Source organism: Dipodomys ordii, unplaced genomic scaffold (genome assembly GCF_000151885.1).
Source record: "Dipodomys ordii isolate 6190 unplaced genomic scaffold, Dord_2.0 Scaffold15, whole genome shotgun sequence".
Classification (NCBI taxonomy): Eukaryota; Metazoa; Chordata; class Mammalia; order Rodentia; family Heteromyidae; genus Dipodomys; species Dipodomys ordii.
In genome coordinates, this window is record NW_012267231.1 from 13,202,933 (window position 1) to 13,272,855 (window position 69,923).

A 69,923-nucleotide genomic window follows, 5' to 3' on the forward strand; every position below is an offset into this window, starting at 1 on the left:
GACTGAGTTCACAGGGAGGTTGAGGCTCAGTGGGGTGAGGGTCCACCTCTGAAGCCTATGTGTGGGCTCATGCCAGTGGGTTTTCTAGACTTTTAGTACTCACCCAGTGTTGGCAGGCCAAGGATTGACTCAAAAGTGGAGGCTGAGGGAGAGTTCTAGAATGGAGACCATGAGAACTTCCCTGGATGGGAAGGGACCCCTGAGTGAGGAGGCGTGGCTGGGCGTGCCCTGTCCAAGGTGCTAGGGCAGGGCATGGCAGAGGCCAGAGGAGCCACTTCTGGGCTCTTCCTCTGAGCCACTAGGCTGTGATTGCCGAGATCTGGCAGCCACTGTCCGTACGTGCGAGCTGCCACCGTGGCCTGGCTTGCGAGCTGGGTCTGTCCCTGGAAGCCGGCCTCCTGGCACACTGGGCCTGGTGGCCTCTCCTCCTTTCATCTCTGAGGCCCCAAGGAGGCCGAGGGGCTGGGAGGCTGGGTTGCCAAGAGCTTTCCTCTTACCAGACCTCTGGGCCAAGTTCTTCCTCTCTGGAACTATGTCTTGAAGGGAGGGAAGGAGGCTGGCTGGAGGGGTGGTGGAGAGAGGCTGAAGAGCTGCATACAAAGACCCGAGGCCCACCTCTCACGTCACACACTGCACATCCTCATGCTCACAGAAGCTCCTGCCTGAGCCCAGCCCTCAGTGCCCCAGCTCGTCCCTGGCTCTGCCCTGGCCTCAGTTTCCCCACTTGGCTAGAGGCTGAGAACAGGCCTGGGCATCAGCCCTGTGGCTGCTCAGCCTCAAGCTCTGCTGATGCCTTGCCTTCCCTGCACCCCAAGCCCTGCCAGCAGTGTCTCTTTCTGAAGTTTTGTCCTTCAGCAGACACACAACACACACACAAATACACAAATGCAGGACAAGCCCATGCGACTTGAGATCCAGAGTTCAAATCCTGCTCCAGAGCCTGCCCTGTGATTCCAGGAAATCACCCACCTGTCTGAAAATTGTGCTCCTTTCCTGGCATCTGGTTGTAGGTACCAGGCCACGGCACAAGATTGCATCTTCCCAGCCAGTGTCTCTTGGCTATGCCCACCTGCCTTACTCAGTCTCCTGTGGTGGGAAGGCCCTCCTCTGAGGAGATTCTGTCCCATTTGAGGTGGGGTGGGGGTCGTGTTAGCTGAGATGATGCACAGGAGAACCCTTTGGGGCCATGTGTGTTCGTTTGTGTAAGCACCTGCCATGCTGACTTTCAGTCTTGCGCTTGTGCACATTGTGTTTTTCACCTTAGGTAAGGTACCTGTCTGCTCCCACAGCCTGAGTGTGCAGAGGGAAAGATGGCGCAGGATGGGCTCTTGTGTAGCTGGGGAGATAAGGTCCCTGCAATGGCTTTTTGTGGGCACCATTTTCACCCTGGCTGCAGATCACCTGGCCAGATTAAATAAAGAACCTGTCTCTGGGGCCTGCTAAGGCCTGGCACCTAAGTGTGCTCGATCTAGTGTTCTTCACTCGCTGTTTTGAAATACTGTGTGCATTATTATGATTATTTTTAAATTACGTTGAAGTAGTTGTACAATCCAGCATGTCAGTTTGTGAGTTTAATGCATGTCATCCCAATCAGCTTGACCCTTCCCTCATCCTCCCCCATACCCTCAAGTCTTGTGAGCATTGAAAATGGGAGTGATGGGGGGGTGTGTGGCGTGCAGAATTAGACCTTTGTCCTCCTGGTCCTTACCTCCTTGTCAGATGAGCTGAGGGCCTGCCTAGGAGGTTGGGCCTGAGCCGTGGTATTTCCTAGAGCTAATTTCTGGGACATTGGGTGCAGAGCGACCCTCAGCCTAGAACAACCGGTGACATAAAAGCTGAAGCCTGGCTCTCTACTCATTGGGACAATGAGAATTGGTGTAGGAGAGCCAGAGGGAGCTGGGGTGGGGGCTTGGGGGGGGCAGGCAGGGGGAGAGCCATGTAGACTAGGCAGCTCAGGAAGGCTTCCTGGAGGGAGGTGGCCTGTGACCTGTCCTGAGCAGGCAGGGGAGGAAGGACGCAGCAAGAACGCTTCTAATGGGAAGGGTTCTTTTAGGGGAGGAAAGACAGTGAGGTTCCAGCAAGTGAGCTCAGCCGTTGGACGCAAGGGTGGGGCAGGACAAGGAAGCACAGGAAATGACTGTCTGAGAATCACAGTCTTGTCGGCAATGGGGTGGGGGTGGGAGGGGCGGGGGCTTTGAAGGTTCCAGATCCAAGAATATCAGGGCTCTGTGAATGTTTGAGTGGAGTAAACAAAAGGGGATTGTAGGGGTTTCCAGCCAGAGCTCTGGCTGGCCTGTTCCTGGGGCTCTGCAAGTCTCCCGTGGGTCTTTGGAGGATGGGGGGGGGGAACCTAGCATCCTGCAGTGTGGTCCCTAGGAAGTGGGGAGTATTTCTAACAGACCCACTTCTAGGAATGGGGAGGGGGCAGGAGTCGGGGCCAGCAGGGGTGAGGGGGCCAGGGTCCTGCTCAGCTTGCTTCTAGCTCCCCAGCCCCTCAGGAAGGACCCCGCCCTGCCATCCAGCCTCTCTAGTCTCTCACGTCCTGTGGACTCCACAGCACTGGGGTGGGGGGCCCTGTGGGGAGAAGGGGGCCTGTCAGCAGCAGATCAAAAGCAAACCGGCTTGTTTGTATCCCCTGAAGTATTTACAGGAAGAGAAGCAGGAGCTGTTTATCCAGCCCTGTTCTCCAGGGAAGAAGCCACGGGACAGGATGGGACTGGATGGGAAGGCTTCCCCCGGCCTCCCCGCTGCAGGCAGACAGGATTTCTGTGGGTTGAAGTCAGGCAGACCCTGTGCGCTTGAAGAAGGGGGAGGAAGAGTTTCTGGAGAGGTCCAGGAGCCCCTCCACTCCTCCGGCCTGCAGACCCCAACAAAGCCTTTTGAGACACGCACATACTAACTGGAGTCTCAGTCTCTAGGGTGCTTAACCACTCTGGTGGTTATTTCCAACTCTGGAGGAGGGTCCAGTTTGGTGTGGTCTCTGAAGGTGTCTGGAGGGTGGCTAGGCTGTGTGTTGAGTCGGCCCTGAGATGGGGCACTGGGTGAGGAAACGCCACACTGGTCCCAGCCCCATCCCACCCCCCCATGAAGTGTTTACTGCTGGAGAAGGGGCGGTGGCAAACCAGAACCCCTGTTGGGGGCCTGGAGTCAGGCTGGGGTGCATTCTGTGGACCTGGGGCAGGATCAGGGGGCTCCTTCCTCCTCTAGCTAGATCCTAGCATCCCCTGTTCTAAACTCCAGCACAGTTTCCTCCTGAGAAGGGACTTCATGTCCACTTTACGTCCCCAGGGAGTTGCAGGCACAAAGAGCCAGGCAGCATTTCCTCTTCATGGTGGGCCCGGCCTGGTCTTTAGACCCGGAAACCCAGTTCTCCACGCCCACCAGGTCAGGCCTTAGCTGGCCTGTCATCTCCTCTAGGATGAGGACCACCCTCCCTCAGTCCTGTCTCAGGCCAGGGCACAGGGGTCTCTCCATAACTCTTATATGGGGAACAGATAAAATGGCTTTCACCAGAGCAACCAGGCCTCAAAGATGACTCTACAGCCAGGCCGGACCCAGGCCGGGCATCACCCCCACACTGGGCGCTGCCCTACCCCATTGCCAGGCACTGCTGGGGGACACAGAAGGCACCGACTCTCCAGCCTTTAAGGAGGTTGAATTTTGCTTGGAAGGGTCACAGGCTGAGTGTGCCCCTGACGGCCGCAGCGACCTGACCTGGGCCAGGCTGGGCTTGCCAACACAGCTGTGTTTGACCTTGACTTTGGAGGGCAGTGCCAGTGCCCCTCCCCTCCCATTAGCTGCCAAGCCCCAGGTTGTTCAGGAGGTGAGCAGGAAGGGCCGGGAGGAGTGGGGGGGGGGCCAGGTGGGAGTCAGCAGGGACCAGGTTAGTGGGTTCGGGGCCAGACATGGCCAGGTACCTTCCTTTATATCAGAAAGAGATGGGATCAAGTCATTGGATTCTCTCTCTCTCTCTCTCTCTCTCTCTCTCTCTCTCTCTCTCTCTCTCTCTTTCTTTCTCTCTCTCTCGTTTGCCAGTCCAGGGGCTTGAACTCTGGGCTCAAATGCTGACCCTGAACTCTTTTTGCTTATGGCTAATTCTCTACCATTTGAGCCATAGCACCACTTCTGGCTTTTTCTGTGATTCATTTGAGATAAGAGGCTCATGGATTTTCCTGCCCAGGGTTTGGCTTTGAACTGCCATCCTTAGACCTCAGCCTCCTGAGTAGCATGGATTACAGTTGTGAGCCACCGACGCCTGGCTGGTCATTAGATTCTTGTGGTACTGCCGTGCACCGTGGCTCTGACTGCTCAACCCTGAACAACAAAACAGGCCCCACGGAACATGACTGTACAAGTACCATAGCATCACGTTCATAGGAAATACCCTCAAGAAAATGCCCTAGCCAGGCCCCAGTAACCCCATAGCTGGGTGCCTGAGGTCGAAGCATGAACTCAAGGTCAGCATGGGTTACAGAGTGAAACTGTTTCCCCAAATACAGAATAAAAACCAAATCAGAGGATGGGCAGGTATGGTGAGAGGCCTTGGGCCAGAGTGGAATGGAGGACGGATGAAATAGGGTACCCAGCAAGCTAGAAGACTGCACTGCTAAGACACAGAAGGGGCCAGGAAGTGAGGGCCTGCCCCCCCCTCGCTCAACCCCCGCCTCTTAGGTTGGTACCTATTAGCTGCTCACTAATGTTGGTTGAATGACTGAGAATGACCCACAGTGGAGCTGCGCGGACAGGTAGGAGCCCCGGTGAGGCTGAGGAGAGACCTGAGTTCAGCAGCTACTTTGAGCCCTGGGGATCTGAACCAGGACAGAGCTGTGAACACAGGAGATGTGTGCACACCGGAGACGAGTCAGTCTGGGAGACTGAGTAGGAGGAAAAAGTTCATGCAGGACAGCCGTGGCATTGGTTTACAGGGGTCCTGTACCCCACCCTGACCCAGGACCCCGGAAGTGAACCCAGATGAACCTCTCAGATGCTCCAGATGGGGTCACCATCATCCTGCCCCCCTCTGTAGGCAGCCTGGAGAACCCCACCATTGCCAGTCTCACCTCATTAGTATTTTGAGCAGAAGCATATTTTTTTTTTTCCTGCAGGGAATTGGAGCCCTGTTCATTTCAAATTGAGTAAAACCAAAGAGCAATTAAGAGACACAGCCTTGTCGGTCAAGGAGAAAGGACACAAGAGCAGGGGCTGCTGCTCAGCGGGCCGAGGGGCACAGCTTTTCTGAGCTGGCTTGGTTCGGGGGTGGGGAGGGGGGCAGGGAAAGGCTGTGCCATGGATTTAAATCCAGCAGTGATGTTAAATGCTAAATCAAGGATCTAGATCTGCCAGCGCTTCCTCAGCGTTCACCAGGCTCTGGGGCTTGTGCCCAGGGTTCCCCGTGTACCCTATGGTCCTGGGGAGGTGGGTGAGGGTGAAGGTGAAGAGACAAACAAACCCAAGGTCACACAACTAGCAGATGGAGGTAGCACCAGGTTGGTGTCCACAAAATGTTCCAGAGCTTGTACCCCTTAATTGCCTGATGCTTGTTTCTCATAAGTCATGCTTTCACAAATCATTGCTGAGAGAGAGAGAGAGAGAGAGAGAGAGAGGAGATCTAACAAAACCCTCCGTTGCTATGGAGTTTACTGTGCTACAGCCAGGTGGAAAGAAGGTAAAACACCATAGGCTGTGGCCCCATCCGGTCCCTCTTCTGGTCCTGTACAGTTAGACCTAGGGCTCTGGTGGGCCTGGGAATCTCTCTGATCAATGATGGGACCATTGTGGTCCAGGAGAGGTCCACACTGTTAGGGGATGATCCAGGACTAGAGATGCAAGGTGGCATCCCAGAAGTCTGGAGATGAGGTCATTTCTCTTCTTCTGTCATACGTTGTCAGTGATTTTTTTTTTCTTTTTGCTAACAGCTACCTCCTAGGGGGAAAAAAATCAATCCAAGGCTAGCAATCTAGCTTTCTGTGGTAAGGTATTCTCAATTCTGTATTCTAAAAAGTCGCAGAGGGGAGGCTGCTGCTAGATAGGTTGTCCCGGTCCTGGATCCCCCTGACCCCTCTCTCTCCTCTCACACTTGATTTTAGCCTTAGCCCCTTCTGACCTCTCCACCAGCTCTTCGCTGGGGCCAGGGCCTCTCTGGTCTTTGTCCCTGGCAGTGTCTGGAAGAGGCACGGAGGGCTGATCTTCACTCCCCATCCCCAACTGCTCAGACACATTCTGGGCTGCTCTGAAAGAATTCTAAAGGAAGGGAAATGCTCTCCAGGGCTTCTGAGACCTCCCTTCCTGGAGAGGCAGCACCCTAGTGGCCCTTTGGCAGTAGTACCCTGCTCCAGGCTCCAGCTCCCCCGGGAGGCTGCCATATGCTTTCTGGACATCCGGGTCTCATTATGCTCCAATTCCAACGCAAAAAAAAAAAAATCATCTTGGCTAATTGTGCTGTAGGCCTGAGTGAATCCAGAGGCTGTTAGTCAGGTCCCATGGGCCTGGAGTCTCCCTGGCAACAGAAGATGCGTCCTAATGATCCGAATCCTTGCAGATTGGCTGGGGGTAGGAGGTGGGGCGGGGTCCCCTCCCTGTCTCTTCATGAGGGTTACTCCCACTGCTGCTGCTGCTGCACAAGGCCAAGGGGGACCTCGGGCTGGGGAGAGGGCAGGGAGGCAGGCAGATTCTATTCAAAGATGCGAATGATCCCACAGCCATTACTAGCCAAGGATTTTCACAGCCTACAAACACAAACTGTTCAGCTAAAAAAATCACATATGGGCAACCGGCATGTGTACAGTATGCACACACACACATCCATACTCTTGCATGTGCATGCATATACACATGTAGAGGTACCTGCACACACAGATGCATCCACACACGTGCACATGTGTGTACATGTATCATACATGTGCACGCAGAGATGCATGCACCTGCACATGCGTGAACGTATGTGTGTGAGAGATAGTGTATACATGCATATGCACATATAAGCACTGTAGTGTGCACACACGCTCATGTGTGGATGCTTAGAGACATGTGTGCCCACATGCACACATACACAACATACCAGATTGCAGGTGTTTAAAATGTGTGTGTCGCCCACCTGTCACAGGCAGTCCGGGAAGCTTCCTGGACTGTTTGTCTCCAGCACATTCCAAGGCAGTACTTGGTCAGCTGTGTTTCACAGCAGACCCTGCCCTGCTTTGGGTGTCACTAAACACACACTGCTCTCTTCCCACAAATCGACAGACTCTCCATCCCCTGCGTCTTCTATGGAGCCCCAGTCCTGAGTCTTTGGGGGCTCACTCGGGGCTTTGCTCCTGGGTCTGGGCCTGCTGTTGCTATGGCTCTGGCGGCCTCCTGTGATGGCGGTGGTGTTTGGGGGCTGTCCCTGAGGGAAGAAGGGGGCCCTAAACTAGGCCCCAGAGGAAGGAGTGGAGAAGAGGAGCTGAACCAGAGGAAGGACATCAGTCGGGTGCTGCCCAGGCCAGCTCCTGCCTCCTGCATGTGTGTGTGGGGGGGGAGTCCCAGGCTCTGGGCCCTGTAGCCTTTGGCTGTTCATCGGCCTTTGGCTGTCCGCTGGGAAGACCCTGCAGTGTGGGCGGGGAGGGAGGGAGAGATGCAAACCCAGCAGTTTCTCCACAGCCTCCGCCCCTCCCTCTCTGCTGTCCTGCTGATTCTTGGTCTTTAAAAATGGCCAGGCAAGAGGAAGGAGCAGGGAGGTGGCTGGTCTAACCCCTAATTGAAAGAGACAGGATGCCTCCCAGCTGCTTCTTGCAGCTGTGGCCTTCCTCGGGCTGGTGTCTCCATCAAGGGGCATTGGGGGGGGCACGTGGGTGGCTGACAGGCCGAGATTAGATCGTCTTTCCAGAAATCCAGGGCTTCCAGCCTCCTCCCATCCACCACCCTAGATGCCCCCTGACCATCAACTGGCCCTGGGCAGGACACGCAAAGGTACAAGACTTGCTGCTCCGGTCTGCAGGGGCTGCTGATGTGTGGGATGGGGTGCTGAGAATTGGACCCACCTTTATGCAGTTAGGGTATTTGCATCTGTGCTGAGTAGGGGCTGGCCTTGAACATGCATTTTGAAGGAGGTCGGTCATGGGGCTTGAACTCTGGGCCTGGGCGCTGTCCCTCAGCTCTTCAGCTCAAGGCGAGCGCTCTACCACTTGAGCTACAGCAACACTTCCGGTTTTCTGGTGGTTTATTGGAGATAAGAGTTTCACGGACTTTCCTGCCCGGGCTGGCTTTGAACCATGATTCTCAGATCTCAGCCTCCTGAGTAGCTAAGATTACAGGCGTGAGCCACCAGTGCCCGGCTTTTGAACACGCATTTTTATCAAGATGTCTTGATTGAGAGAGAGGAGCAGAAAGGGCTGTGGCTGGGCTTTAAGCCACCCTCCCTTCCTGGGCCAGGCTAAATAGCAGCCTCAGGGTTACCTCAGGGTTCCCCAGGCTCTGGTCTGCCTGGGAGGGGGAGTCGCGTGTGGGGCTGAGGAGGAGAAAGTGGTGTTGACTGTCCTTTGGGCTGTGGTGAGGTGGGATTATTGAAATCAGAGTTCTCTACTCTAGGGTAGGAGTCTCCAAGAGGCTGGTGATGCCTGCCTTCCATCCCTGGTAAGTGCCAGGGGACCCTGTGGTTGCTGGTGGCAGCGTGGCATCGAAGCAAGTCTGTTTCATGGGTGAAGAAAAGAAAAGGGGGTGCTGCTTGCATGAACCCTACAGGCACACAGTCTCCTCCTGGCACTGGGTGAGCTTATTTTTCCAAGAGATTTGCGATCCCTTGTGCAGAAAGGCTGCCCCCTTGTCTCCCTGGGGCAGGAGGTGTCAGAGCCCCCTGCCCACCAAGGGCTCCCCAGGCTTATTAGGATTTGCAACATGATCTGCTGGCAACCTGGATTAGGCAGGACTAGATGCAGAGAGAGGCGGCTGGGTTGGTTGGGTAGAATTAGGGTTTGGGATTAACAATGCACCACCAATATTACAGGACCTGCTTGGTGCCCGGTTCCTTAGGGGTGCTGGATGCCGTGTGTGGGGGGGGGTGGCTGCATGAGTGGATGAGAAGGTACGCATGGAGGAGCAAAAGCTGCTGTCATGATTCAGTGACAACCAAAGACATACACCTGTCTGGTCAGCTGGAAGACAGGCTGCAGACATGGAGAGAGGGGCTGGATGGTGGCAGAACTGTCAAGTTATGGCACAGCCCTCTTCCCCTGCCCCCGTGCGTTTGGAGATGACGCATCCTGTGAAGTCATCCGGGCTAAGTGAGGTCATGAAGGTGGAGCCCTGGTAACCACAGGACCGTGCGCTTAAAAGAGAGCAACGCGTGCGCAGAGGAAAGGTGGGGTGAGGACACAGTGATTTAGCCGGCCAGGGGGAGAGAACAAGGCTGCATTAGAACCAGCCCTGTGGGACCTCCATCCTGGCCTTGCAGCCTCCAGAAAGTGCGCCCAGCCCAGTGTTCTCTTGGCAGCTGGAGCGGACAGGATGGCGCCATTGGAGATGCTGGTCTGAAACAAGGTCAAGGTGACAGAATGGGGCATAAACATACAGAATATGCAAGGTGGCAGGTGCCCCTCTGGAAGAGCTTTTACACCAGAAGACTTGACATAAGAGCTGAGCCCCGGGGTTAGATCATCAGATCCAAACCCTGGCCCTTTGCTGTAGACTGAGAGCCTCCTAAGCAGGGCTCTACTGCTTGAGACAATCTTCTCACCATCTTCCTCTGTCTTGTTCTCACTTTAGTTATTTATCAGATAGGGCCTTGAGTTTTTGTCTGGGACTGGCTTCAGACTGAGATCCTCCAGCCTGTATCTCCTGAGGTGAGATGACAGGTACTACCACCAGGCCCAGTTATTTCTATTTTATTTAATATCAGTTGAGTTGGGGGGGGGTCTCATGTAACTTTTTGCCTGTGCTGGTCTTGAACTATGATTCCGGGCCAAGATACTGAGATCTTGTCTCAAAAATAAAAGAAAAACCAAAAGATTGGAAGAGGGTGGTTATGGGTCCAGTGGTAGAGTGATTGCGTAGCAAGTGCCACCAAAATTTAAAAACCAAAGTCCTCTCTGGGACTAGCTGGCAAGGCTGGGGACCTCTGTATAAAAGCTGGATTAAAAATTAGCTTTTGCTGGGCACCACTGGTTTGTATCTGTAATCCTCAATATTCAGGAGGCTGAGACCTGAAGGATCTCAGTTTAGGACCAGACAGGGCAGAAAAAAAATCTGCAAGACTCCATCTCCAGAATAACCAGCAAAAAGTAGGGCTGGAGGCATGGCTCAAGTGGTAGAGTGCCTTGAGTTCAAATACCAGAATCGCCTCTAAACAAAAACAAACAACAACAAAAACTCACACTCCTTACCTCTGTGTGAATTCCACCCAGCCTCAAATTCCAATGCCAGAAATCTACCTTTTGAGAGCAAGGAGAAAGAAAGGAAGGATTGTGGGTGATTTTCTTCTATCTGCTGTTCTGCATTGTGCATTCATTGCCTTGATAATTAGGAGAACGTTGAGCAAACTTTTAAGAACTCTCTAGAAAGAGAGGGGGAAAAAAAATCCCAATTCCCAGCTGTCCAACACCATCCTGGGTTCTGAGGTGGTACGGTCCAGAATTGTAAAAGCTGTTATCAAAGACACATGGTCCAGAATTGTAAAAGCTGTTATCAAAGACACATAAAGCAAAGCAGTGTCGCTTCTGTGGAGAGCAGGCTGGCAACACATATCACAGGCACAAAAATGTCCATCTGCTGTGACCTAGGAGTCCTACTTCTGGGAATCTGCCCACAGGAAGTAATCCTGAGGAAGAGGAAGACTCTGTGCCTCACGCCACTACAGACAGGAAGCACTCGAAGGACTAAGGCATGTGACTGGCCAAGCAAGGCAGCCTGCATTCAGGGAACATTGTGCAGCTATTAGTAAGCACAGTTCCAAAACAAGGGCTGGAGGTGTGGCCCAAGTTGCCTGGTAAGCACACGGCCCTGAGTTCAAATCCAATTCTTCCCCAAATTGCAATTCCAGCTGGGTGCTGGGGGCTCATGCCTATAATCCTAGCTACTCAGGAAAACTGAGGTCTTGAAGATCGAGGTTCAAAGCCAGCCCAGGCAGAAGAATGCACTAGACTCCATGCTCAAAATAACCACCAAAAAGCAGACTGGAGTCACGACTGAAGTGAGAGAGTACTAGCCAGGCAGGCATCAGGCCCTGAGTTCAAACCCCAGCGCTCCCCATAAAAGAAATCAATAATTGTAAAGCTGAGTGGAGACTGGGTAGGGAGATTCCAGGTTTTGTTGCCTGAGGATTACAACTGTGCAGAAGTGCTTCCCAAAGTCCAGAGACTGGAAAGGGAAGGAAGGACTGGCAGGAAGGGTCTGAGCCCATGATGGGGGGAGGTGCCAGGGGTCCAGGCTAGGGGGGTGGAGGGGGGAGGGAGATGGCCAGTTCATTTCTGGATAGGTGGCATCAGAGATGCTGAGAGAATCCAAAGGGATGGATTGGTTGGGGTTGGGTCTTGGCAGATGGATAATGAGACAGAAGGGGCCAGAATGATCATGGCCTTGTGAATAAAGGCCTGAGGAGCAGAGCTACAGTGGTCTTGAGGGACATCCCTCCACGGGCTACTCCGTTATCCCACACCGAGTCCTCTCCACAGAGGATAAAGGAAGGAACTCAGCCGCACCACGGGCCCTGGCGTCAGGGTATATGAGAGAGTTAAGGAGGTAGCTGAGAGCTGTGGGATTGTGGGTAGTGTGGAATTGTGGGTAGCTGTGAGGTTGAGGTGGCCGTGGAAGAGTCAGAGGAGATAAAGTTTTCTAACTTTTCTGTAGACCCCTCAGTGTTTTCCAACGCTGGGACCAGCCAGCTTGTCTTCCTCTGCTCTGTCACCGTTACCACTGTCCTGTTCCCAGATCATCCTGTGCTTCAGCAAAGGTGCAGCAGCATTACAGGAAGCTGTGGCTGTGGTCATCCAGGGGCAGGGGTGAGTTGGTGATCTGGGGCAGGATGTACGGGCAGCCTTGGGGGCCTCTTCACTGTTTCTGACAGCAGCTGGGGTGAGAGGGGACAGACTTGTGGTGTTCAGTGCCTGGACTTGAATTGGAATCTGCCTGTGTCATCCAGACTAGCCATGGAGCCATCCCCAGCATCGGTCCATGTGCAAGCCCCTCCCTCCACCCCATTTACTGGGTAGAACTGGCCAGAGGCAGCACCGAGAAAGCAGGCCCTCCAGGAAGCTCTGGGATGCAGAGGTTTGTGGAGACCAGCTCTGTCACTGGGGACCCTGCACCCCCAATGCCAAGCAACCCTGGCTGATTTCCAGCCCAGAGGAGTTAGGACTTGTACAGTGTCTCCAGCATCTGGTTTGCAAAACAGAAAGTTGAGCTTTTCTTGACCCTGAAGTTCTGTATTTCCTCCCAGATGCAAGTTGAAGAGGGTCAGCAGGGGGCTTGGGCCTGGACATGTTCTTTTACTGTCTGTCCCTGAATTGGCATCCCAGGCCCCTTGCTGCCTGGGCCCATCCATCATCCCAGCTCCTTTCACCTGCTGGCTGTCCACAGGCCCCTCACTCCTTCCTTAAGACCCTGCTTTGTGCATTCTGCACCCACCCTCTCTCTCCCCTCCATACCTGGCCCCTGGCCCAGCACCCCATGCCAGCAAATTGTGTTTGTGGAAAGCTGGTCTTGGGCCGGATGTCTGTGGTTTGGGGATGGGTTGAGTGTTCCCTAGGGTTTGTGTGTTGGAATTCAGTTCCCAGTGTGAGGTAGGAAGAGGGTGGAGATGAAGGACCATCTGTGGTGGTTAGAGTGGGGGTGGGGGGGGGGATCCTCAGGATTAGATGAGACTGGGTGGAGCTTGTGACTTTACGAGGAAGGAGAGACTCTGCTTCTGCCCGTGTAACGGACAAGAAGACAGTCACCATGCAGCCCCTCGACCTACGGCCTTCAAAGCCAGGAACCAAAGAACCCTCTTTCCTTCAGCAAGTTATCCAGCCTCGGATACTTTGACACAGTAACCAAACACAGACGAGCACACGGGATCCTGTCTTGTTTCCTGCACCTGTGTGGCTGTTTCTCCTCCTCGCCAGAGGAATCCACGTTTTCTTTCACTTAGCAAAATGGCTTATGCTTCATAGGATAAGATGCCCCGAGGCCCACTTGAATGTCCGTGTGTGTGGAGTAGATTTGGCGGTCAACACAATGCCAGCCCAGACCAAGTATGTCCACAGACAGATGTAGAAATGGGGTAGAAATGGGCCCCCAACTCAGAAACCATCACCAGACACCCAGAAACGTCATACCTTCCTTTTTGTGGGCCCAGAAGCAGCCAAGGGAGGAAGGCAACGGGAAGAGAAAAGCAGCATTTTGTGTGAGCTTTGTTTGTGTCAGTGAGGAGTCGGAAAGCTGTACATGTTCTGAATGACTAAACCAAGTGGGAGGGACTGTGTTCCCATCCCAGGCCGGTGTGTAGGAATGGCTCTTGGTGTGTGTCCATAGCTTGGAGACCATCACCACGACTTTTCCTGCTGGGTGTATGGGGTTTTTTTATTTTTATTTTTTTGTGGAGCTGGGAGGTTAAACCCAGGGGCTCATGCATGCTAAGCAAATGCTATACTACTAGGCTATATACCCAGTTTTTTTTTTTAAATAACTGTGTCTTTTTCAGATTATAAAAATAATGTTTTGCCTGGTGGCTTATACCTGTAATCCTAGTTACTCAGGAGGCTGAGATCTGAGGATCGTAGTTTGAAGCCAGCCTGGGCAGAAAAGTCCCCATAAGACTCTTATCTCTAATAAGCTACTCAAAACAGCTGGAAGTGGCGCTGTGGCTCAAGTGGTAGAGTGCTAGTCTTGAGCACAAAGAGGCTCAGGAACTGGGCCTAGGCCTTGAGTTTAAGCCTTAGGACCAGCAATGATAATAATAATAGTTCTAGAAAACGTGGAAAATCAGAGAAGTGTAGAGATGAAATGGAAATAGCACTTTCTGTGCTGCTCCACCCAAATACCACCCTTGGGACCTTGTGTCTTCCTTTTCCTCCTTCTCCTCTGCGTTTGTTGTATACCTCAGCCTCAGCATTTAGAATTCTCATGGTGGCATCATCATCATCATCATCATCATCATCATCACTATTCTGCCTGTGAGCTGCACCCAGGCCAGCTCCGTGGTATTATTTATTCCCCATCTCATCTGTTATAATATTTCACATTTTGTGATTTCTGAAATTGGGCTCTATCTTCCATTGGTGGCATGTAAATTACTTTTATGGGTCTTTTTTTCTCTTTCCCAAAGGGAGATAAAGTAATGGAAAGTCCTACAGTTGATTGAATTAGATCAGATGAAATATAGTATGGGCTCAAAAGCATCATTTTAAGCCTCTGTGATTCTTTATCAGATGAACACAGGCATATTTTATTTCACAGCCTCCTACTGGTAGCGATTTAGTGGTTTCTACTCTGTGTGTGTGTGTCTGTGTGTGTGTGTGTGTGTTGCAAATGCAAACCAATCCTGGGGCTTGAACTCAGGGCTAGGGCACTGTCCCTTAGCTTTTTTGCTCAAGGCTAGTGCTCTCAATCACTTGAGCCATAGCTCCACTTCCAGCTTTTCGGTGATTAATTGGAGAAAAGAATCTCATGGACTTTTCCTGCCCTGGACTGGCTTTGAAAGACAATCCTCAGATTTCAGCCTCCCAAGTAGCTAGGACCACAGGCATGAGCCACCTGTACCTGACTTCCTAACTTTTTACTTTTAAGAAACAACCTGCCAGGTGCTGGTGGTTCACACCTGTCATCCTAGCTACTCAGGAGGCTGAGATCTGAGGATTGAGGTTCAAAGCTAGCCCAGGCAGAAAAGTCCATGAGACTCTTATCTCCAGTTAGAAAACCAGAAGTGGTGCAGTGGTGCAAGTGGTATATTGCTCACCTTGAGCTGAAGAGCTGAGGGACAGCGCCCAGGCACAGAGTCCAAGCCCCATGACTGGCCAAAAAAAAAAAAGAAAGAAAGAAAAGATAAAAGAAACAACCCTTTACATGAAATGTGCCCATATGTCTCTATTTTGTGGTAGGTCCCTGGGCCTGGGTTGGGTGGGAGGTAGGGAGCTGTTGGCGTGAGAAGGGAGTTGGGAAGGTCTGTGGGCTCCCAGGTTTCTGGGAGGAGGGCTATGGCAATAATTGAGAAGTCTAGAAAGAGCACTGAACTGGCAGGGGAAGTCATCTGGGTTCCAGCCTGGGCCTGGTCAACGCTCGTCTCATTGACCTTGAACTCATGAGTTCTTATCCTCGACTTCTCTTTCTCCCTCTGTCAGTCAGTGAGAGAGAGTGAGATTGGATGTGTTCAGATTTCCTCTAGCTCCAAAGATGTGTAGCTTGGTCGTCTTAGCAAGTGGGGGAGATGGTGGCGCCCCCCGGGTTATACCTTAGCCTCCTCTCCTCTGTCTTATTGGTGCCTAGAACAACTTTCTGAATTCCTTATGTAGACCTGGAGCACCAGAGCTTGATGCCCCTGGGGTCAGTACAGCCAGGTTGGGCATGACCTGAGATGCCTTACCCGATGTCCCCCTGCACCCCTGAGGGCTCTCAGACACTGCTGCCAGCTGAGGCAGGTAAGGAGGACTGAAAGATTAAATGAAAGATTATCAGACTTTGCCAGAGAACCACGCAGCCATCCAGGTGCAGAGAACAAAGAAAGGTTTATTGCTGGGAAAGGGGGCTGGTAAGACCCCTTCTCACAAAGGGAGAAGTGAGAAGAAGCACCTGCTATTGTCTGAGGTGACCTATATGACCTAGGAGGTCTAGGAGGGGCTAGAAGGGGCTAGGAGGCGGAGACCCTGGTGTGGACGTGTGGGCCAGGGGCTTCATCATGGCGGACTAGGATTGATGGCTGCTGTCCAAGTAGTAGATAAGAGTCCTGCAGCTGCCCAGAGCTGAAGGTCACTCTAAGGGGCTCTTGTTGTCTCATATGATGGTGGCTGCCCCAGAGGAGTGCCATCCCAAGGTATAGGGGGTTGGAGGCTGATGATTTACTGCCTTTACTGCATGGACTTGGTGTTGCCTAGGAAGGGAGCGTGCTAAGCTGTGGAGAAGGGAAGGAGTGGACTAAGCTAGGGGAAGGGAGCTCATTTCGCGAACAGGGACTGACTGCAGTTGTAGTTGCGAAACCAACTGGCTCCTCCCAAAATCAGGGTCAGGAAAGCTGAACAGAAGTTAGAAACAGTGATGATGATCATTCTGTCTGTTCTAATAAAAGGCCCAAAGTGGCATAAACAGAGCTGAAGTCCCTTTATCTCTCATGCTACAGTCTGAGCCCTTAAATTAGTACCTCTTCTTTTTCAGTGTTGTAGGACTGGATCCTTCTCTCTTGTGTGATGTTCCCACCAGCACGACCACCTGCCCACATGTGGGAAGGGAAAAGGAAGAGGAGAGAGGCTCCCCTCCCTTTTTAGCCTTTGATCAGGAGCTGCCACTTACCACTACTATTCACACCTGATTGGCCAGAACTTTGTCAGTTGACTACAAACCAGGTTGCAAAGGTGCTTGGGAAATGTAGTATTTGTCTCTGCTTAAAAAAAAAAAAAGAAAGAAAAAAACCTTAAGACTTTTACCACTATGAGAGAAAATAGAACCGAATTAGAGGGAAATGAGCAATCTCAGCAAAAAGCTGGATCTTCCAAGTCAGCACGTCGAGCCTCCAAACAGCTGTGGGATGGCAGAAGCTTCTTATTAAAAGGCCTTTTTTTTTTTTTTTTTTACCAAATTGAAGCTCGTCAACATAGACCAACCCTGGCACTCAGGCACTGCCTCTCCTTTTCTTCTAGACAGTCCATCGATTCTGCATCTGTGGGGATAGGCTTGTGTGGTTTTGTTCTACTTAAGTATCTTGCAAGAGAAAGGATGCTGTAGTGTCTTGTAGGGAGTGCACAGTAGGTGCTCAGTCCCCACTCTGTTCTCCTGCGGATGCATGGATGCAGGTACACAAGGAGGCCGTGGGCCATGAATGCTCGGAAACCACTGCCCTTGAAATGGAGAGGTTGGGTCTCACTGGCACCATCTTGGCCATGTGGTGGATAGGGAGTTGGGTTTAACTGGCGCCATCTTGTTCTTCTGGTGGAGGAAGGTGAAGTCCCACCTTCCAGGTGATGGACATGCTTGCAACCTTATTATAGAGGCAAGGGGGTGAGGACTTGGACGATAAGTTACTGGACCTGCCAGTCTTAGGTTATGAAGTCTCAAGCTCCCTGTGACCCTCCCTGCCCCCCGACCTGGCCCTATTTAGCTCAGGCACCAGCTCAGGCACCATTATGCCATGACTCATGTTCCTGTGTCCGGTCCCACTTCGACTCTCCATTGGAATTAATCTGGCTTATTGGTTTGTTGGTTTGTTTTTCTGCTCTTTCTTTCCTCTCCTGCTCACATGGCTCAGTTTTCTGTTAATAAGTATATTTGAGGGGCTGCAGATATTCTTTTGTTTTTGTTTTGTCGGCCATGGGGCCTGAACTCTGGGCCTGGGCGCTATCCCTCAGCTCTTCAGCTCAAGGCTAGCGCTCTACCACTTGAGCCACAGTGCCACTTCCACCTTTTTCTGCTCGTGTGGTGCTGAGGAATTGAACCCAGGGCCTCATGCATGCAAGGCAAGCGTTCTACCACTGAGCCACCTTCCCAGCCCCAAGGGGGCTGCAGATCTTTGTGACAAGAGTCCACCTGCAGTTACCAGCTCTCCAATAAAGACTCCTGATTTGACCTCTCAAAATGTGGCTTCCTTATTTGTTGCAACTGAGTTACAACACCCGAAACACCAAGAGAAGGGAGTAACACTTGCCCAAGGAGGAATGAGGGCCAAGGCCAGGGAGTTCTAAATGAACCTCTACTGGCCAAGAGCAGAAAGTGTCCATGCCTTGAGGTCAAGGACTGGAGCTGCAGAGAGACTGAAGGATTGGAGACTCCGGGGGGCCTCTGGACACTGGCCTCTTCTTCCCTGCCCTGGGGAGGGGCCTCTCTGCGGTCACTGGGGTGCTTTGTGTCCTGACTGTGCCCCTCACAGCCTCTTTGTGATGGGTCTGCACCCATGTGTGAGCCGGAGGCTGGCCCGGGCTTGTGCCCATGTGTGACGCAGCCGCCACCAAGACAAAGCTGCTGTGTGTGAGGGCCGGGTGGGGCCGGGGCCTGCTCTCCACCAAGTCCTGTTTACCAGGCACGGAGAGGCTGGGGATGGCATGGGGGGCTTCTCAGTGGAGGCCCTGAGAGGAGTCATGGAGGATGACAGCTTTGTTCAAGGTCAGGGCCGTCTGGTACCCAGTTCCTCCGCTCGCCGTTGGCTCAGGACGCACTGTGTGGTCCTACCTGGCCCCCCCTGCCCCAGCCAGGCATGAATTCCCTAGGGTGCCTGTAGTTTGTCCTCAGGGCCTTGGGTTCCCAAGTGACAAGACAACCCTTTTCAGAGTGGACGGTCGGCCATCCACGGTGGGCCAGGAGCCTCTGAGGGCCCCCTGGCTCGGGTCCCAGTGTGTGTGGATGGCATCCACAAGGACTTCCACCTGGGTATCTTCATGAGTGGCATCAGTACCCTTCTAAGCACCTTCGCCCCGTCCTCTTGGGTGAGGCGGTAGCTGGAAGCTTCGAGTGAGTGGGTCCTCACCAGGTGCCAATCCTGTCCCCACTCTGTGACAACTGAACGGACTGAAGACCAAAGACCAGGGCCGCCTGCTGGATGGATGCCGCCTGCTGGGCTGGATGTAGACCCACTGCTGGGTGGATGCGGACTGGCTGACTGCTGGATGGAAGACCTGAGCTTCCTCCGACAAGGAGGGGCAAGGAGGCGGCCGTGGAGAATGCTTAGGGCCTAGGCAGGGTGTCACCATGCCTCTCTGTGGTGACTGTCCCCCAGGAGGCCTCTGCTCACCACCCTGATGCTCCCTTCTTAGACTTAACGCGAGGGGGAGGTTTAAGAATCTTGAGTGCTCCGGGTACCTGCAGCTCACACCTGCAATCCCAGCTACTCAGGAGGCTGAGATCTGAGGATCGAGGTTTAAAGCCACCCCAGGCAGGGAAGACAGTGAGACTCTTATCTCCAATTAACCACCTAAAAGCTGGAAAGGAGCTGTGGATCAAGTGGTAGAATGCTAGTCTTGAGCACAAAAGCCCCAGGACTAGCACACACATCTACACCCCCCCCCACACACACACAGCCCTAGGGGTACCAGGTATAGTGGCGTACACCTGTAATCCCTGCAATCAAGAGACTGAAGCAGGAGGATTACATAGCCAGAGCCTCACAGTGAGCCTCTGCCTCAAACAAAAAACTAAAAATTAGGGTTGTAGCCTTGTGGGAGGCCAAGGGTTGGATCCCTAGCACTGGAAAGAAAAGAAAAGAAAAGAAAGAAAGAAATCTCAGACAGGATACAGATGGCTCAAAGACGTTGTCCTCCCCAGCTGCCCTACTTCCTTCTCTGGAAAGTTCTAGCCTTCTTCTCAGTCTTATTTATAGATTTTCAAATCCTCCTGTGCCTCCCACAGAAGGTACGAGGCCTTGCTCAAGGTCACGCTGGCCCCTGGGGTCTCGAGAGGCCTGGCCTGCTAAATCCCCTTTGTCCTGGCTGCTGGCTGCTGGCTGCAAAGCCAGAGGGTCCACTGTGTGCATGCTGAGGCCCGCTTCACTGCCTGACAGGCCATGAGTGCTTGTGTCCATCCGTGGTCCTCGGCACACCCAGACAGCCCCTGCAGCAATCACCCAGGATACCTCCCACATTCAAGGTCTTGGCATGCTGGGGGCCAGGGTCTGGCTCTTGCCTGGCAAGCAAGAGGCTCACGTGGAGGAGGAGGCAGGAGGGGGAGGTGGACGCTGTGTCCCTAACTGCATTTGGTTCTGGAACCAAATCCACACGGCCAGACGGATTCCAACTGTGCAGATCTGGGAAGTGAGGTGTTGGAAGGTGGGTGTGGGGAGCGTATCGTGGGGGTGTGGATGCCGCTTCAGCCTACGCTGCCATCCCTGGTGGTACCCGACTGCCCATCACGCAGGCCGAAGAGAACCAGCGGGGCCAGAGCCGGGTCAGGCCGAGAAGCACTTGGGGAATTTGGGCCTCGCCCTTTCAGTCTAGGGCACGGGAGGTGCTGAGGGACGCGGGTATGGGGAAGGGGTGTTCTTGTTTTCATTTGGAACCCTGTCTTGCATATTAATTCTGGTGCTGGGGGAAAAAGAGCAAGGACTGACTGATTGTTTGGGTTAGAGACGGCAGAGGAGCCCCGTGGTTCAAGTGGTACTTGAACCAGATCGAGGAGTGGGGTGCGGGGGGTTTCAGGAAACAGGAAAGATTGAAGCCAGTGCATGAGCAAGAGTCCAGTGAGCACCAGAGGAGCCGGAGTGGAAGATGCGGTGTCTTCCCATCCTTAGGGTGGAGGCCAGGACATAGAGACACAGGGGAGTGAACCCGGGGCACCAGTGGTAAAGCAGGGTTTGAACTTGGAAGGCTGCCTTGCCGTCGGAATAGGAGGTTCCTTCTCTGGGGCTAGGTATTTATAGGCAGGGCTTGTCTGCTGAGGAATGAGGTCAGAGCCCTCCATTTATAGAAGATGTCACTGAGCCCTGGGTGACAGCTTCCTAGGACTCTGGCTACCTGGTTTGTGTCTCGCCTGTGGGTTCAGGTTTTCTGGGTGTAGGAAAGCCGAACTGGCTTAGAAGTGGACGAGGACCCGATCGATGACCAGCTCTTGCCCATCTCTGAATGACTGAGACAGACTCGCCTGTGCTGGTGACTAATGTTTATTCTCTGTCACATCTGGTGCACAGGCCTGGCACATTTCCCCCCTGCATGCTCTCCCCCCCCCATCCTAACCTCTTTTGGGTTCTTAGAACTGGAACACTGATTTCACAGTTAAGAGGCCCCTGAGCCTGGATAAAGCAGGTGGTTAGCCCCCACGGCCCACGGCCCAGTGCTCATCGCCAAGCAATGGAGCTTGCCAGTCTTTCTCTGACAGCTTCCTATGCCCTGGTGGGTTGCCTCTTGGGATTTGTGCCCACCCCCACCAAGCAGCCAAAGCATCTCCCCAACCACACCCCCCCGCATGTGGACATAGCCACGAATGAGCTTCCCGCACCCAAGCCCCTGCATATGGACACAGCCACGAGCACCCCACACCTGAGCCCAGGATGGGAAAGCAATGCTGCCTGTGTGCTTTTTTGGTGATCCAGCTATAGAAGCAAATTTCATCATCACCTGCTGGATATGATAAGCCATTTCTGAGAGCTGAGGACAGAGTGTGGGGCGGATGTAGTGATTATCCCAGAGGAGGGGAAAGGCCAGCTTCCATTTCTTGAGAGGCTACAAGGGCCCTCAGCTGTAAAATAGCAGCTGCTTCCTTCCGGGCCTTCTCTCTCAGAGGGAGCCCCACGTGGCCCAGGGCCCCAGCTAGGGGATGCCAGGAGCCGTGCCCACAGCCAGAGAGAAAGGCCAGAGCCTCTTCCTGCCCCTACCTGCAGCTGGTACCCAGCAGAGCCCAGCAGGGCCCTCTCCTCCCTCTCCAGGTGAACTCCTGGGTCTGTGGGAGAAGGAGGGAAGATGGCAGCACACTTCTAGCTAGGGTGGCAGAGCCAGGGGTAGGTTCTGACCCAACACCCCCGTCCATTGGCTGATCTGTTCTCTTGCTCTAGCTATGCAGCTCCATTCATTCATTCCTTGTTCCACAATGCCCTTGGACTCTTTCCAGGGGAGGGAAGCGCACAACCTCCCATGGCAGCTTCCTTTTCCGTCTCAGGCACTTCAATCAGTCCAAGAGGCCTCCCTTAGAGGGAGCGCAAATGTGGCACTCATTGGTTCTGAGAGGTTCAGGGAGCCACCACCATCTGGGCGAGGCGTAGCAGGGGAAATGGCCGGTTTTCATGTCGCCGTTCACTCACTGTGCAGACGTCTGGGCAGCAGCGCGCTTGCAGCCAGATGCGGCCCTTGGGCCTCTCTGGGCACACGGGGCGGCGGCATCTGTCCCCACAGCCCACAGCAGCTGAGCTCAGCCCTCAGTGATGGAGGTGGGAAGCAAAGCTCAGCTTTGGCCACGGCGTTCTGAGCCTGGCCCAGTCTCTAGGCCTGTGGCCTCCACCCTCTAAAATGAGCAAGCTCTGGCCAGCTGCTCCCCTTGTCAGAGGGCTGACCAGTGCTTGCTCGCCCATCTCCTCGCCTCTCCCTTCTCAGAGGACAGATCAGTCATGGAGAACTTTCAACCCAAATGGAGAAAGAGCTTTGGACTCAACTCATTTATTCTATTTTTATTTTTATTGTTGTTGTTGTTATGAGGCTTGAACTCAGGGCCTACTCTGTCTCTGAGCTTTTCTGCTGTAGGCTAGAGCTCTACCACTTTGAGTCACAGCACCACATCTGTTCTTCTAGTGGTTCATTGGAGATAAGAGTCACTCAGACTTTTCTGCCCAGGCTGGCTTTGAACCATGATCCTCAGCTCTCAGCCTCTTGAGTAGCTAGGATTCCAGGCGTGAACCACCAGCGTCTAGCTGGACCCAACTCTTAAAATGTTTATAGGAGGTACAGGAACAACTTTGGTGAGGGCCTAAGATCAACCAGACCTAAATAGCTAGGACGTCTTATGAGACAGTGGCCTGGTATGTTCAAAAAGTCGGTGCCATTGTAAAGCCACAGGTAGCTTTCATGTTGTTGAACAAAAGAAGCAACAGAGATTGTTCCAGACCACAGCCATAGCACCAGGCCACATTGGCACCGCCTGGAGAACCTGGGGACCCCAACCACTGGCACTGCACAGAGAACCTGGAGTCCCCGATCTCTGGGCTCAGACACTTGGGTTCTGATGGGCTGAGCTTTCCTGTCCACCTCCACTAGACTGGGCGCCCTCCAGGAGGGGCTGGGCTGACACTAGGCCAGGAGCTTGGCAGGGCTTCTCCACCTCCAAGGCCCTACTAGGCAGACCAGAAAGATGAAAGGGGGAGGCAGGGTCATCAGCCCTGCCCTGGCACAGAGGCCTGTTCCCACCAGGGAAGGCTGCTGGGGGTGGAGGGAGAGCAGAAGCAGAGGTGTTAGTATCCACTTCTGAGACCTGACAGGAAGGAGTTTGCAGGCCAGAGCAGTGCTGGCAAGAAGCAGGGTGGGGAGTGAGCAGGTTCCACACATACCTCTTATATGGGAATGGTGGAATCTAGAATGTTCTGCCTGGAAGGGAGGGATACAGATGTTTTTTCTTTGATTTGGTTCCATTGACTCCAGGGTGCCTATAGATCGGGCGTGCACTGTTCTGTCTTCCTAATGCAATTAAACACATGACCAGCATCATCTCTGTGCCCTGGGAAGGGGCCTTGAGTGACCCCCTGAAGCCCACTGTGGGAATTGGTGATGCCATCAGTGAGGCGTTCCAGAGCCGCTCTTCCCAGCGTGACTTCATGCAGATGTTTGCGAGCACAACTCATTGGACAGAGAAGGCATTTTGGGGTGGAATTCCATGTGGGCAAAGGTAGGGAGGAGGGGAGGAGCGAGCCGAGGGAAGATGGGCCTGCAGGAACAGAGTCTGGGAAGGGGAGAAGGAGCTGGGGCGGGAGGGAGGGGAAGGGATTTGCTGAAGATGAGATCTCCTGGAAGACGTTGACCTTCCTCGACTTCCGGGTGGCCCAGCTCCCGACTATATTTCAAGCAAACGCAGAGTTTTGGGTTCGAATTCTCCAAGCTGATTACTTAGTCCCGTGGTGCTGTTTCTGTCTGGGAACTCAACGAAGACATTTGCTTGCTTTCTGTCCTAAGATGGTCAGGAGGCCCCGGGGTCTATCCGATCTTGGCAGCGGGAAGATCATAATTGAGGGTGTCTGGGGTTTCTTAGCACACACAGAGCTCTGGGCTCTCTCTGCAGGGCTGCATCACATAGGGCTTTCCTATTGGGGTGTCACCTGCAGCAAGGCTGGACTAGTCCCCCTTACCCCCCTCCCCCGCCACGCCATCCCCTCCCCTCCCCACCACAGCCAGAGCCTGGGAGCGGGGCCTGCTGGCCTCTGGGAGACTTTCGTCCACGCTGGACAAGGAAACACGAGGAGGGCAAACTTCAGGCTGCCTTTCAGTGTGCCCACTTGGAGGGTGGCAGGGCCACCAGACCAACTTGCTGGTGGTGGGGTCCTCAGAACTCTGAGCTCAGTGAACCTGAGCTGGGACCCCAAAACCTGGATATGTAGCAAGTGACATTGGAGGCTCAAGTGCTCTACCCTGCTAAGTGGTTTTATTACAGGTGCGTTGTGGGCCCCTGGGATGTGCCGCAAAGGCCACCTGGCATGGTCTCCGCTTCACACGGCCCCCTCTGCGGCTTAGGTCACGTCACTGAACCACTCGGTGTCAGAGGACACTCTGTAGAACCATACAGTTTCTGAGGTGCTGCTGTAGGTTAGAAATTGTGTTAAAGCCAGGTGCTGGTGGCTCACGCCTGTCATCCTAGCTACTCAGGAGGCTGAGATCTGAGGCTCGAGGTTCAAAGCCAGCCTGGGCAGGAAAGTCTGTGAGACCCTTATCTCCCATGAACCACCAGAAAACCGGAAGTGGCGCTGTGGCTCAAGTGGTAGAGCACTCGCCTTGAGCTGAAGAGCTCAGGGACAGCGCCCAGGCCCAGAGTTCAAGCACCACGACCGACAAAAAAGAAGAAGAAATTGTGTTGAGAATCATAAGAGAAGGTGACAGTGTGGGAAGGGCTGTCCTGCTCCACCTCTGCCACATGTCACTCCCGGACTGTATGGAGCACAGCTTAGATACTATGTGTGTACCTTGCACGTGTCCTACGTATGCCCTTCGTGAGTCCTGCACCTGTCCTGTGTGTGTCCATGTGTCCTGTGTATGTCCCATGTGTGTCCTACGTGTCATGTGTGTGTCCCGTGTGTGCCCTGTGTGCTCACATGTGTCATACATGCCCTACATGTGCTACATGAGTGTCCCACGGTGCCCCACGTGTATCATCTGTGTGTCCTGTGTGTCATACGTGTATCATGTGTGCCCAACATGTGTATCATGTGTCCTACATTGTCCTGCACATGTCCTATGCACCGTCCATGTGTCCCACATTTTGTCCTATGAGCCACACACATGTCATGCATGTGTCATGTATGTCCTGTGTGTCCCCCCCCCACATGTCCCATGTCTGTCCTGCATGTGTGGCTGCTTTTCTGTTGAAAGACACGTTAGGACCTCACTCTTTCTGGAAGGTAGCCGAGCGTGTAGAGCCAAAGTGGGCAATGTGCAAACATGCGTCCACTAGACTTTCCTCCTGAGGCCTGCAGAAGGCCCGTCCCCTGCCATGTCCCGAGGGTAGACACCCCCGGCTCAGCTCTGCGTGGCTGACCTCAGAGCCCAGAGCAGTGCCCAGCACAGTGCCCAACCCACTGCCCCGTGCAGTGCCTAGCGCAGGCACTTCCTGAAGCGGTGGCCAGCCTGACCCATGTCTCCCTGGCCCCTCACAGATGTCCTGGCGTCCGCAGTACCGCAGCTCCAAGTTCCGGAACGTCTACGGGAAGGTGGCCAACCGGGAGCACTGCTTCGATGGGGTCCCCATCACCAAGAACGTGCACGACAACCACTTCTGTGCCGTCAACGCCCGCTTCCTGGCCATCGTCACGGAGAGCGCGGGAGGCGGCTCCTTCCTGGTCATCCCCCTAGAGCAGGTAGGAGGCCTGGGCTCTCCTGGGAGCCGGGAGACTGGACACGGCTTTCCACAGTGCGCCCCAGGGGGGCCCGGGATGGTCTCTGCCCTGGTGTCCGCAGCCTCCTCCCCGGGATGGACACACTGGTCCAGGGCCAGCATCCACAGCTTGGCATCCTGCCTGGCCTTCTGCGTTGGTTCTGGAGGGATGCAGACGCCACCGTGGGGGCACGGGGTACCTGGGAAAGTGATGCTGGATTCACAGCCTCCTGCCTCCGTCTGCACCTCTGCCTTTGGGGCTGCTCACGTGAACGTGGCTCAGCCCAGATCTGGTGATGTTAAAGCTGTGGACACTCAGGAAGAGGCCGCGGGGCCCCGTGGGAGGTGGTGTGCCTCAGGACAGCGCCGCTGCTGTCAGCCCTACTCGTGTATGGCTGAATTCCCCTCCTGCCACTCACCCCACTCCCGCTGTGCTCAGATGCTTGAGCAAGGTGAGGGGGACTGTTTCTGAGATGCCCCCAGCAACTGCTGTGGGGTCCGACTTGTGGTTTTCCCCCATAGGGCAGGGGTCTAAGGCAGATCTAGGCCAGGCCCTCCTTCCCACCAGAGGGGCAGTAGCTGACCCCCAGGACAGGGCCTGGCAGGCAGGGCTCTGAGGACCAGCGGCTGGTGAAGGTATGGGTGTGGAGGGGGAGGCAGGGAGGGGAGGGGACTGAGGTTGATGAAGGCATGTAGGGGGGTGGGGAGCAGGGAGGGGTGGAGACAGCCATCTGACTTCCTCCAGGTGTTGGTAGCTCTGCTCACTCTTATACCCCACAAAGGGGTGGAGAAGGGGCTAGGGCGGGGACACTGTTGATTAGAGCCATGTCTAGGCTCTCCATTTATCCCGCAGGAGGAAGAAGGAATGACTCCCAGGAAAGGGGAGGTTCGTTTATCTTCAGTTTCCCTCCTTCACACAGAAATCTCCCCTAAAAGAGTTCTGTACATTCGTGAGCACACTGAAAAGACTTTGGCCACTTCCCGAGGCCCCTGATGGGTCTTTGCACTTTGGTGAGGAGCGGTGAATGTGTGATATTCTGCCCTCTGCAATCGGCAGGCCACAGAAAAGGTCTCCTTTGTGTTCTTTAAAAAAAAAAAAACAAAAAACGCTGGGCATGTGGCTTAGTGATACAGTGCTTGTCTAGCATGCATGAAGCCCTGGGTTCGATTCCTCAGTACCACATACACAGAAAAAGCTGCAATTGGCACTGTGGCTCAAGTTGGCAGAGCACTAGCCTTGAGCAAAAGAAGCTCAGGGACAGTGCCCAGGCCCTGAGTTCAAGCCCCAGCACTAGCCAAAACACACACACACACACACACACACACACACACACACCCTCCCCAGTGCTGTCAAGTGCCTCCTGTCTTCCTTTCTTGCTTCTTTGAGAGGTTCTGGCAGAGGAAGGGAGAACTTGCAGCACCCCAACACCCCCTGCCCAAGGTCCCACATTCTAGAAAGCCCAGAATTTTTCAGGAGCCCAACTCCCTCAAAGCCAGCTTACTAGGACTAGAGCTTTTATGATTTAAAACATCTGCAGGTAGCCATGTGCTGGTGGCTCATGCCTGTCATCCTAGCTACCCAGGAGGCTGAGATCTGAGGATCAAGGTTCAGCCCAGGCAGGAAAGTCCGAGAGACTCTTATCTCCAATGAACCACCAGAAAGCCAGAAGTGGTGCTGTGGCTCAAGTGGTAGAGCGCTAGCTTTGAGCTGAAGACTGAGGGACAGCGCCCAGGCCCAGAGTTCAAGCCTCATGACTGACTAAAAAAGCCAAACAAAAACTCTGCAGGGCACAGCCCTAGCCAGAGGTTCGGGGACACTCGCCCTGGTCCAGCCACCCATCCTCTGATCAGCAGGGAGGACCACCCCCATCTTTCACCAGGAGAAACTGGGGCTGCAGAGGCACTCAGGAGCAGGAGCTGGACCCCATGACCTTTCACTGCCAGGAAGCCGGCCAGTGCCCCAGCCTGGCTGCCAGCAGATCCCCGACAGAAGGGACTTGTCCTCAGCTCTTGTTCCGGCTGCTGCTGTGAAGGCCGGAGCCTGGTTTTCCCTAGTTAGCATTCAACCCCCGGCTCTGCCTCTCTGGAGAAGACATTAAGCTGCAGATGGGGTACAATCAGCACCCTGATTGCCTGGCCCAGCTCAAGGGGGCTGAGGAAGGTGGGAGCTACCAGGCACACTGCCCAGAGGCCTCATTAACCACAGGTCTCCCTGGGTGCTCAGCCTGAGGCTCCAGAGCCCAGGCTAAGAAGATCAGGGAGGAAGTACAGATGGGAAAATAAAAAAATCAGAGGCTCAGAGAAGTCTTGACTCCTTGGAAGCTGCACAGCACATGAATGACAGAGGAGAATTTGAATTCAGGTCTCTCTCCCAGCTGTACACCTGCCTGCCTCGCAGAGGGGGTGGGGAGGGGCCTTTGTCTATACTCCTTGTAGGATCGGTGCATAGCACCAGCTTCCTTGAACCCTTGATGTGCTGGCCATACCCATCCAAGCCTATGGGTGTCCTGTGCTTGCTGTCCTGGCTTTTCTAACTGTGGAGTCACAGCCAGAGGCCGGTGGCCTCTAGCTCCCAGTGTGTCCGAGGCTGATGGATATTAAAAAGAAGGGTGAGGGGAAGCCAGCCCAATCCTAAGAACTATTACAAAACTGGACGTCCTGCCGTCCAGAGCCTTCACCCCCCCTTCAGGCCTCAAGCGCTCCCTAACAGTTTGGAACACCTCTTCTGCTGCCCCCTAAAGAGCCCCAAATCTCTCCTCTCCCAGGGAATTCAGAGTCTTCCCTAAATCCATTTTTCAGATCTTTCTTCAATTGCTCTTTGTTCTCCAAGCTGCCTTCCGCTTGGTGTGATTTGCATCTCAAAGCCTGTGACAGGCTGTACAGTAAGTGACTGGGGGGGGGCAGAGAGAGAGAGAGGAGAGGGGGAGAGAGGAGAGAGGGAGAGAGAGAGAAAGGGAGAGGAGAGAGAGAGGGGGAGAGGGAGAGAGGGAGAGAGGGAAAAGGAGAGGGAGAGAGGGGAGAGGGGAAGAAAGGAGAGAGAAGGGGGAGAGAAGGAGAGGGAGAAAGAGAGGGATTGGGGGAGAGAGAGAGAGAAAGGGAGAGGGAGAGAGAGAGAAGTCATGACTACTTTATTCAGTTTGTCGGAGGCAGGAGATTGACAGCCTTGCTCTGTGGTTTTCCCTTTTTTGGAAGAATGGCTGCTTATTTTTTAAGAAAAGCAAAGGCAGATGGTTCAGCAGAAATCAAGCGTGGCTCTCTTGTTTTGCTTCCAGTGCATGGGGTCCAGCTTCCTCTGGTTTGGGGGGGGTTAAGATCCCAGGGCTAAGAGGTGCAGCACTGGCTGAGGGGGACCAGGGGAGCCTGGACCCCAACCCACCCCTTTGCGGCACTGTCCTGACTCCATTCTTCCAGAAAAAACAAACCCAGCCTGGGAGCTGAGAACTCTAAATCTGGGTTGTGTCCTGACGCTGCCCCGGCCTCCAGCCTGGACCCGCAGCAATTCCCAGACCATTCTGTCTACTCCCCCATTTCCTTCTGAAATCTCAAGCCCTCTCCTCAGACAGAAACCATCCTGTGCCTCAGTTTCCCCATTTGTAAAAATACTCCGGGTACTTTTTCTCGGAGTTCTCTGGTGATTCACTAAGGTGCTATCTTTAAAGCCCTGAGCCATAGCCTGGCATACAGCGTGTGTTCAATACCCAGCAGCCATGGCAATGCCAGACGCTCCTGCCTGACCCCTTTCTGCTCTGCCAGTTGGCCCCTGAGCTGGGCTGGGCTGTGCTGAGCTTTGAATCTACAGCCAGCCTGGAGGAGTCTTGTGTTTGTTTTCTTACTACCATCTATATTGTCACTGCCCTGTATCTGCCAGGCACAGCCTCACCAGCCTACACAGAAAGCACACGGAAGAGAATCCATGCTGCCTGGAATGGGAAGGGGGTGCAGCCCCCTCCCACCAGGGGTCAGGCTGAGGTGGTTGCACAGCTTGAGTGTTGCCATGGGAGGTGTGTGGAGGGCTTAGGCCCACCCGAGCCCTGCGGTGCCATTCGAGGGTAGTGAGTACATTGGTTAAGTTCAGGATGGAATGCCAGGAGTCCGTGCCCTGATTCAGCTCCCAGCGAGGTCTATACACAGGAGCCATCATCTCGGCTCTGGGACCAAGCTGGAATCGCACATGAAGGCTTTGTCCGTCTTCTGCCCATAGCAAGGGTTCCAAGATCGCCTCTACTTCTTCTCGCTAAGGTAAGCTCCAGCTTGGAGAAAGAGAGGGACACTAGGAACTGGGCATCTAGCTGGTACAGACAGAAGGCCAGGCTGTTGAATGGGTATGAGTTGGACAGCCTGGAGCCACACGATGCCCCCTGGCCCACCTCCCCGGGACCTAGCTGCAGTGTGACGTCAATGCATCACGGGTCACAGGACCAACAGTTACGGTGTGGAGGCAAAGATGGAGACCATTTTTCCGAGAAGATAAAGGCTAAACCAGACTAGTGCCAGAAAGGATTCGGAGGGTGAGGGAGGGGAGACTCTCGTTTTTATACAAGCTGGTTCCACACAAGAAAATCAGGTCATTAATCAGAAAGGCAAAGATGGGGGAGGGAGGCAGGGGAGAATGTCAGCCTCAGGCCTGGTGGACAATTTCCACCTTGTTATCCATCCACATACCCACACCTGGTCTGCCCAAAACCCGCATCCCAGTAGACAGCCTTGCCTAGACACATTCTGGCTAAATAGCTCCAGGAAAGTCTTTGCGGAGAACATAGTTACCAGGGAGGGGCAGCTGGGTCTACATCACCTGCTTGTACCAGGACAAATCCCAGCCTCCAAGAGGAGACAGGTCCCATGCCAGCTTGCTCAGTGTGTGCCGGGCCCCTTTCTAGGAATGCTGCACTGCTGTTTCTGAGTGCAAAACCTCCTTCTCCACGGCTCCTTTGTCTTGGGGCCCTGCCCTGGGTTAGGGCCATGGCTGGGTATGTAGAATGAAGCCTCCGGCCTGCCCCGCCCCTCCCCAGGCCTGGGGGAGAAGAGGCAGACACCTCCCGGGTCCCGCTGAGCCTGCCCAAGGGACCCCCAGCCCCACATGGGCCATGACTCCAGTGTTCCAGGGCGTAGACATGACATCGGTGCCCGAGGGGCATTAAGACTGGGTCTAAGGCGCCTGTCTTGAAACAGAGCATCTCCTAGTCCCAATAGGGCCTGAGGCCTTGGCCAAGCCCCCTACCCTGGTCTTTTTCCAGCAGCTTCCAGAACAAAGGCTTTCTGTGTGCCTGGCCTAAGAAACCCCAAGCTTGGTCCAGTCCTGCAGGGCTGCAGCCATTTCCTGATGGCCTCCTCTTGTCCCAGCCCCTTAAAGGTCACCTGCAAGGGGGCAGGGGGAGGGAGGAAGGGGTTGTTCAGATCTTCCACAGTCTCGGGGAAATAAGAGCTGCGCTGTGGCATCCACCCTCAGCCCAGACCTTGATTTTAGTTGCTAAGCAACCTGTGCCTAAGTTTCTAAGTGGGTCGACAGGTACCAGGGCGGTGGGGGGGAGGGAAGGGAGATAAGGGGGGGAGACAGTGCTTAGAACTTGGAAATTTACAGATGGGAATTCCGAGGCTCAGAGAAGGTAAGAGACCAGGACACCAATGTCTTCAGTGTCCCATTCTATCATCGCCCCCCCTCCACTCTCCACAGGGGAGGTGCCTGGGTGGCAGCAGCCTTTTGGGGCCTTCCCTAGAGAAACATCAGCTGCCCAGATGAGCAGCTGGCACTCCCAGACCTGTTATCTTGGGCGAGTTACCGAATCGGTTGGTGCCTCAGTTTCCCCAACCGCAAAACGGAGACATGCTTGCCCCTACTCCAAGGCAGTTCTGCTGTTCAGTGAGGTTACAGAAAGCTAGGAGGCGCCTGGCCCAGCCTCTGCTCACATTTGGTCTCGGCTCCTGACCTGTCCCCTCCCCCAGCCTCTCTTCCCCCTTCCCCCTGCATACACCTTCCTATCATGACAAGTCTCTGTTTTATGAGGTCACACGTTAGCTTTAACACTTGAAACTGTTGTTCAAAGAAAACAAGTTTTTAACTCTTTGTAGGGGGCAGGCATAGACTGGCTTGGCAGTCTACAAAGCCCATGGCTCCCTCTTCCTTCTCTTGGTACTACTTTCTCTTTCTGGTAATACTGGGATTTGAACTGAGGGCCTCATGCTTATTAGTCAGGCACTGTACCCCTTGATCCAGACCCTTGCCCTTATTTTTCCTTTAGTTATTTGTAGGTAGCATCTTACTGTGTGTGTGTGTGTGTGTGTGTGTGTGTGTGTGTGTGTGTGTGTCAGTCATGGGGCCTGAACTCTGGGCCTGGGCTTTGTCCCTCAGCTCTTCAGCTCTTCAGCTAGCGCTCTACCACTTGAGCCATAGCATCACTTCCAGCTTTTACTGCTTATGTGGTGCTGAGGAATCAAACCCAGGACCTCATGCTTGCAAGGCAAGTGCTCTACCACTGAGCCACCTTCCCAGCCCAGCATCTTACATTTTTGTCCAAGACTGTCCTAGACCACAATCCTCCTACCCTACCTGTGACCTCCCTTGTTCATGGAATTATAGGTGACACCCATTGCACCTGGTTCATCGGCCCCTTCCTAAAGTTTATAAGTAGATAAATCAAATGTATGGGACAAAAGAACCTGATTGTGTTGAAATTCAACGATCAGGAAATGGGACTGTACTCATGTAAGTGCCTTTTTGGTGCATTAGATAGCCTGGTCACGTGGGGCCCTCACAAGTAATTAACTTCTTGAGCATACACAGTACTTGGAGGACCCCATAGCAGAAGAGGTCTCGAAGCATCCCTGAGCCTGAGGTCTATTGATGAAAAAACGGTTCTGTGAGATCTCACTTAGGGCTGGTGACAATGTTGCAAATTTCCAACTGCCTGTACAGGTCTGAAGACTGAACCCTGAGGGTCCAGACCCCACATTAAGATCACAGGCAGAACCATAGGTAAAATCAAGCCAAGTGGAGCTACACGGGCTGCAAGCTGGCTGGGAGGGGCTGTGCAGCTGACCTGAGCACCCCCAAACCGGAAATGCACTGTGACTTCAGCCAGGTGCTCTCTCCAAGCCTCGCTTTCCCCAGCTGTAAAAAGGAGCCCTAAGCCTAGTCCTGTGGACGCTGCCATTCTGGGGGTCTATGAGCCTCCTTCCCCTAGCACTGGGTCTGCAGGCGCCTTGGACCAGCCAGGGGGTTGAACAGCTGGGACCAGGCTGGCCTGCTCCCCATCTTGAAGGAGCCAAGGAGCCGCCATGCAGGGCACTTTCCAAAGCGACAGCTGGGTGAGCGTGGCTGGGGGCTGGGTTCCCGCCTGCCATCTGTGCCTCCTTCCTGCCTTCACAGGCTGAGGCCCACGGGGGGTGTGGAAGAGGCCCAGACCAGACAGCAACCTGGGGGGGAAGGGGCTGGCCAGTGAGCCAGGAAAAGCCCACTGTTGGGTGCCCGACTGTCCACTTGCCTTCCCTCCCCCTGATCCTGAAGCCTCTGCGTGGGAAGGAGGTCCGGGTGGCCACTTGGTGGTCATGTGCCCTGGGGAAAGAGGTCTGGGAATCCCAGAAATGCCACCAGAGGTGGCAGGATGCCCCAGACACTTGTGCCTTCCACAGTGGCCATGAAGGAGGGGGCACTGGAGCGTCAGCCACAGAATTTACCACGGTCCTTCCCACCCTCCCAAAGTAAGAAGCATCCACCCAATCCTAGAAGGAGCAGCCACGCCTCTAAGGGGTAAAATGAGGCCCCAGAAACAGAGGAGAGGCAGAGAGAAATACCAAGGGAGAAAAGCTACGGAAGCTACAGAAGGCAAGTTTTCATGTCAGTATAGAGTGATCTGTCAAGCCAGGTAGCGCAGGCCTGAAATCTCAGCCAGTCCAGAGGTGGGAGGTAGGAGGATCATAGTACAAAGCTGCTTGGACAACATTAGCAGGAGACCCTACCTACAAAACAAACTACAAGGACTGGAGGTATGGCTCCAGGAGCAGAGCCTGGAGGGTCTGTGTTCCAAGTACTGGAGGAAAAAACAACTCTGCATGAGTTGGACACTGCTGTGAACCTCAGCTAACTCAGAGTGCTCTGGCAGCCCTGTGCCCAAGAGCCCCTGGCTCCTGGTGGCTCAGCTCTGGGAAGTTTGGCTGTGACATTTCCTCCATCTGGAAGTCCGCTGTAACGGACAGGCAGGCACCCTGCTGCCCTCTGCTGGTGGAGGTTGGCAGTTCAGCCTCCCTCTGGATGTCAGCAGAGGCTGCTCAGCTGGAGCTCAGAGTAGGGTTGACACCCCTGCCAGGAAGGTAGGTGGGTCTGTAATGTGGAGGAGGCCTCTGAGGGACCACCCACCCTCCTGTGAGCAGGTACTGTAGCCTGTCCGCTGGGATTGCACACTGGTGTCTGGCCACCCTGACCAGGCCTATTGCTGATGAGGGCCAAACTCCACAACTCCAGAGAGGCTTATGGGTGGAGAAAGGGAACAGAAAGAAGAACACGGACTTTCGGTGAGGTCCGAGGTCAGAGCTAGCTCTGAGGGCTGGGGTGTGGCTTCGTGACAGAGGGCGTGCCTGCCATGAGGACCAGCACAACCCGTGGCACCACAGAATAATACGTAACACTAATACTAATAGCAATCTGATAAGTGTCAAGAGTAGTGGTGCATCCCTGTAATCCCTGCACTTGGGAGACTGGGGTTGGAGGATCGTGAGTTTGAGGTCAGATTAGGCTGCATAGTGAGACCCTATCTCAAAAAAATAAACCAAAACAGGGCTGGGAAGGTGGCTTAGTGGTAAAGTGCTTGTCTAGCATGCATGAAGCCCTGGGTTCGATTCCTCAGTATCACATAGACAGAAAAAGCTGGAAGTGGTGCTGTGGCTCAAGTGATAGAGCGCTAGTCTTGAGGAAAAGAAGCTCAGTGACATTGCCCAGACTCTGAGTTCAGAACCCAGGACTAGCAATAAGCAGACAAACATAAAACACACAGAAAAGAATTTGGGAGTTTGTACCCTCACCACTTTGTTCTATTACATGGGGTCTGGCAGTGGTGCAGCTTGAGCCAGCAAGCCTTGCTAATGTTCTATGACTTGAGCCATGCCTAGTTAGAGATGGAGTCTCATGGGCTTTTCTGCTCCAGCAGACTTCAAAGCTCCATCCTCTGGATCTCAGCCTCCTGAGACGTCACGAGTGCCTGGCTTTTACCTTCTTTATTTCTCCTCCACCAAAATAGGCATGTTCTTTCTCATAAGACTTGCTCTTATTATTATTGTTGTTACGATGATGATGATGATGATGATGATGATGATGATGATGATGATGATGATGATGATTGCCAGTCATGGGGCTTGAATTCAAAGCCTGAGTGCTGTCCCTGAGCTCTTTTACTCAAGAATAGCGCTCAACCACTTTGAACCGCAGCACCACTTCTGGTTTTCTGGTGGTTCATTGGAGATAAGAGTCTGATGGACTTTCCTACCTGGGATGGCTTTGAACCGTGATCCTCAGATCTCAGCCTCCTGAGTCGCTAGGCTTACAGGCGTGAGCCACTGGGGCCTGGCTGAGACCTGCCCTTATTAAAATCCCCGGAGCTCCCTGGGAATAACTGACAACCACCAAGACCGTTTTCTACATGTTCTCCTCTCTATTCTTTGCATGTTAAGAGCAGCAAGGTAGGACACCAAAGGGACGAATCTTCCGTGGTGGAATTTGTTGGAGGGAGAGTCTGGGACCCTTCCTTCTTAAAGGTCAGTGAAGAAGGAGCTGGAGGAAATCCAGGGCCTGCCCTGTGCCTTTTGTGCCTTCACCCCCAGGGGCTGGAAAGGCAGCCCTGTCCTCAGCTCTGTGAGCCACACTTTAATTGGGAAATAGAGCAGAAGGTAATGCGAGGAAGGCGGCCGTGGTGGAAGAGTCCAGTCTAGCGTGAACGGGTGTTTGTGCCCCTGCAGCGAGCTCCGGGTGCCCTCGGCGGCGGCGGCTGCCTCTGCTTTGGTGTCAGTCGCTAGTGGAGACTTCACAGTAATGCCAGGGCAGGGAAGAGCCAGTGTTCATTTTCTGTCCTCCCAGGTCAGGACTTGGATCTGCCCTTCCCCCAGACCCTCCTAAGGAGAGAAAGCTTCCAAGGACAAAACTGTTCCTGTCATTTCTGGGATCAGTAAGGAACTGAGGGACTTGGCAGTAAAGTCCTGGGTTCTAGTCTTAGCTCTGCCTTTTATTTGCTCCGTCATGTTGACAAAGTCCACTATCCTGCTAAGTCTGCCTCAGGTTTAAAATTGAAATAATAATAATAATATGAACAAATAATGATAACAAGATAATGCCCCCCCAGGGATATGACACAAATAACCTAACCCAATAAATATGTCCATAAACCATAAAACCAGGGCCCACCCAGCCCTGTGTGACCTCAGCTCTGAATTCTCCCTGCTGCTCCCTGAGTTTGGGCAAGACATCTATAACAGAGACAAAGAAGTGGGTGCTGGTGGCTCATGCCTGTCATCCTAGCTACTCAGGAGGCTGAGATCCAGAGGACCAGGGTTCAAAGGCAGCTCAGCCAGAGATTTCATCTTCAAAATAACCAGCAAAAAGCAGAGCTGAGGTATGGCTTAAGTGTAGAGCACCTCTGAAGTAGAAAGCCAAGTCGCTGAATTCAAAGCTGTGTGTGTGTGTGTGTGAGAGAGAGAGAGAGAGACAGAGACAGAGACAGAGATAGAGGCACAGACAGACAGACAGAAAGGTGAGGAGGTACTCAGAACATTCTAACACCTAGCAGATGGCCTGTAAATGTTAGCTGCTATACATGTCCAGCTACAGGCTCACACAGTTAACCTTCCCCCGGGATTTACAAAGTGCCATGCTCTGTCAAAACTAGATACCCAGCAGAGGCTCAAGCAAAACACCCTAGCCTTCCCTGGCCAATGTCCTATAAATCAGGGAAGAGGATAGGGTATGGGAGGGTGGAGTGTCAGAACTTTAAATAGGGTGGTGAGGGATCTGATTGGCTCAGTTTCAGTTAAATGTTCGCCCTCATCCAGTCAGCTGTGTGTATGTGTAAGAATGTGGAACAGAGACAGATCTGGGACTCTGATTGCCTCAGCTTGAATTAGATGCTTTCTCTGGTCCAATCAGCTGTCTGTCTGTCCGTGTGTGTGCGCATGCGCATGCATGCATATGTGCTAAGAGTAGCTCCTGCTTACATTGCTGGGCAGCTGCGTGTGTGGGTGAGGGGTGGAGAGCCGGGGGGCCATGGTGGGAGCCTTGACTTTGAGCTGGGCTTCTTTCTACTTCCCTCTCCTTTTTGTCTCCTCCTCCCTCTTCCCATCTTGGCCTTCAGCTCTCGGACGTCATTTCCCTTTGCTGTCAGGACTGTATGGCAGAGGCGAGAGGCCTGTTTTAATGGCCAGCACAGCCAGCCACCGTCCATGAACCCAATGCTGGATGCCTCCGCATGCAGTCCTTATGGAGCAGGCTGCTAACCCATCACAAAGGCAGGGCAGGAATGCAGGTCCCTGCCACTCCCAGGCTGGTCCCCCATGCTGGCGGCTGCGCGGGTCAGGGAACTTGGGAGCCACCTGGGACTCTGGTTCAGTGGGTGTGGAGGTGGCCTAACAGCTATGTTTTTAACAGAGCCTGTAGGGCTGTGATCTCAGGCTTGGTGCCCTGTGATCCTACCCTCCTGTCTCCCCAGGACATCTGTTGGTACCCACACTTCTTTGCCTTTCCTGCACAGCCTCCTTCACTGTAAATGGCTGCATGTAGAGGAGCCCTGTTTGCCCCCAGTCAGCCAAATGCCAGGATGCCAAGGCTCATGGAGCCAACACAAAGCCCATGGATAGCAGGAGTAAGGCTCAGCGGGCCCAGGTGGCTCAAAGAGACACTGTGGAAAGGGGGTGCTGAGCCCTGCATGGCCTGCAATGGCCTCACAGAGCAGGCATTTCCTCCCTGGCAGGAGGCAGCTATTCTGGGAAAGCTGGCTGGTGGAGGAGCTGGTGGAGGAGGAGGTACTGGTGGGTGGGGGAGGAGCTGGAGGATGGAGGAGGAGCTGGTGGGGGAGGAGGACCTGATGGGTGGAAGGTAGAAGAGCAGCTGGTGGGTGAAGGAGGATGGGAGGAGGAGGAGCTGGAGGGTGGAGGAAGAGCTGGCAGGTGGAGGAGGAAGAGCTGGTGGAGGAGAAGCTGGGGGAGGAGGAGGAGCTGGGGGAAGGAGCTGATGGGTGAAGAAGGAGGGGAGGGGCGGAGCTGGAGGATGGAGGAGTTGGAGGAGGAGGAGCAGGCAGGAAGAGGAGGAGCTGGCAGATAGAGGAAGGATGCCCTGCTCCACCCCAACCTCTGGGATGTGCTTGGAGAGGAAGACTCCTTGGAGAGGCACTTTCTGAGTCTTTGGGCGGGAAAGAAATGGCTGGTGGCTTGGGGCTGGGAACCTGCCCTCTCTGGGTCAGCCCCTGCCCTCTTGTTTACAACACAGCCCTGCCCGGCCCTGTTCTGTGTGCCTCCCTTGCTGGTAGTTTGCCCCTCCTTTCCTTGGATGGGCACCCAGGCCCCGGTCCTTGCTGTGGTCAGGTGGAGGCAGAGCCTGACCCCTGGTTCAGTTGGCCCTGGCTCTCCCCAGCTGTGGAAGACGAGGCTGGGCTGGGCTTCCTTCCCTTCCCAGGCAGAGGTCAAGCCTCCAGAGTTCCTAGGGGGCCAGGCGGCCCCTCCTTCCTTCTCCTTCCCAGTGTTCATTGCAGCGGGAGTTCCGGCTTCGGCACTGGGCTCACTGGCCCGGTGGGCTCCCTGTTGGCTTGAGTGTGGGAGGGATGCAGTCCTACTCGCCTGGCCACGTGACTGTGGTCACCGAGGGAAACTGAGCTTGGCCACGGGCCGCTGCACACGGCAGCCACGTTTGTCCTCCCTAGCAGGTTGTGCAGAAGTTGAGGGCAAAAGATCACACAGTGGGGGTGCTCACCAGAAGCAGGGGGGGGACTGAGAAGGCTCAGAGCAGCTGCGTAGGGCAGGGAAGGGGGAGTCGGGGCTGTGGGCTAGTGAGGGGCCCCTCCCCCAACCACACGGGACACCAGATCTGCAGGAGTTTGCATTTCCTCCAGATGTGAGGGGCAGCCTGGCCATTGACGTCCTGGGGCTTTGCAGCTCTTGGGGGGGAAGGGGAGAGGGGTCCGGTGCAGTGTGGCCCCCTCTGTGCTTTGTAGCGTAGCCTTGGGCCAGGCAGGCACTGGCTGTAGGACTCAAGTCTGTCACCAGTCAGGCAAGGGGGAAATGTCCCCCACGGCTGCCCACCTGTCCTGTTGGAGAGCCAGGTGAGAGGCCCCTGCCCAGAGGGCGAGGTGGGGGGGGGGAGACGGGCGGTGTCAGCAGCAGATTAGGCAATGGGAAGGTTGCCAGCCCCGCCAGATGCGTGGAGGCAGGGAAGATCCGAGTGTGGCTTTCCGCCTGGCGACTTCACACAAACTCCAGGACTTCCCTGGGCCTCAGTTTCCACCTGCACAGCTCAGGACTCCCCAGGGGTTGTGAAGATTCTGGGGGTCTGTTGACAAGCTGATTCACTGTCTCCCCCTTTGCTCAGGGCTTGACCTAGCAGGGAGAGCAAGAAGGCGAGGAAGGGGGTTCCAAGAAGTTAAAGGAGTTGACACCCAAGCTGCAGCCTGTCTTGCTGGGAGGTCCTACTTGGGACGTTAGACTTGGTCCCCTGGATTTGCCTGCAGTCTCACTCCCATCTTGAAGGAGCCAGGACAGCAGAGGTGTCTTCAGGTGGCAGGTGACCTAGCTGCCCATCCCTGGGTCTCAGGAGGATGGCATCACGTGATGTCTCCCAACTGCCAGGTCCAAGGGGTCCACTGTGAGTTCCAGTCCAGCATCTCCAATCTCCATTGTTGCCTTGCTCCTGGCTACTGCCAGGCTTACCGCCCCATCTTTTCCTCAGGGGATCTATGGGTCCTGGGGTATCCTGCCTGAGAATGCTGGAATCACTCTGTTCCAGGGTCCCATGTGTCTCATTCCCAGTCATCAGATCAGGGCCTAGGGGTTTGGGAAATGCAGAGGCCAGGGCTATGTTCAAGGTCACCCAGCCAGTGAGCTTAGGACTCTGCCTCCTGCTTGGTATGTGTTTTCTGCCGTGCAAAGCTGTTTCTCCAGGTAAGAGGAGGTTTTGCTTCCGTGCACAAAATCAGTTCTGCAGTGATGGGAGAATCCTAGGAAGCAGAAAGCGCAGTGCGGGTTGTTTTGAAACAGGCTCACCTCCCAGAGGTTCTGCGGGTTCAGATAAACCCTGGACAGGGCTCAGAGCCCTTACCCACCAAGCCCCAGCAGGCAGCTTGCGGGTGGAGCTAAACCCTGCAGTCGCCAACCTCGGGCCCCTTGCTCAAACCTTGCTTGCAGTGATGCAATTCTGTTCACTTTCACGGATCTTTTCCCTCAGCTTGGACGCGTTCCACGTATTTTAATCACACAGAATAAGCTTCTTTTAGAACATCTGACTTGGGTATTTTCCTTGCATGTTCTTTCATTTTTACATCTAGCATAATTATAGCCGGGTGCCCCTGGTTCACACCTGTAGTCCTAGCGATTCTAGAGACTGAGATCTGAGGATTGCAGTTCAAAGCCAGGAATGTCAGTGAGACTCTCTGTCTATATTTAACAACCAAAAAGCTAGAAGTGGCTCAAGAATTAGCACCCTAGCCTTGAGAAGAAAAAAAGCTTAGCTTCAGGACAGGGCCTAGGACAGGGCCTAGGCCCTGAGTTTAAGCCTTAGGACTGGCACACGCACACACACACACACACACACACACACACACACACACACACACACACACACCCCAAACTATAAAGGTGCCAGTTTCGTCAAGTCTGCCGGCACTACAATTGATATGCTTTGTTGGTGAACACTGCCTGCAGAGAAGTATCTTTTAAGTGTTTCAGAATCCTGAAAACTGATCACTATATACAAGCCTTTATTAAAACTGTGATCACAGCTGGGCACCGATGGCTCACGCCTGTAATCCTAGCTACTTAGGAGGCTGAGATCTGAGGATCAAGGCTCAAAGCCAGCCTGGGCAGGAAAGTCCGTGAGACTCTTATCTCCAATAAACCACCAGAAAACCGGAGTGGCTCTGTGGCTCAAGTGGTGCAGCGCTTGCCTTGAGCTGAAGAGCGCAGGGACAGTGCCCAAGCCCAGAGTTCAAGCCCCACGATTGACCAAAAACAACAACAACAACAAAAAACTGTGATCACATTAACTTACAATCAAACCAATTGGAGTAGAAACAGAAGCATTAAATAAATATTAAATATAAAAATATTAAATTTTAAATATTAAAAATCCATCACTCGGTACCAGGGTGCCACTCCAATCTTGAGTCTGTTTGTTTGTCTGTTACTCTCTAAAGTGAAGACGCATTGCAGCCTGTTGTGGGCGGGCGCTGTGTGACTTGCAGGTGCTCCTAGACTCCCTGGTCTGGGGGCCGGAGAGTCCCTTCTTTATCCTGAAATTTGCACCCATGGGTCTGGTTCCACCTCGAAAACTAGCAAATGCACAAATCCAAGTCTTTCCCCTAAAGACCCCATTGTTAATCATTAAGAAATGAGGAAATAGCAGGTTGGGAGAAGTTTGTTAACTTTCCCAAGGCCACAGTGGGGAAGTGTGATTCCTGCCACCTGGGGGATGGGGCTAGAGAGGGCTGTGTCACAGAAAAGTAGCCAGTGAGCCGGGCACTAGTGGCTCACGCCTGTCATCCTAGCTACTCAGGAGGCTGAGAGCTGAGGATCATGGTTCAAAGCCAGTCCAGGCAGGAAAGTCTGTGAGACTCTTATCTCCAATAAACCACCAGAAATCCGCAAGTGGTGCTGTGCTCAAGTGGTAGAATACTCGCCTTGAGCTGAAGAGCTTAGGGACAGCGCCCAGGCCCAGAGTTCAAGCCCCATGACTAACAAAAAAAAGAAAAGAAAAGTAGCTAGTGAGTGTGGATCATGGGGAGTGGAGAGGGTGTAAGGAACTTGGGTTTGGGGCCTGTTTCTTTTGGTGTTTGGACAGGACCTCAGCATGATTATGAGGCTGGAAATTCTCAAGGTCCACTGGGGCTTCAGTGGACTGGGTCCAGAAGCAGCCAGGGAATTCTGTGATTTTTTTTTTCCAGGACACAGAAAGAAAGTGAAGCTCCGGGGATCCTACCCCAGCTGATCCTACCCCTGCAGGGCTACTCTAAGGCCACTGTTCAACCCTGTCCCCTGCTTTTTGTCCTCCGCAGACAGGCAGGATCGAGCCCAACTACCCCAAGGTGTGTGGCCACCAGGGTAACGTGCTGGACGTCAAGTGGAACCCCTTCATTGACAACATCATCGCCTCCTGCTCCGAGGACACGTCAGTAAGTGGGGACCCACACGCTACTCCTCCCTGCCCTGCTCCAACCTCTTCCTTGCCCTCCCAGCTAGCCCAGATGGGGATGATGGGAGGGTGGTAGAGAAGTCAGTCCATGCAGCACAGGGCAGACCTTATGTTTCTGGTGTGCATGGGTTTAGAAGTGTGACAATGTAGGTGAGAACCAAAAACAAAAAACCTTCAGGTTGTGATTTGGTCCTGGCTGTGCTCTGTGATGCAGGGCAGAGGGAGGAGGGGAGGGATGCAGAGGGCAGAGAGCTGGCAGCCTCTGGGCTTGGCAGAGTGGCATGGTAAATGCCCCCCGGGGCAGTGTGTCAAAGATGCTGTGTATCTATCCCTCCCTTGGGCACTACTGGCTTTCATGGGTATTCAGGGAGGGATCACAGGTCAGGGAGACTTCAGTAGATACCAGGTTTCTGGCCAAACTTCCAGCCAAGCTACAGGGTATACCTGTGCTCACTGGCATAGTCTGGGGCAGGCCACATCCTCAGGATTCTGGCACTTGAAGGAACCCAGAGTTTAGGTTCTCTAGTCTTTCTAGGCTGGACAGTGAGCTTCTGAAGGCAGAAGCTCTGAATCCAGGCATCTAGCACATGGCCAAATGTTGATGGATGGATGGATCAGTAGATATATAGATGGATTGATGGGTGGATAGATGAGTGGATGGATGAGTAATTGGATGGATGGGTGGATTGATGCATAGATAGGTAGAGGGTAGATTAATGAATAGATGGATAGATGGCTGGATGAGTGGATAGATGGATGAATGGATGGATGGATGGATGAGTGGTGGGTAGATGGATGAATGAGTGGATGAATTTATGGACAGATGGATGGGCGGATTGGTGGATGGATGGTTAGAGGGTAGCTTAATAGATTGGTAGATAGGTAGAGGGTAGATTAATGGATGGATGGATAGAAGATAGATGAATGGTGTGGATGGATGGATGGGTGGATGGATGGGTAGAGGATAGATTAATGGGTAGATGGATGGTGGATAGATGGATGGATGGATGGTATGTGGATGGATGGGTAGATGGATGGATGGATGGTTAAGTAGAAGATAGATTAATGGGTAGATGGATGATGGATGGAAGGATGATTATATTGGTGAATGAGAGAGCTGAATGGATGGATGATGAGCAGAAGGAAAGATAACTAGATTTGTTGGGAGATGGATTGATGGACAGTGGAAAGATAAACATGAAAGAATGAATGAATCAATTATTGAAAGAGATTGACAGTAAAGTCTCCATCAGGGAAGGGTGTAGTGGCAAATGCCTGCTATCCCAGGTACTTTGGAGAAAATAGGGGGATTGCAGCTCATGGCCAATCTGGGAAAAAGTTTCCGTGACTCTTTAAATCAAAAACTAAACCAAGCATGGTGGTTCTTGTCTGTGATCCCCAGCTAGTCAGGTAGGAGGATCGTGATTGGAGAATAGGGACTAGGCAAAAATAATGGAGCTGGGAAGGGGACAGACAAGTAGTGTGGGCTAAAGAGTCCAGTGGTCAGTTCAGGAAAGGACAGGGCTCAACCAGAAAGAAGGGAGGTGAGTCACTACCTACTTTCCTCTCCAGGAGTGCAGCACCATTGTCTCTGTCCTGTTCACTGAGCTGTGGGATGCTGTCACCTGCTTAATTTCAAGTCACCCTTGAAACTAAGGACTCCTGCTCTTATTTGGGCCAGCCAAAATGTACTCATTTAGGCCTCTAGCCCACTGATGACCAGGAACCTCAGCCAAGGGTTAGGAGGCCGGTCTAGCTTACAGCTGGACCAGAGGAGATTCTGTGTTTCTTGTGGACGTGGGATCCTGGCTGCTCCTTCTCCTCTGCCCCAAGCTCCACCCACCCAGTGGTGCACAGTGTCAGCAGATTCCTCTGGCCTCTTGAAAGAGCAGGTTCCCCTTTGGAGAAGTTAGGGTACAGCCCTTGGGGTTGCTTCCTCTGTCTCCTCTTCAAGTCGCAACTCATAATGGACTTACCTGGTTCTCGATGGATCCTTCTCTTACCTAAGGAGAGCCTTGAGCGCTGGGACCCCAGAACAAGCTATTGAGGGTGATATGTACTCAGACAAGCATAAGGCTCTGTCTGCCCTGGTCACAGAAGCTAAGAAGTCCCTCATGTTGCACGCAGCATGTCCAGTGCCCCCCTGCCTGCTGGGGTCCCGAAGGACCTGGTAGAGATGACATCTCAGCTTCCTCACAGGCTGAGTGGCCAGAGGCGTGTGACCTAGCCTCTCTCACTCTTAATTTTGCTCTTTCTGAAGGAGTAATAATGAGACTTGTCTGTAGTTCTATGCCTTGGGGCCTCCAAAAATGCCTCTGATCTCAGCCTTGCTCCATGCCTGACCCGGGCAGAGACACCAAAGCAATAGGAAATACGGTGCAGATGTATATGAGACCAGATTCGCCTTGACCCAGAAGCAGGGACAAAAGGAAGTTGGGGAGAGCTGGATGTGGGACAGACAGGATGTTGGCCTACAGTAAGAGAGTTAAAGGAATCCCAGAAAGAGGCCCTGCCCTGGCCAGGCCAGTCGGGGTGGGGGTGCATTTGGTAGAGAAGGGGAGAAGGGGAATGCTGGGCTGCAGCCGGACCCCTGGGGAATGGCTGTTCAGTGAGAAAATGAATATGGTGGGGGCTGGGAAGGGAGGCTGGGACAGGAAATGATGTGGGGTGCAGAACCTGGAAATGGAGCCTGGGCTTCTCAAGCTATCTGGGCAGTGGATGCTAGAAAGGGAGCCATGAGGACACTGTGGTCGCAGCCATCTTTGCCGAGATGAGACCAGAGAGCTAGCTGCAGAATGTCTGGGATCTGCATAAGCAGGGAGGGAGGGAGGGAGGGAGGGAGAGGGCAGCCCCCAGGGGAGGGTGTGGCCAAGAGGAAGGAAAGGGAAGGCCAGGCTCAGGGCAGGAGGTGGGGTGTGCTGGCTAGAGCTGCTGATCCAGAGAGAGGAGATTAAGGCTGGCTCAGAGAGAAGCTAAGCTCTCCCCACACCTGCCAGGCCAGCTGCTCCAGAAGCCTGGCCCAAAGCCCCACCGGAGCCTCAGGTGTCTGCCCCCACCCCTGCCCCAGAGGGGCCCAAGGCCTTGGCAATGAAGCCAGCAGTCCCTAAGGCTGGAACCCAGCTGTTGTGCAAAGGGCACCCTGAAGGTGAAGTCACATAGAGAGTGACTTAGGGCAGCCCTGGTTATACAGAGCGGGGGGAACTGAGGGTCTGAGCCATAGTGCCTGTCCAGATTCCTCACCTGGTACTTATACCACAGTGCTCCAATTGGGAGGAGCCTAGGAGACAGTTGAGGGGGGGGGCTTTACTGGCCTCTCTGCCCCCAACTAAAGACCTTGAGGTCCATGCCTCCAGGACTCCCTCCCTGGACCCAGTCCAGCTTCCCGAATGGTAACACACATTGTCTAGAAGCAGATGCACCAGGCACAGTGCCCCAAACCTGGGCTGGGAACACAGAGCGAAGCCTCCCCCTTCTGCTCCCCCCCCCCAGTCCCTGCCCAGCACTGAACCTGCTAGTCCTTCAGAATTGCAGAAGACACCAAGGTGGCCTTCCTCCCCATCACCCTACCCTGTGACATTATCGGAGGGGGGGGCGTGGATCTGTTGAGGGTCCACCCCCGCAGGGTCCAGCTTGCCTGAGCCCCTTTCCCCAGGGCCCGGAGGGCGGAGGGCTACAAGGGGTTGTAAGTCTCCCTGGCGTGTGGCAGAGTCCAACCCTTCCCACCCAGATGATGTCACCTATTGTTGCTGGGCTGCGCTTTTTATAGCTTCTGCCGCAGCCAGGGAGAGCAGCCGGCAGCAGGCAGGCACGGGAAGGGAGCCATCTCTTTCCAAGCCTCGTGCTCCAAGTCTTGGGGGTGGGGGTGGGGGAGGGAGGGCAGTAACCAGAGGGGGGCAGGGTGCAGAGAGAAAGCTCACACACCTAGGAGAAAGGAAGGAGGCTGCTCTCTGGGCAGACCAAGCGCAGCATGGTTCTTGTGCCTTCAAGTCGAGCTCTGCTGTCTTCCCCCAGAGAGATACAGCTCTTCTCTGAAGATCTGGGTAGTACATTGGTTCTGCTTGAAGCTGCCCTGTCCCATCCCACCCTGTAGCTGGAGAAACAGCATTTCTCACCCATCAGATGGGGGGAGAGAATAAGATTGTGTGCGTGTGTATTCACAATGCCAAGGTTCCAGGCAAATGATCCACCAGTGAGGTAAGCTCCCAGCCTTTCAGCATTTGAAAAGGTGAGCCACACATAACCCCTGTCCTTCAAAAGCACACCCTAGGGTGAGGATCATCACAGAATGAGCTAGAATCCTCAAAGAGAAATGGGCAGAGCCCAGGGTCAAATTCATCTTGGGATAGTTAGACAACAGATATCTCTCTGGCCATTTATGAAGATAAAGTAGCCAGGCACCGATGGCTCACAGGTGTAATCCTAGCTACTCAGGAGTCTGGTGAGATTCAAAGCTAGTTTGGGCAGAAAAGTTTGTGAGACTCTTATCTCCAATTGGTCAGCAAAATTTTAGTCCAAGGTGGAGCTGTGGCTCAAGTGGTAGAGTGCTGGCCTTCAGCAAATAAGCTCAGGGACAGTGCCCAGGCCCTGAGTTCAAGGCCCTTGACCAGCACAGAGATAGATAGATAGACAGATGATAGATAGATGCATAGATATGTACGTAGGTGATAGATAAATCATTGACATACTAGAATCTGCCTTTCTCACCCCAGACTCCCAGTTGATGGTTATATGAGCTTTGGGGGTCTTTTAGGGACACAAGTAAGGGAAATACTCATTTCTGTGATCTTTGATCAGGAAGTTCATCAGAAGGTCTCCCTTCAGACACCCCAATTCCCAGCCAGGCTCCCCAGGCCTGGCTTTGCCTTTGCCTTCTGTATTATGTTCTCCACCATCATTCTAGCCTTTGGGATTCCAATCAAATGGCCACCACGACATATAAATAGTAGATATGCTATTGTTCCCCTAAAAGTGTTTATTTTTATGTGCATTGCTTCCCTAACATTGATCACTTGTTGAGTTCCTTTTTGAGTTTTCTGTTTATGCTGTAATAAACACCTTCATGCCTAGAGACGTTCTTGTATTGTATTTGTTTGATTGTTTTTGTGCCATTACCAGAGTTTGAACCCAGGGCCTCAAGCTTTGCTCAGTTTCTTGCTTACAGTTGATGCTCTTCCGCTTAGACCATGCCTCCAGTGCAGGCTTTTTTTTGCTAGTGATGGAGTCTTGCACACTTTTCTGCCTGGACTGGCTTTGAACTGTCATTCTCAAATCTCTGCCCCCCCAGTAGCTAAGATTATAGGTCTGAGCCACCTGCACCTAGCCTCTTATATTGAGTTTTAAGAGTTGAATTATTGTCTGAAGGAATCGCTCAAGAAGTAGAGGCCTGCCTAGCAATCCTGAGGCCCTGAGTTCAAATCTCAGTATTGCCAAAAACAAAAACAAAAAGGAAAGAGAAGCTGGCTTTTTCTTTTTTCTTTTTTCCAGTTGGCTATTTTAGCAGATTGTAAATAGTATCACCAAGCTATTTTTTCCCCTGTTTTCTTATCACTAACAAGGGTGGAATTCTGTGTTTCGAGAAGGTGGTCTTACAGGTGTTTGAAGTTGGAGTCACCTGTACTTTGCCCTCTCCACCTTGTTGGACTCTAATAAATGGAATTAATGATGATAATAACAGACTTATAACTCTATTCTGATTTTACACTGCCAGTATGCCAGGCAGATCAAGCATCTCCCTTTCCCCAGATGGCATAGCGGAGACTGCAGATTGACTGGCTTGAGTTCCAGACCCCCCATCCCTCGTGAATGTCCTAAAGGGGTCCCTGATTACAGAGATGGCCCGGTGCCCGCTCTGGGCCTCACTGTTTCCCGCGTGTCCCCCTCCTTCTCTTGTTACATCATCCTGCTCTGCTGCCTTGTCTGCATCACAAGAAGAAAATAGCAGCTCCATCCAGGCCCTCTCTGGCCTTTCCGCTCAGGCCCAGCCTCCTACTGAAGTCTACCCCTGAGTCTGGCATCTCTTGGCCACCTCCTGAATGCACCTCTCTCCCTCAGCCCGGGCGTCAAAGACAGAGTGAGGGACATGGCCATGGGTCATGGTGTGTGTGTGGGGGGGGGGGAGTACACAGGAGAGCAGGCAGAAGGCAGATTCTTAGGAGGGCATGGAGGGAAAGGGAAGGTGGGCTTTTCAATTAGATGCTAGCTATAATCCCTTGTGCTATCCTCACAATGGTCCCAAGCCTGGCTTGCCCACAGTAGGACCAGCATCCTTGAAGCCATACTCTTAGCTTGCTTGTGGTGACATCATTTAGAGAAGCCAAAGGAAACAGCCCACCACCCCTTCACCACCATACCCCAGGCAGCTCAGCCTCCCACCCGGATTAGAGCCTGCCACACCCAATCAGTTGAGGAAAACCTGGTGCCCTGGGGAAGCAGGGCCTTTCACAGCGCCTCCTGCTGGTGTTACCCGGCCACAGCCCTGCATTCCCTTGCAGGTACGGATCTGGGAGATCCCGGAGGGTGGCCTGAAGCGGAACATGACCGTGGCGCGGCTGGAACTGCATGGGCACAGCCGGCGTGTGGGGCTGGTGGAGTGGCACCCCACCACCAACAACATCCTATTCAGTGCTGGCTATGACTACAAGGTGCGTTGCCACTGGGATGGGGTGCTGGGATGCTGGCAGGGGTGGAAGGGAGAGAGCAGAGATACCTAAGGGCGTCAGAAGCCCACTTCCCAGCAATAGACTGCTCTGGTCTCCATCTGTTGCACATACCCGAGCAGGTACCCCATGCACCTCATCCACCCTGGTAGCTGGTGACATCGTCCCTGCCTTCTCCAATAGTTGATGGGCTGGGAGAGCATGCCTACTCCCTGCGTATAGCCCCCATGTGACCACTTCTTAGCCAACAGTTGGCCACTACTCACCTGATCACAAGAGTGGAGCCCTGGCCCCTCTGCCCCATGCCAAGCCCTCTAAAAAGGTGTCACAACCTGGGACCTGGCAAGTGACATTTCCTCTCCTTGCTGGTTGCAGAAGCTGAGAACCAGCCTGAGCCTAGGACTTTGGATAGGGCATCTTCTAGGGCTTGAGAAATGGGATGTATCAGTCTTTCTCCATAGAACCCAATAGTGTCATTCAGCATCACAGCACATAGCCCTGCGTGGGCCTTTCTCCTAGACTGTCAATGTGGCTGGAAGACAGACTCCTAAGACAACAGCTGACCCCATTCCCCCACTTCCCCATGCCTGCCTTTGCAGGTTCTCATCTGGAACCTGGATGTGGGCGAGCCGGTGAAGATGATTGACTGCCACACGGATGTGGTCCTGTGTATGTCCTTCAACACGGACGGCAGCCTGCTCACCACCACATGCAAGGACAAGAAGCTGCGTGTGATCGAGCCCCGCTCTGGCCGCGTTCTGCAGGTGGAGCCCTAGAGTGTTGAAGGTGGAGGGGAGGAGGAAAATGGGGCCCAGGATTCAGCTTGGAGCCACGCCTGGAAGAAAAGGCTGTGCCTGGACCTCCATCTGTGAATCTCTCCTGAAGGCTGGTGCCTGTCTGCTCTAGGCCTTTCCAAGTCCATGGGAGCCCTGCTTCGTACTAAGGGGAGAGGGACCCTAGGACCCTTTCCTGCCCCTGGTACAGTGGCCTCCAAATGGGATTCTTGTGGCCTGCCCTGGAGACTCCCATCAGACCCCAATCCCCAGGCATTAACTGTGCCCCATCATGGGCACGGGAAGGGGGGGGTGGCCAGGGGGACTGGACACTACCCAGCCACTGGTGTGTAATAGGCTGGGGGAGTGAGTTGGGGTGCTGTCCCCACAGACAGCCTCAAGTGGGGACTTAGTGTGGACTGATCTCCATTTGGGTCTGAGTCTCCCGAGTGTGAGGAAGAATTGCATTCCATTTGGTAATAACCAATGAGCATTTGTGTTTTAGACATTTTATCATAGTATTTAATGCATGCATATATTGTACTTTGACTCCTCTATTGCTATTTCTCTTTCATTTTCCCCCTTCCCCCCTCCCCTCTTTTCTTTGCCTTTTTTTTTTTTCCTTCTGGTCATGGGGCTTGAACTCTGGGCCTGGGCACTGTCCCTCAGCTCTTCAGCTCAAGGCTAGTGTTCTACCACTTTGAGCCACAGCGCCACTTCTGGTTTTCTGGTGGTCAATTGGAGATAAGAGTTGCATAGACTTTCCTGCCCGGGCTGGCTTTGAACCATGATCCTCAGCTCTCAGCCTCCTGAATAGCTAGGATTACAGGCATGAACCACTGGCACCCAGCTTTTTCTTTTCTTTTTGTAATAGTTTTTACTGGGTTTCATTATGCCATCTTTATACACAGACAGGATAGACTCAAGCATCATTCGTCTCTAAGAATTCTTTCTCCTTCTTATATCTGTTCCCTCTGCCACCTTTCTCCACCAGACTGCCCCACAATTATGTGTGGGTGCACGCACATGCGTGCGCGCGCACGCACACACACACACACACACACACACACACACACATACACACACACATGGCTTAGCTTCTTGCAAGTTTGAGAAAAACCTGCTCTTTATCTTTCTGAACCTGGCTTATTTTGCCTTAAGGTAGGTGGCTGATCATCCTCAGTTCCCTCTGTGTTCTTGCAAATGTCATAATTTCATTCTTCTTTGCTGCTAATCTGCCGTGTGTAGACACCGCAGAGTCTCAGGTAGGACTCAGGAACCGTGCAGACCACACGCAACACAAGACTCCTGGCTGTTTCAGTTCCACAGTTGAGCTCTGGCTTCTGTTTCAGAAGGCACCGGGTTACAACACAGAGAGGCCAGGAGAGCAGTAAGGGTCCCCCATGATGAGACCCTCCGTGATGAGTGTCCCTGTGACAAGGATCCCCATGATGTGTCTCTGTGACGAGGACACCGGGATGGAATTCAGACAAGCACTTCGGGTGGTTGTGGCTCCTGTGGTGTGCCGCCTGCCACCATTGGCCTTTCTCAACAACCTTCAACATTCACATCTTGTAATGGATGTGTCCTCCCAGTCAATATTCCTTGAGCACCTACATTTGCCAGTCATGGGGCTAGGTGGAAAAGGAAATGTGCATGGAATTTGGGTTTTGTCTGCTGCTCAAGAAAGTACCTGAGCCAGGTGCCAGTGGCTCATGCCTGTAATCCTAGCTACTCAGGATCATGGTTCAAAGCCAGCCTGGGCAGGAAAGTCTGTGAGACTCTCATCTCTAATAAACCACTTGAAAACTGGAAGTGGTGCTGTGGCTCAAGCAGTAGAGTGCTCGCCTTGAGCACAGGGACAGCACCCAAGCCCAGAGTTCAAGCCCCACAACTGACAAAAAAGAAAGAAAGGAAGAAAGAAAAAAAAAAGAAAAAGGAAGGAAGGAAGGAAGAAAGAAAGAAAAAACCTGAGCCCAGTGTATTAATCTTTGAAGATGCCTGGACCATTACTACAAATGACAGAATAATCTTAGTTGCTGATGTGAACACTGATGGACACTTCCTAGGGCCTTGTTGTATGGCTGTCACCATCAGCCCTCAGGACAGCCTTGTTTGTGGACACATTGCCCGCCCATTTCTTGTGTGAGAACACCCAGCCATGGAGAGGCTGAGATTCAAAGCCCCCAGTCTCAGAGGGAGCTAGAATCGAACCCAGATCCCACAGTGCTTTAGAAAGGATGTTGGAGAGTGGAGAAGTGGGGCTGGGAATGTGGCTTCGTGATAGAGTACTCACTCAGCATGCATGAAGCCCTGGGTTCCATTCTTCAGTACCACATAAGCAGCAAGGCTGGAAATGGTGCTTTGGCAAGTGGTAGAGTGCTTGCCTTGAGCAAAAAAAGCTCAGGGACAGCCCAGGCCCTGAGTTCAAGACCCAGGATTGAAGGAGGAGAGCGAGAGGGAGGGAGGGGGGAGAGGTGATGTTCTAGCTCACAGATGAGGACCTCCATGTGACAAGGACACTGGTGATGGCATTTGGGGACCAGGACACTGGTGGCAGCATTTGGGGACCACCTGCCGGATCTTTTCCCTGGCCTCTTGGGATCCAGATGTAGACACTCAGTGCAGCTCAGGACAGTATCAAGTGCTGGGGCCCTGGCTCACCCACACTGTCTGTCCCCCAGGAAGCAAACTGCAAGAACCACAGGGTGAACAGAGTGGTCTTCCTAGGAAACATGAAGCGGCTGCTCACCACAGGGGTCTCCAGGTGGAACACCAGACAGATCGCCCTGTGGGACCAGGTCAGCTCTGGGGAGGCCATGGTGGGCAGGGAATGGCAGGCAGGGAGAGGGAGAGGATCAGAAGGGAGAAGGAGAGGGTGGGCAGCGTAGATCTGAGCTTGGGCAGTGGGCAGGGGGTGGGGAGGGGCCTTGTGCTGAGAGGGGACCAGGCAGGCATCCAGGCCAGACCCCGCTGTGGTCACAGCATGCCCCGACACAGGCACACACTGCCTGCCGGAGCTCCAACTAAAGCGGGATAAGGGGCCTGCTCAGGCCAGGCCAGCCTCAGGCCCCTCTTTGGGGGAGGAAGGGGTGGGGGCGGGGGGAATCCCACCCTCTTCCCCGGCCCAGGCTGGGCACTTTCACAAGGAGTGGGGTATTGGAGCAGAGCTTGGCTCCTTTGTCCCTATACTACAGTGTCTGCATGCATCTGCTCCAACTCCGGCCCCCAACAGGCCTGGCCACCTCTGGGAAGTGGAGGGGGGAGTCCCAGGTGTCCATGAGCAGGAACCTCCCTGTCCTCTCCCCAACCCTCAGCCAGAGCAGCAGCATGGCCGGGCCCTGTAGGTCAGAGGGCAGTGTGGGAAGCAGATGGGATCTCTGTGTGACCGGAGGGGAGGCCCAGCACCTCCCTCCCAGACCTCTGTGATCGGCAGTTGTAGGTGGGCCTTGCTGGGGTTTGCAAGGCGACCTGCAGGTCCTCCTGGGCACTGGCTGAGCCCTCCACCCACCCCACAGGAGGACCTCTCCATGCCGCTGATTGAGGAGGAGATCGATGGGCTCTCCGGCCTCCTGTTCCCCTTCTATGATGCTGACACCCACATGCTCTACCTTGCTGGAAAGGTAGTAGAAGGTGGGGGAGGGACCGGGGAACCAGAGGAGACCCCTGCCTCCTCCCCCCAACTTCTGCCCCCAGCCATGAACCGACCCAGGGCTCTGGGTCTCCCCCATCCCCCATCTGTCCCTACTTTCAAGTCTGATGTTGCTTCTTACTAAAGTGTGAGTGACAGAATTTACTAAATGGCAAGGTGGGGGCGGGACTGACAGGGAAACAAAAGATCTGAGCCTCAAGTGCAGGGACTTTTGATGGAGCCACCTGCGAGGAGATCTTCGGTCGAAAAGACCATCCTCACATGTTCATGCGCACCTGTGTGCATGCACATTTGATGGTGCACCTGCATGTGTGGACGCGCATGCCTATATCTGTGCATGCACACAGACACTGACCGCACCCACCCCACCCCCACCCCACTGGAAAGACCCCTGTTCCGGAATCTCAAGGGAGCTAAGTGGTGCCTGGTCTTCCTGGTCTCTGAGCATCGCAGCTCTTCTGACTCCCGGATGCCAGACCTCCCTCTGCCTTGAATCCCCCCCTCTGCCCCACCCTCCCCTCTGCCCCCACTCTTCTTACCTCCTCCCTCTGGTCCCCAGGGCGATGGGAACATTCGCTACTACGAGCTCAGCACGGAGAAGCCCTATCTGAGTTACCTCATGGAGTTCCGCTCCCCAGCCCCCCAGAAAGGCCTAGGTAAGGGCCAGAGACCATGCAGCCTCTCCACACAGGGCAGGGGGCCAGTCCTCTCTAAATGGCAAGGTGATGGTTGGGGAGTGGGTGGGAAGAAGACACACAGTCGTGGCTAGATGATGAGCCTTCCAGGCGCCACCCCTGACTCTTAACACCCACTTTGATGCTTCCTGTCACCCCACCATCCTTGGGCCACTGCCATCCTGTCCAGCTGTGGCCTGGAGCCGAAGGGGAGACCTAGCCCCAGTCTGGCTGACACAGCGAGAGTCAGGTCATTATCTAAAGTTCAAAGGCCAATTCTTTCATACTGGAGATTGAACTCACTTGAGCCGTGCCTCCAGCCCTTCTTCCTGTTGGTTATCTGTGAAGTGGGAAGAGCTTGGGCTGCCATCTTCCGATGTGTTATATGTTAGCCTTCCCCGTGCTGCTCACGGTAACAGGCACACACCCCTGGGCCCAGCCATTGTGTGACCCCAGACCTGGGTAACCCACCAGGTCCAGCCACTGTGTGTCCCCGGACCTGGTTGGTTGGGATGGAGTCTCTTGAACTTTTATGCTCAGGCTGTCCTTAAACAGTGATGCCCAACCTCTGCCTCCCAACGAGCTGGGATTACAGGCTTGCACCATCAGGCACACCTGAACAGGCCCATCTCTAAAGCACACAGTGGTGAAGCTGTCGTGGTAATGGCCCACAGGCTGCCCTGCCTGGGGACGCCCAGAAGTGGGTACCAGCATTGACAGAACCACGCACCTTTCCACAGGGGTCATGCCCAAACACGGGCTGGATGTGTCAGCCTGCGAGGTGTTCCGTTTCTACAAACTGGTGACTCTGAAGGGCCTGATTGAGCCCATCTCCATGATTGTGCCCAGGAGGGTGAGTAGGGTTGGCCGGGCTTTGTAGGAAGATGAGGAGGGGTGTGGATGGGGTCCAGGTTCACCCTGGAGGAGAGATGGCGGCCACCGTGAACGAGAGCTTCATACACGCAGGGGTGAGGACACTAGGAGCTGGGAAGCGGGCAGTGTGGAGGGAGCTCTGCCATCCCCTCTTCCTTCCCCTCCCCTGTAGTCGGATTCCTACCAGGAAGACATTTACCCCATGACACCAGGCACGGAGCCAGCTTTGACCCCAGATGAATGGCTGGGAGGCATGAACCGAGGTATGGCCGTGGATATGGGATCGGGCAAGAAGCCACAGGCCTCCCCTCCCGGCCAGCCTGGCTGGTTTCCCTGGCATTACCTGCAGAACATGCCCTCCCTCGGCAGCTGGGACCCCCTCAGGGTGCAGCAGACACCCCATTGTTCAGCCTCCCCTGCCTCCCTCTGCAGACCCTGTGTTGATGTCTTTGAAAGAAGGTTACAAGAAGTCCTCAAAAGTGGTGTTCAAGGCTCCCATCAGAGACAAGAAGAGCGTCGTGGTGAACGGAATAGATTTACTAGAGAATGTCCCACCCAGGACAGAGAACGAGGTGAGGGCATGTAAGTTATTTCCTCCTGGGCCCTTACATCTCACTTATGGCTACAGCCTGCAAACTACCTCCAAATCCAAGGCGTTTTTCTTTCTGTAATGAAGACCATACATTGCTTGCTGTTGCCTCTATTGGCTGGGATGCCAGGAAGATCCGCCCCTTCCTGAGTAACGCCCAGTGCTGGGCGTTATCCACTCACCGGTACCTTGGGAGACCAGCCTGGCCCTGGGCTTCATGGCATGGTCTTCTTTCCAGCATGGGGACACACTTCTGTCTGGCTACTTGTGCAAACAAACCTTGATACCAGTCAGAATGGGAAGGAGCAAAGCTGGTACCTGGGCAGCTGGTGCCAGGCCTTGTCCACGCCCCCACCCAGGGCAGCTCTGTCCATCTGTACCCCAGGCCCAGGTCCCAGCACAACTTGTCTCATCCAGGAGTCATCCGGGGCCTGCTTTGTGGCAAGCACTGTGCCCAATGACGCTGATGAGACTAAGCAAGGTCCCTGGCCTTTCCGACTCATGGGAAAATGGGGACAGGAAATACTGTGGGCATCAGAGATGGGCCACCAGTGCCAAGCTTGGGTCCTGCTGTCGCTGAGTGCCCGGAGGAAGCAACCACCTTGGCTGTCTGTCTATGGATGCAAGATCACTCCAAGACTTAATAACGTTTACAGCCTCACAGATTCTGTGGTGCCTGCAGCTTGGGTTTCTCAGGAGGCTGCAGTTTGCTCCAGCAGTGGGGCTGCTGTCCCTCGGGGGCCATCTTAAAAGACAGCCTGTCCCACAGGATCAGAGGAAAACCAGACCAGCATTGAGCTGGAGGATCTTAGAGTTTTAAAGGAGATATTGACAGGCAACCTGATACTTGCCATGAAATACGTTCTGTGCTGTTGGCGGGAAGGGGAGCAGGGCCCGACGGGTGGATAGTCAGGAGTTTGCGTCAAGATAATCCCCAAGTGGTGGGAAGCAAAGGTGAAGCAAGAAGGGTGACAGGCTTCCAGGTGTGGTCGTGCATTCCTGTAATCCCAGCACTTAGGATGCTGAGGCAGGAGGATCTCGCCTGGGTTACATGGCAAGACCCTGTCTCAGACAAACAAATAATGATAGCATTTTTAACGCGAATGGCGACATGATGTAACATACATAACCTTTTCTGGTTATCAAAATGTTTGTTGGGAAAACATAATACTTGCCCCTAGAGAAACAACTGTGCCTGCCCAGGTAAACACAGCAGGGCCTAGACTCCATTCCCAGGCTGGGCCTGGAGAAGCAGGGTTGGGTACTGAGCTGTGACCGGCCTGTAGGATGCAGACCTGGGAACAGGAGATCTCTGACAGGACCATTCACCTGCCATGATCCCCATACACCAAAAGGAAGAAATGGGCTCAGAGCTGTCAGCCCCACCCTCGCACGCTGATGCCCCTCTCCCAGAGCTTGCTTTACTTAGCTGTCATTCATTCATTCGGCCATTCATTGGTTCATTCATCGTCATGTGTACTAATTGTCCTGAGGGTTTTCCTTGGTATTGCAGACAGGTGTGTATTACATTTGGATCAGCATTACCCCCAGCACTGCTTTCTTGCTCCACTCCCCAGTTTAGAAAGGATGGTAAAGAAATGCATTAGATCTGGGCCTATAGAAGGGTGAGCCTGGGTTGTTTGGAAAGCTGGGCTGCGGCGTTGTGGGACCTGTGCCCGCCGGATTTGTGTTGGATGAGCCTGGAGGGGAGTGCTGGGCAGGCGGACAGGCCTGGGAGCGGGTGGAGACCCAGCCGGAAGCACCACCTCACCTGTGTCCCTGGCCTCCTGGCCACTTCTTGTTCCCTAGCTGCTCAGAATGTTCTTCCGGCAGCAGGATGAGATCCGGCGGCTGAAAGAGGAGCTAGCCCAGAAAGACATCCGCCTTCGGCAGCTCCAGCTAGAACTGAACAACCTGCGCAACAGCCCCAAGAACTGCTAGCCCCGCCCACCGCAGGACCGGCTAGCTCCCACCCCGCCCCACCTCCGGGATGTGCCAGGGAACTGCTAGCCCCCTTTCTCCCCGGCCACACTCCAGGAACCGCTAGCCATGCCTGGGCCTTGTGGAAGCCATCTTGATCTCCGTTGTTTCTACTCTTCCCTAACTGCCTCTTCTCCGGTGACCCCGGGGGACAGAGCCCCGGCTGGAACTGGGGGCCACCCTGAGCATCTGCCTGCCACTGACCTCCTGAACTCATACCAATCCTGTCCCTGCTGGCAGCCCCACCCCCTCCTGCTACCCAGCAGTCAGACTCCTGGGGGGGACCTCCATGGACAGGGAGCAGGACCCGGCTGGACTTAAGATGTCAAACTTCTTCCCTGCAGAGGGGCTGCTAAGACCTGCTGCACTGGGCCTGTTGCTCAGCTCTTCCTGGGAGCAAAGGACAGACTGTGGGCTGGACTTCCCAGCCCCTTCCCACCTGCACCTGAGTCGCTCAAGGGCAGCGAGCAGCCCTGCTCCCCTCTGTCCGCTCCCCCTGCAGCCCCTCTCCCCTCCATCCCCTGCCCTTGTCTTCAGGGAAGAAGAAGGGACTCTGGAGGTCCCGTGACCCCTGCTTTGTGAGCCAGGCAGGGGTGGGGACCTGTGTCCCATTTGTCAGCTGATAGGACTGAGGTCACCCAGGAGAAACACCTCTCCCGGTCACCTGAGGGGGGGTGGGGGTGGGGGGAGTCACCCAGAGGCCCAAGACTTGGGGTCTGAGCTCCAAGGCTCACTGCATCGAAGCCAATACCTGCTGGGCATCCCCAGCATAAGAACTGGAAGGTTCATCCGCAATCTGCCCACGTGCCACACTGCCCCTCCCACTCAGCGCCCCTGCACCCCTGGCCTGCACCCTCCGCGCTCTCGGACTCCAGCTGGGACGAGACCTCCTCTTCTGGAAGCCCAGGCTGAGAAGGGTAGAGGTCGGCCCCGGGGGCCGGCAGCCCAGGGGTCTCAGCCACTTTCAGCCTTACTTGCACGCAGAATGACCACAGCCTTCGCATCCGCATAGCACTTTAAGGTTCATGTAGCTCTTCACATCTAGGCTCTCGCATTCATCCGTATTGAAGATGAAGTGACAGATCGGAGCCCAAGGGTGCCCGACTCTCAGCGACCATATTTACTCCTCTGCCTCCTCTTTTCCATTTCCTACTACCTACCAGAGCCCAAAGACACCATTCAGGGTGGGTGATCTAGGGATGAGGAAATGGGTGTCTCCTCTTCCCTCCCATTGGCTGAGTTCTCCAGCCCAGGATACTCCATGCTGGCCTGTTCCACGTCACCTTGCCCATCTACTCTGAACAAAGGTGGGAGGGGACTGCCTAGCCTCCGCTGATCCTGGAGGCCTTCTGCTCTCCCAGGCTGTGGGATCAAGGTCTCCTCACCCCGCCCTAAGCTTGGTAGTGTCAACATTCATCTCTCATACACACACATGCACTCACACACACACACACACACACACACACTTGTAGCTTTTTTTTTTTCTTCCCCATTGACCTGTGTGGTCTTCTGTGGTTATTTATGCTGCCTCTCAAGGATAGAATTAAAAATGTTTTCACTGATCACACTTGCGCATGGCTATGTCATCTTGCCCTCCCATGGGGCTGGGGGAGGGGGGGAGGGCGGGAGGAGATCTCACTCTTGGTCACCATGGTATCTTAGTAGCCTACTCCCTGCCTGATTTCCTTCACCTTTCTGAGTGACAGGTCTCACACTGTCCTGCGTTGTGGGACAATCGACTGTCCCCGAAGCCACATTCCCGGGCACCCCACCCCTTGTGACAAACAAAAAATATCCTTGGATATTGCAGAGTTGAGGACCTCTACCTGCGGATGTCCAAAGATGTCCACTCTGAGCTTGGCCCTGGGCTGGGGCTGGTGTCTCAGAACGCCGCATCTCAGTTTTCAAAGCTGGTTCCATGCATGTGACCTATGGTGTGTCTCACAGTGGCGCTGAACTGTCACCTCTATTACTGCTTCTATCTCAGCAGAAGAGTCAGGCTCTGTGGTGACCTGCTCAAGGTCACTTTAGGCAGTGACCCTGGTGGGAGGGGATGTGTGGAGGGGGTAGGCCTGGGTTCAGGCTCAGAGGAGGTGCAGGCCCTGTCCCCAGCCAGGCCGAAGCTGGGCAAAGCCTGATCTTTTGAGGGACGACAGGGCCTATCAGACTGGGGACAGCAGACAGCCCTCAGGGCTGTCCAGCTTCATAGTAAGCAGTATGGGACATGAGACTCAGGAAATGGCAGAGGTGGGAGGGTGGAACAGGACAGCACTGGACAGAGCTGGCCCATCCCGGCTCTGGCCCAATTTGTCTGTGCAGTCAAGTGAGTCCTTTTCCTCTCTGAGGAACATTATCTCATCTACACAGTGAGGTTAGAGACAGTCCAGGCCCATTCCTGGCCTAAGGCCTGAAGGTTTCCATTCTGGTGGCATGGAGGGAGTACCAGTGCTCACGACCACCCCTAGTCTAGCACCACAAGTCAGGAATGGTGGTGAAGGGCTTCCGACAAGGCCTGGGTGCAGATAATGACCTTGGATGGATCCTTTCACTGGCCTCGAGCTGCTGCCTGGAGCTGTGGTGCCCGGTGCTTGAGCCCTAGGAAACTGGAGAGTGGATACAGGAGATGACCTGTTCAGCCCCCCCTCGTCCCACTCCATGGTTCTGAGCTCAGCCCAGAACTCTGATCGCCCCTCCTGACAGGAAATCATCTAAGGTCAGGGTTCATCCTGTCCCTTTCCCCCAAGTGCATCTGTTAAGTAACTCATCATTTTCTCTTGGGTTGGCGGTATGTCCCTAAATTCTTCGTGTGCTATGATCCACTCTGTGCTAATTCCAGCCGATCCCACTGCACAGCTTTAGTTACCTAGAGATGGATGGAAGCTTCGCGACTCCCTGCTTGCCCGGCTTCGCACCAAAGGCCCCCTCTTTTTCCAGGTAAGGATGTCTTGTGTTCAACTCCAGACCCTCCTCTTCCATGGAGAGGACCCTGCCCCCTGTCGGTCCTGGGCATGCCTGCAGCTCCTGGCCCTGCCCCTGTCTCCTAACTGGATCTCTGCCACAGTTAAACAAACACACACCAAGCCTGGATCTCTGTGCATTGGACACTGGCCTGACCTTGTGTGGCATCAGCAGGACACAGCCCTACCACGGGTGGGCCTCACTCTTGGCTGGATTCAGCGTGGAGTGGACAGCTGTTTTGAGTTTTCTGGCTCCAAAATTGTCTTCCAGAGAGTCTCCTAAGACCCCAAGATGGGCTCAGACATTTTTAGACTCTCTTGGCACTGGGCAAGCGTCCCAGACTGCCAGTGGACCGCGCGTGCGGAACGTGGCTGCTTCCTCGCTGTGGGAAATGACTTCATGCTGAACTGAAAAAAAACACCCTCCCACCCCCACCCTGTCTTCCAGCTTGGAAGGGCTGAGGTCTGCCTGGAGCAGAGGCCACATGAGACAGCATCTTCCGCTCTGCGGGCCTGCAGTTCAGGGAAGGCAAGAGGCTCCTGTTTGGAATGTTGGCAGAGCTCTTGGCTCTCGCGGCCTTTCCAGTTTGGGGACAGCATGCAGGCTGTCTGGTCTTTCCTTGGAATTTCAATTTGGTAGCAAGCATAAACAGGCCAGCCTTGCACAGAGAGAGAAGAGAAATGGTGAGGTTAGGGGGAAGGGGTCTCTAGATGGCTTTGGTCTGTGAGTCCTTCCCCAACTCCTGGCTGGTCATATGACCTGGGGGGGGGCCTGCAGCCTCTTTGCTAAGGACTGCCTTGAGCATGTGCATATACCATGCCCTGAGCTGGGGTGCTGGCATGGATAGGGCTAACACACTGGGTGTAGGTGGGAGGCAGAGGTTGAGGAACACTGAGGAGGAAGATCTGGCATTTCAAGGTCATAGTGATCACAGCAAGATTCAAAGGCCAGAAAGAATTTGCTAGAAACTTGAATCTAGCCAGCAGGGGGCAGATGATGGCCTTCCTATTAAACTTATTTATCCTGAGCTGAGGCCCCTTCTGCCAGCTCTCACTTCACTCCAGAATTAATGACCCAACCACATTCACCAGAGCCTCGTGGGCAAGCAGGCACAGGACCACGCAGGCTCGGAAAGACCCAGGTGTAGAGGAGGGAGGGGCAGGCAGGAAGCTGCAAAGCCCTCCACCGCCCTGCAGGTTGCTGTTTTGAAGAGTGGCCAGTGGAGGGCGCTTGCCTCTCCTTCCCTCTGAGGCTGTGTTCAACCCAGCTGGCTTCTAGTCTAGTTTCCACAGCGACCTTCATGGGGAGAAGTCCTCCCTGCCTGAAGAGCCTGCAGTTGCTTGGGGCTGAGCAGGTGGCAGAAGAAAATGCCAGAAAGAAGGGCGAGGTAGAGGTCCCAGAGCTCTGTGGCTCAGTGGTCACCACCCAACCCAAGCCTGGGACTCCTGGGTCTCCAGGAAATCTCTGGTGAGAGACGCTGTCCCCAAGATGTATGATCCCAGGTACAGGTGTGGCCCGGGGAACCAGCCTAGAAAGTTCTGAACCCTTGCCCTGGGAGGCTGGCTGCACACTGAGCCCCCGAAGGGTTCCCCCAACTCTCCAGTTGCTTGGCCAGGCCGGATTGATTCATCAAACCACCTGGTGTTGTTCATCTCAGGCTGTAGTCCGACTTGTAGCTCAACTGTACAGGCAGAACAGAGAGAAATGTCTAGAAGGGCTAAGATCCATAACTAGCCAAGACTCTGGTGGGATGGTGGGAGAGCACATTAATTCTATTGTTGTCCGATATCTACCTGTTTCTCTACAGTTGTAATTGTTTTCCATAAGAGAAGACAGGTTTTCATTTATTTTGGGGGTCTCAAGTCCTCTGGGCAGGCGCTCTAGATTCACTCATACCTCCTCCCCTTTTTCTTTAGCTGTTTTTCAAATACGGCCTCACACGTTTTTTGCTTGAGCCTGACTGGACAGAAATCTGAGATTCATGCATTCATCGTGGGTAGCATAGAGGACAGGCAGGGGCCACCACACCCAGCTTCTGGTTGAGATGAGAGTTAAGAACTTTTCGCCCTAGCTGGCCTTGAACCACCATCCTCCTGATAACTTTCTGAGTCCCTGGGATCACAGGCATGACCCTTCTTCCCACACCAGGCCTTTTTTTTTTCTTTTTTTTTTTTTGAGACAAGGTGTCTCACCTGTGGATTGTAGTCTAGCCTCAGTGACTTTCTCCTACCTCGTCATCCTGAATAATGGAATTACAGATGTGCATCCCAGAAAACACAGGGAAAAGCTTAGCATCGGCTATGATCTTGGGATGAAATCTTACTCTATTTGACCTGTCAGGTGTGTATGATGGTGCTCTCTCTTCCCCCCCCCCCCACTGGCTCTGGACTAGAAGAAGGCACTGCCCTTATGGTGGGGAGCAAACGAGGTTGGTCAGGTGCCATCGCCCTGCAGTAAGGCTGGAGCAGTGCATGCTGGGAGTTTAACTCAGGGCCTTGCACACACTACGTGCAGAACCAGGAAGTGTTTCTTCCAAAATCCACCCTCCCCACCTCCCTGCCCCCATGTGCATAACTGGATCACCAAAATGGCCAAACTGATTAGGACCTCAATGAAGGGGAGAATTTTAAAGATGATAATGAAACTTTTGCTAACTTCCAGTTAACACCTGCTGTTCAAGAGCACTATGCTGACGTGGGGGGTGGGGTGTAGATGTGTGAGCCGGGTGCAGACGTGAGGGCGGGGCGCAGATGTGTGGATAGGAGTACAGTGCATCGTTCCCAGCAGGTATCACCTGTCCACGGGGCAGAGGGCACGGAAGACCCTGAGCTTCCTCCCAGAAAGGAAGCAAGGTCTCAGCATGTCCAAGGTCACATGGGACAATAGTAGGTATCATGAGGGTCATAGGGGCCTTGAGTTGCTGAAGCCGGAGGTGGGGGGGGGGTGCTGACAGGTGTCCAGTGAGCACCAGGCCTTATACTCAAGCTCAGAAGATCCAGAAAGCCTGGAGAGGTTTTTAAACCTCCCATCAGCCTGAGCAAATGATTCTGAAACATCTTCCAGTGTTTGTGTGTGTGTGTGTGTCAGAGAGAGAAAGAGGAAAAGATGGAGGAGGAGGAAAGAGGAGGAGAAAGAGGAGAGAAGAAAAAGAGGAGAACAGAGGGAGGGAAAGGAAGAGGAAGAAAAGGAGAAGAAGAAAGGGAAGAGTGAAGGGAGGGAGAGGCAGAGGGAGAATGAGGAGGGGGCAGGGTGGAGGAGAGGAAGGGCGGGAGACAGGGATGAAGGCAGAAGTGGAGTGAATTTCTGACTCTGGTCATCATCAAGAAAGTCTGGAACTGAGAGGTGTAGAAGAGCAGTGGTGGGAAGCAGGAACTGTGCACCAGGCTTGCAGGACAGCTAATGCCATCCAGTGTGCCCTACAGGACGGCTTCCCTGGACACGGAGAAAAGGCAGGGTGGGCCTGGGGTGGAGAGGGAAGTATGGGGGAGGCCCTGGGTGTCAGGTCCTCCCCCCTCCAGACCTCCCCGCCTGCCTGACAGCCCTGGGAGATAATAACCTTTGGGGCTCAACCCAGAAAAACCATACTAACCCTTGTCTTTTTTTCAACCTTCTCTATGGAGACTCCAAATTCAACCTCAAAACCACTCAGTTCACTACCAAGAGACATTTTCCATTTTCCTCAAAACTGCCAAGATGGAGAAACTTGAATGAGCAGAGATCTGGGTTCAAGTTCTAGTTCAGAAGGTCATCCATGCAGTTAGGGATTGTCTCTCACTTCTACTTTTGCCTGTCCTAAAATGGGCTAATCAGAGCTACCCAGCTTCACACACACACACACACACACACAGGAGAGCACCGACCTGAAGAGACAGGGGTGAAGACCAAGCAGCCCTGCTCTGCCTCTCTTCCTTCCAGCCATAAGGACCAGGACAGTCCCAGCTCTCTAAGAAGGAGTTTGGTAAAGTCACTGCCACCACAGATAAGAGAGGTCACCATTTTATCAGGTGGCTGCAGAGTTCCCTGTAGGGAAGGAAGTGCCTTTGTTTAGAAAAATACCTTGATAAGTCCCTTGTGGGCCAGAAGGTGAGTGAAGCCCAGGCCTCAGAGCTTGGGAGGAAAAAACAAAAGCCAGTTCTACAGCTTCTTCTAAGAAATGGACAGGAATGGAAGCCTAAGGAAGAACAGAGGAAGAAAGAGAAGGGGAGGGGAGAGGGCCTGCTGTGAGATCAGAAGCTGAAGTCTTGTAAGGAGAACTTTGAAGGGGCTCTTTAAGAACAGAGCTACAAGCCTGTAATCCGGGAAAGGCAGGAGGATCTCAAGTTCAAGGCCACCCTGTGCTATAGAGCCAGACATCATCTATCCATTCCTTTTCTCCAGAGTCTTCCATGCCCTAGTTCTCTGGTGAGAATTGGCTAATGCTTGTGGCTCTTGTCCTTGGGAGTAGGTGAATGGGTATGAGCATTCAACTTTGGGGACAATTCTCAGATAGATAGAAAAGTGACAGACCACAAGACAACTTTAGAGACAGCCTGAGAGGAGAAGGTATACCAATCAGCCCATTACTTCTTTCTTGATGGCCCCAGGGTAGTTCTTAACTTGCCACAGACAGGTAATATATTTATGATACAATCTATTCTTGCAACATCCTATTGAAAGTGAGTCTCTATTGAAAATTATATATATATATATATATATATATGCCAGTCCTGGGGCTTGAACTCAGGGCCTGGGCCCTGTCCCTGAGCTGCTTTTGCTCAAGGCTAGTACTCTACTACCTGAGCCCACTTCTAGCTTTTTTTGTTTATGTAGTACTGAGGAATCGAACCCAGGGCTTCATGCATGCTAGGCAAGCATTCTCCCACTAAGCCACATTCCCAGCCATCTATTGAATATTAAATCTTCAAATAGCCCTGCAAACTAGGAAACAGGATTCCTTGTGCGAGCCATGAGGAAATGGAGGCACAAAGAATAGAAAAATCAAGCCGAAGATAACTATGGTAACATATATTGGAGAGACAAGACATGCATAAAAAATTAAATAACAGCATTCAAGAAATAGAAACAATGTAAAAAATGGGTTTTGAGGTAGCTTGGTGGTAGAGTGTTTAGCATAGACAATGCACACACGCACATACACGTTGCATAGGAACAGACTACAGAAGACAAATACCTAGCTAGTCATGTCTGCCTTATGACATGGGCGTATCGTTCCACACTCACGGAAATGGTGACACTCAAGAAGTCTCCTGGTTAGGATCCAAGGTGAGGAATGCAATGGACTGGCAACTCTTGTCCACATCCGTGATGGGTGGGGTGGAAAATGTCCCATCATTTACTGAATGGTGAGTCACTTTCAGTTCAAGTCAACACTTCCAACTACACAGTGGTTCTTCTTGTACTTGGATGTGAATCAGAATCACCTAGGAAACCTGCTTTAGAAAGAGAATAAAAACCAGGACAGGCCCTGGGCCCAGCCAGTCAGCCTGCCTCTTCTTTTCCCCATTGGACTTCCAGAGAATCCTGTTAGACCTACCCCTTCCTCAGGTCTAATCATCAACAGGCTTTTGTGTTTGCATCTGGGAGCAGGTTCAAGAGAGTTCATGGGAGCAGTGATTTCTATTAGGAAAACAAATAAAACAAACATGTAACAGCCAAAGAATGGTAAAGGATGGCATATCACACAGCAGAAAAGAAAAATGAGAAAGAGCTATGTATACCTCCCTGAAAGAAGCACAGAAATCAGTGATGAGGGAGGGAAAAGAGCCCAGGATATTTACGTGTGTATAGTATGACCTCCTGTCAAGCTCAAAACTAAACAACATTTGTAGCACATGTATATGTAAGAACTACGTTTGGGGTGGGGGGGGGCAGGCTGGGCATCAACCCCAGGGTCTTACACGTTCAAGGCAAGCACTCCACTGAGCTACATTCCCAGCTCTAAGCCTTTCATTTCCAAAAAGCCAAAGGAAACCTCACACAATTTAGAATTGTGAGAAGGAGGTAGGGGCAAGGAAGGGAAGTCTAAAGAAAATAGTTACGGGCTGGGAAGGTGGCTCAGTGGTAGAGTGCTTGCCTCACATGCATGAAGCCCTGGGTTCGATTCCTCAGCACCACATAAGCAGAAAAAGCTGGAAGTCACGCTGTGGCTCAAGTGGTAGAGCGCTAGCCTTGAGCTGAAGAGCTGAGGGACAGTGCCCAGGCCCAGAGTTCAGGACCCATGACCGGCCAAAAAAAAAAAAAAAAGTTACTACTAAGTTTGTAAATATCATCCTGGGTTATAGCTCTGTATTCTTTACAGTTATCTATAATGTACACCTAAAGCCCAATAAGGAATAAAAATACATGAAATTTAAGCACAGTGTTATCTGAGCAGGATTGTGAATGATTATGAGTGTGAATTACAAAGAGGATCTGATTGCATTGGTCAGGCTTTCACTTCTTTGACTGCGTAATGGATATGCAGCATTCTCTAGTCTAAATATTTTTAATAATTTTCTTTAATTCAGTATGGAATCAAAGAGGCAGGCGGGGCAGGGTACGGGGAGAGCAAGAGGGAGAGGGAGAGTATAAACAAATGGATGAGTGGAGAACAGGCCAGAAGGCTGAAAGCCCTCCACTAGGATTGAGGTAAAAACTGTGAGGTGCTACTTGTGGTCTGAAGGAACGCTGTGTTCATGGTGAGACTGCCAGAGGTAGTGGGGAGCCATGAACCAGAGAGTTAAGTCACCACTGCCAAAGTCAAAGCCAGAGCTGTTGCTTAAGAAGGCAATGACGTCCAACAGGAGTGGTGGTGGACATGGAGTTTCAGGTCCACATGAAGACACAGCCTGGGAAGTGGTGCGAGGGCCCCTCTTTAAGCCAAGATGCTGCTGGAAGAAGCCACACTGGATGTCACTGAGCTCTGACAGCTGCAGGACTCTGTCACCCTACAGGAACCGTGGGAGCTGTGTAGAAGGGAGAGGAAAGATAGGGGTCCCTGTTTGCCAAGGACAGAATCCAACACCAAATCTCCTAGACCTGAGAAACACCTTCAGTACCGCAGCAGGATGCACAATCAACATACAAAACCCCGTGACTTTTCTACACACCAACCGTGCACAGCGCAAGAAGGAAATCAAAACAATGCCATTCACAATAGCCTCAGGAGAAAAAAGATTAAATATCTAAACTTAACTGGAGAGAAGAAAGACTTCTAAAACTTAAAAAAAAATTAAAGACCCCAGAGGATGATGCAAAGACTCTCTCTTTCATGCTCATGGATTGGCAGAATGTAAAAAAAAAAAAAAAAAGGCTAAACACTTAATTCACTCTGTTTCTATATCTTAGTACTGATTTCCCCACAAGAAGACAGAAGAAGTGAATTTGATGCATTCATTCATGTCACTGGGTCTTGGCGCTTTTAGTAAACTAGAGCTAACTTTTTAAACGAATTCTCATCTACCTTCCATTTTAAGGAAGCTCTTTAGAAAATATTGCATGAGGGGAGGGGGAGAGGAGTAGCTGAGGAGGTGGGAGGGAAGGGATGTTAGGGGAAAAACAAAGGAGGAGGCAACAATGCTAGATAAGAAATGTACTCCTAGCTGGATGCTGGTGGCTCATGCTTGTAATCCTAGCTACTCAGGAGGCTGAGATCTGAGGATCGAGGTTCAAAGCCAGCCTGGGCAGGAAAGACCGTGAGACTCCTATCTCCAATAAACCACCAGAAAACCGGAAGTGGCGCTGTAGCTCAAGTGGTAGAGCGCTCGCCTTGAGCTGAAGAACTGAGGGACAGCGCCCAGGTCCAGAGTTCAAGCCCCACGGCCAACAAAAAAAGAAAGAAAGAAAGAAATGTACCCTTACCTTGCTCATGTAACCCCTTTGTACAGTATTTTCACAAGAAAAAACATAATTAAAAAAGGAAAATATTGCATCCTTGTAAAGACCAATCAAAATAAAGCAAGAGAGGCTATATTTATTTGTTTGCAGAGCTGTGGATGGAAGATTGCACTTTGCACACACTAAGCAGACACTCTAAACATGGTTATGCAACATCAGATAAAGTAGACTTTAAGGCAAAGATTTTGATCACAGATAATGAGTTCACTGCAGAATGGTGACAGACCTCTCCAACAGGAAGAAAACACGGAAATGTCTAAGGCCCCCAACCACAAAGCCACAAATCTAGAAGGCAAAAGTGAATAGAACTGGGGATGGGAAATGTGGCTTAGTGCTTACCTAGCATTCATGAAGCCCTGGGATTTGAATCCTCAGTACCACAGAAACAGAAAAAGCCGGAAGTGGCACTGTGACTCAAGTGGTAGAGTGCTAGCCTTGAGCAAAAGAAGCTCAGAGACAGTGCCCAGGCCCTGAGTTCAAGCCCCAGGACTGGCAAAAAGAAAAAAAAAAGTGAATAGAACTGTAGTGGAATACAACTCAACAGTACACATATATACATTACTGATAAATGTACCAACTCAAACAGACCTCTCAAAACATGATGCTAAGCAAAGAAAGCTAAACCAGGCACAAGAGAACATGCCAGAGGATTCTATTCAGACGATTATTTCTGTGGTGTTGGGAAGTGGTAGAATTATTTTATATCTTTATTGGGATATGGATTACCAGAAATTCATCAAACACTCAAAAGTGTTGTGCATTTCACTGCTTGATAGAAAAACCTGCAGAATCATGAATAAATATTGAGCCATAGCTAATGATATGTGTATGGAAGCGTTTAGACACAAAGTGCACTGATTTCTGGAATTTATTTAGGAATGCATGGAACGTTAGATGGATTAATGCACATGTGATAAAGTAAAGATACTAAAATGGTAATTATAGAATCTAAACATGCTTTCAAGTTTTCTCCAAGTCTGAGAGATTTTGTGATGAAATCACAATGTGAAGATAAAATGGAATAAAAGATCTTATTGAGTTAAGATTGTGGCCAACTTTCTAAAAGCCACCTGTTAGTCAGACTTTTCCTCGCTAGGACAAATACCTGAGTGTGTTAAGTTAAAGACGAAAGGTTTGGGCCAAGTACTGGTGGCTCATTCCTGTAATCCTAATTACTCAGGGGGCTAGGATCTGAGGATCATGGTTTGAAGCCCGCCGGGGTAGAAAACTCTGTGAGACTCTTTATCTCCAATAAACTACTCAGAAAAGAGCCAGAAATGGCACTGGGACTCAAGTGGTAGGCTCAGGGTCAGTACCTAGGCCCTGAGTTCAAGTCCCAAGACCAGCAAAAAAAGAAAAAAGAATGGTTTGTTTGGGCTTCTGATTTCAGAGATTTCCATCTGACCACAGAGACAGAGAATAGAGTCAGGGGCAAGATAGTCTTCAAAGATACAACTATAGTATGGCAGGAGAGAGAGGAAGGGACAGGGACATTCTATTTCTTTAAAATCTAGATTCCAAGCTGGGTGCTCGTGGCTCATGCCTGTAATCCTAGCTACTCAGGAGGCTGAGATCTGAGGTTCATGGTTCCAAGCCAAGCCCTAGCAGGAAAGTCTGTGAGACTCTTATCTCCAATTAACCACCAAAAAAAAAAAAAACTGGAAGTGGCACTGTGGCTCAAGTGGGCGAGTACTCACTTTGACCTGAAAATCTCAGGGACAGTGCCCAGGCCCAGATTCAAGCCTTACAACCAAAAAAAATAAAAAATAAATAAATTAAAAAAGTAAAAATCTAGATTTCATCAGTGAGCAAAAACTGTAGTATTTGCCTTTTTTTTTTCTTTTGGTGCCTGTACTAAGGCTTGAACTCAGGGCCAGGCCACTCTCCCTTAGTTT

At 53.0% G+C, this 69,923-nt stretch overlaps 1 protein-coding gene across 2 annotated transcripts; it reads left to right on the top strand.

Moving 5' to 3' along the window:
* The first annotated feature begins 25,413 nt into the window (after window positions 1-25,413).
* Window positions 25,414-57,739, top strand: Coro2b (coronin, actin binding protein, 2B). Of its 2 annotated transcripts, none has more exons than XM_013012011.1 (11): window positions 25,414-25,615; window positions 41,862-41,978; window positions 48,490-48,639; window positions 49,254-49,418; window positions 52,112-52,228; window positions 52,946-53,050; window positions 53,639-53,735; window positions 54,494-54,606; window positions 54,799-54,889; window positions 55,059-55,198; window positions 57,025-57,739. In XM_013012011.1, the coding sequence occupies exons 1-11, from the start codon at window positions 25,415-25,417 to the stop codon at window positions 57,154-57,156; spliced, it is 1,428 nt and encodes a 475-aa protein (XP_012867465.1). In that variant the 5' UTR covers window position 25,414; the 3' UTR covers window positions 57,157-57,739. The 2 variants fall into 2 exon arrangements, with proteins under 2 accessions (XP_012867465.1, XP_012867466.1); XM_013012012.1 differs by having other exon boundaries at window positions 25,415-25,615; window positions 55,059-55,208; window positions 57,025-57,139.
* The last annotated feature ends 12,184 nt before the right edge of the window (window positions 57,740-69,923 follow it).

Excerpts from the sequence above, each read along its gene's own strand:
- Coro2b (XM_013012011.1), top strand. The coding sequence starts at position 25,415 with ATGTCCTGGCGTCCGCAGTACCGCAGCTCCAAGTTCCGGAACGTCTAC. Across the intron at positions 49,419-52,111 it reads GCTCTGGCCGCGTTCTGCAG|GAAGCAAACTGCAAGAACCA; the intron begins GTGGAGCCCTAG and ends TCTGTCCCCCAG. Across the intron at positions 52,229-52,945 it reads AGATCGCCCTGTGGGACCAG|GAGGACCTCTCCATGCCGCT; the intron begins GTCAGCTCTGGG and ends CCCACCCCACAG.